This window comes from Eucyclogobius newberryi, unplaced genomic scaffold, assembly GCF_026437365.1.
Source record: "Eucyclogobius newberryi isolate DKJ021-1_F unplaced genomic scaffold, fEucNew1.0.hap1 SCAF_1, whole genome shotgun sequence".
In the NCBI taxonomy this organism is placed as follows: domain Eukaryota; kingdom Metazoa; phylum Chordata; class Actinopteri; order Gobiiformes; family Gobiidae; genus Eucyclogobius; species Eucyclogobius newberryi.
Window position 1 is genome coordinate 6884548 of NW_027315723.1, and position 60948 is coordinate 6945495.

A 60948-nucleotide genomic window follows, 5' to 3' on the forward strand; every position below is an offset into this window, starting at 1 on the left:
TTATGTGGGGCCTGATGAGACTAATATCTAAAATGATTTCATTTAGAATCATTTATATAAAGGACAATAATACAACATATTCTTTGTAAACAGAAATAGACGTGGCTTGTGTGCACGGCTCAACTTAAATCTCTGTTAGCATAAAGAGCAAAGCTTGTATTGAAGATAGAGTGCACATAGCTATAGGTCAGGGGAATTCAATTAAATGTCCCTGAGGTTCAGTTATTACATTTTATTCAAGTAGAAGGTCCGAACCGAAGTCCAGCTTGTGTCGACATTTTCATCTGGTTTCAACAATAATTATTGTTAATTTCCAATGCAGGAAATGAACTGGGTGCATAACTATCTCCTTTACCATAAATAAAAGTAGTCCCAGGCAAATAAATTCAAGGCCTTTATTTCAGATTAAAGAAAACAGAAACCTCAGAATTAAAACAAAATTAAAAGTGCAAAGTGGAATAACTAATTGTTGTCTTAAATAACTTATAAAAACTAAAATGTGCAAAAAGAGCATTGACTTACATCTGTGTTCTTAAAATAAGAAGGAAAAAGCTCTTTTAATGCAGCATTTCCCTGCAGATCAATGAGCTCAAGCTGTAGAGATCCTGCATGTGCCAAGTGAATGTCTGAGTCGCTTCCTTCCAAAATCCTCTGACTTCTCTGATGAGGAAAGGATTCTGAATTAACAGGAGGAGCTGCTGCCCAAAACTTCATTAATGATTGGCAGTTGAGTGCAGGGCAGGGGTGGCCAACCAGTCAGAAACAAAGAGCCAATTTTTTACTGTGTTACCGCAAAGAGCACACATGAACATCACCCCATCCCTTCCTCTTACACACACACCTCTGCTCAGCCAAATTATTATCATTATTAACAATATCATGTCACACACCAACATGATAATGACAGAAATTGACTCCTACAGTACTAAGACCACAAGCCAGTCATTTTCAACAATGAACATTGTGTGTGCACCGTCTCACACACAAACTCTCAGTTCAACAAAGTCCACAAACAAAAACATCATCATTTACAATAGCGTTTTTCACTTACTATGCATGTTGCTTAGTGCGACTTCTGGCATTCCTTGCCTTGAACAATCCTCTTCAAATCTGGCTTGAAAAATATAAACTTTCCCACTCTGTTAAAAACGTCCTGTGTTCATCTTCATATTTTCTTTTAGTTGTGCATTTTTTCCTGCCATTCTGAGAGCAAAATTGACATCTGCTTTGCGGAATTTCACCTCATGCGCATGCGCGTTTGCCGAAAATACCATACTGAAGTTCAATATTGGTGGTTTTCTTTCTTCCCGTATTTTGTACGGGGTATTTCGAAATGTGCATTTTCGAGTGCAAGGACGGGGTCATTTTTATTAATACATCTTAGAAAAAAGGGAATATTATCATTAAATCGGGCCGGGAAGCGTTTGATTAAAGTCCGAGTCGGACCGCGCCATGACGTTTACTGTTTACAGGTGAAAATTTGCATGCTGCGCGCTGATTGGTCGACAAAGTTTGGGTGCTTGGCTCTGATTGGCTGCCGAGCTGTGGTCCGGAGAATGCCGAAGCTCCAGCGCTACACGATGTCGAGCGCCTCCGCGCTTGTGTCATATCAACACAAATGTTGATCTGAACGTAAAAGAGCCGCATGCGCGGGTTGGCCAGGCCTGCTTTAGACACTTTGTTGATCTGAAGTTCTATCGTTTGTCACTCACTCGCGCGGCAGAGTGACAGCTGTTCAGCCCCGTGCAGGTGCTCAACCCCGGACATGCCGTGTTGTCGTATTTATTGGAGTCGCAGCGCCGTGTCAATATAGCCACGGCCGTACACACAAAAAAATGCTCCATGAAAATGACTTTATCTCGTGAAATTACCACCGGTCACGGGTCCGGACAGAACCATCACTCGGTCCGGAGTCCGCCATTCGGTGATGGCCGCTATAGGTTATCATCTGGTATCAGTTATGAACATGGACGAATAGTGAGAAATAGGTTGCGTTCACATGCTAGAATTGGCAGATGTCCTTATTTCAGACAGAGTGGCAGTTCTTGGAAGAAATATCCAAACTTCTGTTGAACTTTTATCATTATTTGTCGGCGATTGGCTCTGGAAACGTGCCATTTTGGGGAATGCCGCGTGAACCCAACCTATTGTGTCCTATCCGTACGTACAATCATTCAACAGTCTTTCAGTGCCGTTCCTTACATTTTGTGTGCATGTTCCTTCAGCGTGGCTCAGGCCAGCAGACACCAGTAGAGCCTGAATAGCAGAGGGCTGCAGAGGGACACTGAGTACAGTCTGACCATTATCCAGCCGGTCCAGCTCCGTGTCCTCCTGGAACCTCTGTACAAACAGAATTAAGTAAGTAGGGCTGGGCCACGTGACTAAACAATGAATTACATATTGAACGAACAAATAATCAGAATCAGAACGGGTTTATTGCCCTTGTCAATGAACAGAATTCACACACATAGGAACTTGTCTTGATGAATCGTGTAGACGCGAACGTTAAAAGATGAACATGTTACATCAAATGATAAAAACGATTACATGATTGCAATTACATGATTGGGACATAAAAATTAAGTCAAACGATTCACAACATTATCAACACATTTACTTTCAATGATTGAGGTTTTACACCAAACAACGTTCAATTGAATTCTTGTTACTTTGACCCCTCATATTTTATAATATCCTTTAGCACAAAACACAAACAGCCAACAGTGCTCGGGCCACGCTGTATGTTTCCCTGGAGCGCCCTCTGGTGGCTAAACTTTGAGAAGTGAATTGAGAAGGCCAGAACTGATGGTTAAATGTAGTTTATTGCTTCCTTTCCGTGTCATTCAACCAACGTAAGAGCGAGACAGAACAAAATTAAAAAAACAACTACATTTTGGCCATAAATCACCGTATTTCTAGCTCATTACATTAGTACAATATTTACCAACATATTCGTCAATTAAACATTTCAAATGTTTCATTAATACAGTCGTTTTAACTACAGACCTTGTTCCCCTGTCGACTGTAGCTAGATCCTTGAGTTTGTCCGTGTTTTGTCCGTTTATCATTGTTCAATTTACTTTGCGTCTTTTCCTTAGTGTCAAGTAGACTTCCGTTTCACGATCACTTCCGGTTACACAGGAAGTTACCAAAATAATAGCAGAACCTTACCATACAACATAAATATGTCAAATTGACCTTTACACATTGAATACCAACATGTACATTTACACTGGAATTCCTACTTGGAAATTCGGGTAACATTTCAGAACCCAGAGTTTATCCAAGTTTGCCAATCCCTGCGTTTGGATAGTTTTTCACCCGTGTTATTGTGTCTAGTTGCTCTCTACTGCCCCCTGCTGTTTGTGACGCTGTACCTGTGCCTCTACAGAAATGCACCTATGCCTCTACATAAATGCACCTGTGCCTCTACAGAAATGCACCTGTGCCTCTACAGAAATGCACCTGTGCCTCTACAGAAATGCACCTGTGCCTCTACAGAAATGCACCTGTGCCTCTACAGAAATGCACCTGTGGCTCTACATAAATGCACCTGTGCCTCTACAGAAATGCACCTGTGCCTCTACAGAAATGCACCTGTGCCTCTACAGAAATGCACCTGTGCCTCTACATAAATGCACCTGTGCCTCTACAGAAATGCACCTGTGCCTCTACAGAAATGCACCTGTGGCTCTACAGAAATGCACCTATGCCTCTACATAAATGCACCTGTGCCTCTACAGAAATGCACCTGTGCCTCTACAGAAATGCACCTGTGGCTCTACATAAATGCACCTATGCCTCTACAGAAATGCACCTGTGCCTCTACAGAAATGCACCTGTGCCTCTACAGAAATGCACCTGTGCCTCTACAGAAATGCACCTGTGCCTCTACAGAAATGCACCTGTGGCTCTACATAAATGCACCTATGCCTCTACAGAAATGCACCTGTGCCTCTACAGAAATGCACCTGTGCCTCTACAGAAATGTACCTATGCCTCTACATAAATGCACCTGTGCCTCTACATAAATGCACTTGTGCTCAGTCCACACGGAGCAAATGACACAAGCAAAAGATGCAAAAAAGCAAAAAATGTTGATTTATAACTTAGATGTAATGCCACTTTCTGGGTTGATAAAATAACTTAGTTGGATCCATATTTTGGTTGATTTGAGCACCTTCTTGGGTTTATTGTTAGTTTAGTCTTTGCAGCCCATTACTGTTGTATTTCCTGCTCTGATTGACCAGAGCTCAAAGAATATGTCAAAAATAGTTCAAAACAATTAACAACTAACCTCTGACCACTCGTTAAAATCTCGTTAAAACCTGATTCTGATTCGATACCAATGACTTCAGTATTCAAATTCATTGAAACTCCGACTATTAAAAATGTGTTTGATTTTCACTCCACTCTAGCTCAAACTGTTGTTATGCAGTTAAACTGAACCATAAACAATGCATTTAAAAAGAAAATTGTATGTATTATTACTTATCTGACATGGATGAAATGGTAATTAAAAACAGAGAGTATGTTTGAGTGATAGTTTATTGAGTGAATCTTTGGTCTCGTCAGTTGTTTCTGCTCCGCTCAATGTGCAGATGTTTTGTTCCATCACAAGGAGAAGTTTGACTCTGAAGAATGAAGAGGAGCGGCTCCAGTGGAATGTGGAAAGTGTTATCAGCACAGAGAGGAGCCAGGAGAAAGAGAAGTAAGAGCTGAACTCTTTAAAGTCTAATTGTAGTCTCACTTTGTCTTCTGCAGATGTTTTCAGAACAGAGAAACCAAAGAGCGGAGCAGCGACAGATTTACATTTCATAATAATGACTATTGTAACAACAAATGTTTGTAAAACACGTGTGAAGCATCAGGTTAGTGTCAGAGCAGCAAGAACACATAAAGCAAAAATAAAATAAAAGAAATAAGGCCTGAATATACACTTAGAGTTGGAGGGCTGCGAATATCCCCATTGAAATAAATATGCATATCAAATATGCAGATTTGTGTCGTAATACAGGGAGTTCTTACATCTTGTCACTTCGAGAAATTATCAGATTCAATATTTGTGAGTTTTCCTTTTGCCTCTTTCATGGCAAAATACAATGTAATCAAAAGGGAAAACTGCTTCTTGCAGCATCAGATTCTAGAATTTGAAAACCACTCATTCCAATTCCAACGCCCAAGATGTCGCCGTTACCCTTGGTTCTGATTGAACGGTTCAGTTAAAGACAGCATTTTCCTGTGACTTTTACAGTGGGGAACCGTAGAGTTATAATAAAGCTGTGAAATAAAGATAAATGCTGTGATGAGATACAGTATGTCTCCAGAGTCCAGAGGAAACAACAGATTAGATTTGTATTTATCAAACAGAGGATTTTGTTTAAGTGGACTGGCCACCTCCCCCTGGACTCCAGCTGCTGAAGGAAAGCTTTTGCATCACTCCTCTGCTTTGGCCCCATCCTGGACTGGATCCTGGACAAGGTCTTGGTCTTCCTCTGGCTCTTGTTTCTTCTCTGGCTCCTCCTCTAGATCTTTTTCTAGATCAGCTTTGGGACTCTGGTCTGGATCCTGGTCGGGTTCTTGTTCTTGGGGCAAGGTAGAAGACAGGGCGTAGTCCACACTCACACCCTCAGTACTCTCCTGGCTCTGGTCCTGGCTCTGGTCCTGGCTCTGGTCCTGGCTCTGGTCCTGGCTCTGGTCCTGGCTCTGGTCCTGGCTCTGGTCCTGGCTCTGGTCCTGGCTCTGGTCCATATCCTGCTCCTTATGCCCCAAAGATGGAGCCTCATCCTGGGTCAGAGCATCAGGCGAGTCCCTGGTCTCAGCCACAGCCTCTAAAGTCATCTCCACCGGGATCTCAACCGATCCACGAGACTGGAACAAAAAACAGATTAAACCAAGACTAAACCAGGTTAAGTCCCAAGACTAAACCTGGTCTTAACAAGAACTAGGACTAACCAGGATCAAACAGGGGGCTAAACCAGTACTAAACCTGGACTAAACCCAGACTGAATCAGGGCTAAACCAAGACTAAACCAATACAAATGCAGGACTAAAATTGTACCTTCTTGTGCCCGAATGAAATGGGGGACTTGAGTTTGAGTTTCTGCCGCTGTTCCACTGACACCAGTTTGGTTCCAATTTTGGTCATTTTCTTTTCAATGTTCTGCTTCGAAAAAGCTTTCTTCAGAGAGTCCACCTGGAACCACAGAATACCAGGTTTAAACCCTGTTTAAACATTTACAGCGTGTTTAGAGCAGACAGGAGCAGATCGGACCTTCTTGAGGCTGGATCTCTTCAGTTTCTCTGCCCTTGTTGGTTCCAGGTTCTCCAGTTGATCCAGATCTTGGGACCAGTCATCCTCGAGCTCTGCCTCCAGCCCCGCCTCCTCATCCGATGATAGGTCGATGGTGTGGAGCCCCGCCCCCTCCTGCTCTGGCTCCTCACTCTCCTCTGTGATGTCATCACGAGGAAACGGCGGCTGGTCTTTGACAAAGACCGAGGACGGAATCTCGGTCTGCTCCTATTGGAGGAGCACAGCAGGTGAAGATGGAGGAAAGAATAAAGTCTAAAGAATGAAGTCTGGCGGTAATGTAACACTTGGATACCAGCCGCCATAAAACTCCATAGAAGAAGAAGAAGCAGGTGAAGATTATAGAGAGTGATGTCACTAGAGCTGCGATTAGTTTAGTAGTCAAATAGTCATATCATAATTTATTTTATTATTTTTTTAGATACATTTGAACCAAATAAATGTTGAAATATGGTGATTAAAGTATTCTGCGGCCATAAAGCCTCTCCTAAAGAAGAGCAGTCTTGATGCTGCAGTACTGAGAATGTTTATCGGGCCATCTCTAATCTGCCATTTTGCGACAAAGTCCTTGAAAATGATGTTTACAACAGCTCACAGATTTCCTCTTAATAAACAACTTAGACCTCATCACAGCACTGAGACATCCGCCTGAACACTGACACGGGCGAAGCCTCAGTCTTAATTCTGTTAGATCTGATGCTGCTTTTGACACTGTCGATCATGTGATCCTCTTACAGAGACTAGAGGACTGGGTGGGCATCACTGGCCCCGTCCTAAACTGGTTAAAGTCCTATCTGGAAGACAGGAAATACTTTAAATTGGTAGCTGTGTCTCAGACCACATGCCCCTGACCTGTGGTGTGCCCCAAGGGTCAGTCCTGGGTCCCCTTCTGTTCAACCTCTACATGCTGCCGTTAGGACACATTTTCACTGCGGATCAACTGACCTATCACAATGATGCAGACGAGTCAGATCTATGTTTCACTGTCGGCAGATGAATATGGACCAGTGGATTCACTCTGTTACTGCATCCAACAGATCAGTGTGTGGATGCAAAACAACTTTCTCCAGCTGAACTCAGACAAGACTGAAATCATCGTCTTTTGTCCCACAGAAACAAGAGAACGTGTTAGCGGTAGGGCTGGGTATTGCCAAGACCCTCGCAATACGATACGTATCCTGATACTTGTATATTCCGATACAATTCCCTCATTACGATGCCTATCCCGATACATTTTCGAAAAAAGGGTCTTAAAAATGTACCAAATGGGTAATGTTTTTACTCTGGATAAGAAAATGTATGAAATGTCATGTTTATCCACAAAGCACTTATTTATAAATCCATTCTGCTCTAATAACTTCATATATCTAACCAACTGATCCACATAGAAATATATGGAACACATTCTAGTAAAGTATTGCATGTTTCTGAACATGGTGTGAACATGCTGCAGCAGCATCTTCTGCACAGATCAGCTTCTGATCAGGTCCACAGCTCCTTCTCACCTCGGCCAGAGAAGCACAGCACAAACAGCATATCAAAAGTACTATTCCACCTCGTTTAAAGCCTATGGGTATCAAAAATCTGTTTGTTTTTTTCATTAAAAAAAAGAAATACTGATGCTGTGACTTCATATCAATAAAGTCCATGACGATATATGGTCATATCGATATTTTGAACACAACCCTAGTTAGCTGTCACCTCCAGTGTCTCGGTCTAAAACCAACAAACCAAGTTAGAAATCTGGGGGTGATAATGGACTCAGACTTGAACTTTAACAGCCACGTCAAATCAATAACATCAGCAGCTTTTTACCATCTAAAAAACATTGCCAAAAATATAGTGTCTAAACCAGACTTGGAGAGACTTAACCATGCATTTGTCTCCAGTAGATTAGACTACTGTAACGGCCGCTCACTGGCCTCTCCAACGAGCTGTAAAACAGCTGCAGTACATCCAGAACGCTGCTGCTCGGGTCCTGACTAGAACCAGGAAGTACCATCAAATTAGTCCTGTTCTCAGGTCTCTGCACTGCCCCCTGTGGCTCAGAGAAGAGACTTTAAAGCAGCTCTGCTTGTGTACAAGTCTCTCCATGGCCTAGCACCAAAGTACATCTCGGACATGTTAGTGCCATATGAACCATCTCGGACTCTGAGGACCTCAGGGACCGACATCCTGCTGGTGCCAGAGTCAGGACAAAACATGGACCGGCCTCCTGCTGGTGCCAAAGTCAGGACTAAACATGGACCGGCCTCCTGCTGGTGCCAGAGTCAGGACTAAACATGGACCAGCCTCCTGCTGGTGCCAGAGTCAGGACTAAACATGGACCGGCCTCCTGCTGGTGCCAGAGTCAGGACTAAACATGGACCGGCCTCCTGCTGGTGCCAAAGTCAGGACTAAACATGGGGAATCTGCGTTTCAGTTTTATGCAGCTAAAGTTAGAGCTAGAGTCTTCCTGAAGATGTGAGACAGGTTCTACTCTGACAATGTTCAAATCTAAGCTAAAAACAGTTTTGTTTAGCTGTGCATGTGACTGAAAGGATTCTATTTGCACTCTTCTCTTTTATGTCTTAAACTGTTTTGTGATTTCTGTCATTTCTTTGTGATTTGAATGCATTTTTTTTCCTGTCGTGTGAAGCACTTTGAATTGTCAATTGTTATAAAAGTTTTTTTCATATGTTTGTATTACGATTAAAATATGACAATGATCGACTAGTCACAAGTTGATCACCGTGGCAGCCCTAGATGTCACTGTTCTCTGATGTCTAATTGGTGGGTTCAGCGAAGAACAGCTTTTTATTTGTAAAAAACTAGACGTAAACAACAGTTCTGATCAATTCTACATTTCTGTTGAAGGGGAGGGACTTGAGCTATGTTTTAACCAATCACACCAGTCATATATAAACTACAAACTTGTATGAAGATAGGAAAGTATTCACAGACAGACATCACGGAGATGGATGGAGATCTGATGATTTGTCATTTTAGCTGTTTTATCCCTCACATAAAAACGTTAATACATCCAGAGCACCCAAGGACAACATGAACACAACAAAGCTCTGGACTGAGCTTAAACAATTCAACATTTAGACCGTTTGCTCCTCCCCCACTCCCTCGCTCCCCCTCTTTCTCTCCCCCCGCCCTTGCCCTCTCATTCTCTCTCTCTCTTTCCGTCTTCTGTGTTTTTGTGAGTGTCTCCATAGCGATGGCGTAAACTCATCTTCCAAAAGCATTTCCACATTTTTCCACCAACGCCCAAATACGGACATCCCCCACAGAAGACACACACTGCAGAGTTTTCAGAGCAAACAAGGAGTACCCTCTTACTATAAACATACTGTACTACTACTACTACTATATACATACTGTAATACTACTACCACTACTATATACATACTGTAATACTACTACCACTACTATATACATACTGTAATACTACCACCACTACTATATACATACTGTAATACTACCACCACCACCACTATATACATACTGTAATACCACCACTATATACATACTGTAATACCACCACTATATACATACTGTAATACCACCACTATATACATACTGTAATACCACCACTATATACATACTGTAATACTACCACCACTACTATATACATACTGTAATACTACCACCACTACTATATACATACTGTAATACCACTACTATAGACATACTGTAATACCACTACTATATACATACTGTAATACCACTACTATAGACATACTGCAATACTATTACTACTGCATACATACTGTACTACTACTACTACTGCATACATACTGTACTATTACTACTACATACATACTGTACTACTACATACATACTGTACTACTACTACTACTACATACATACTGTACTACTACATACATACTGTACTACTACTACTACTACATACATACTGTACTACTACATACATACTGTACTACTACTACATACATACATACTGTACTACTACTACTACATACATACTGTACTACTACATACTGTACTACTACTACTACATACATACTGTACTACTACATACTGTACTACTACTACTACTACTACTACTACTACTACTACTACTACTACTACTACTACTACTACTACTACTACTACTACTACTACTACTACTACTACTACTACTACTACTACGATACGATACGATATTCCTTTATTGTCCCACATGGGGAAATTTCATTGGTGCAACGCAGGTAGATACAAAGGTAGATACAGAAGAACAGATCACTTATAGGAAGTCTGAAAAACACTTTCAATAGAAGATCTCCTATAAATAAATAAAAACTCCCATAGACAAATAAATAAATAAATAAATACCATTGCATGTGATCCCGACAGTAATTGCACATGAATATGTGTCACGACAGCACATAGATTGAACATGAATTTCACAGTAATTGCACATGAATTGCACATGAATTCCAACAGCAATTGCACATATGACAGAATTGCACATCAGTATTAGGTTAGGTCAGTATTGCGAGTGTTCAGTACTAACAGTTTTTGTTATAAAGTCTGACAGCAGCAGGAAGGAAAGACCTACGGAACCTTTCCTTCACACATCGAGGGTGGATCAGTCTCTCACTGAAGCTGCTCTCCAGAGCGGAGAGAGTGTCCTGCAGGGGGTGACACTCATGGTCCAGCATAGATGTGAATCTAGCCAGGACCCTTCTGTCCCCCACCTCCTGCACCGAGTCCAGAGCACAGCCCAGGACGGAGCTGGACTTCTTGATGACTCTGTCCAGCCTCTTCCTCTCCCTCTCTGTGATGCTGCTGCTCCAGCAGGCCACACCGTACAGGAGGGCTGATGCCACCACAGAGTCGTAGAAGGTCTTCAGGAGTGGCCCTGTCACTCCAAAAGACCTGAGTCTCCTCAGGAGGTAGAGCCGACTCTGGCTCTTCCTGTACAGTGCGTCTGTGTTATGAGTCCAGTCCAGTTTATGGTTCAGATGAACACCCAGGTACTTGTATGAGTCCACTCTCTCAATGTCCCGTCCCTGGATGTTCACTGGTGAGGGGGCAGTGGGGTGGCGTCTGCGGAAATCCACCACCATCTCCTTGGTCTTCCCCGCGTTGATGAGGAGGTGGTTCTGCTGACACCAGTCCACAAAGTCCTGCGCCAGTCCTCTGTACTCCGCGTCATCGTCGTCCGTGATGAGTCCGATGATGGCAGAGTCGTCAGAGAACTTCTGCAGGACACAGCTGTCCGTGTCATGTCTGAAGTCTGCAGTGTAAAGGGTGAAGAGAAAGGGCGCGAGGACAGTGCCCTGGGGCGCCCCCACACTGCAGGTCCGAGTGTCAGACACACAGTTCCGGGCTCTCACAAACTGGGGTCGGTCTGTGAGGTAGTCCAGGATCCACTCTGCCAGGTCATACTCCACACCAGCCGTCTCCAGCTTGTCCCTCAGGAGCAGCGGCTGGATGGTGTTGAAGGCGCTGGAAAGATCGAAGAAAAGAATCCTCACAGAGCTGCCAGGCTTTTCCAGGTGAGAGAGAGAGCGGTGCAGCAGGGAGATGACGGCGTCCTCCACTCCGATGCCAGACCGATATGCAAACTGCAGCGGGTCCATGGCTGAGCTCACGGTGGAGCGGAGGTGGTCCAGGACCAGCCGCTCCAGTGTCTTCATCAGGTGGGACGTGAGAGTCACTGGCCTGAAGCTGTTGAGGTCTTTGGGGCGCGGTGTCTTAGGCACAGGTACCAGACAGGAGGTCTTCCAGACCTGTGGTACCACCCTCAGCTTCAGGCTCATGTTGAACATGACATGCTCCATAACTCCACACAGTTCATCTGCGCAGGACTTAAGGAGCCTGGGGCTGATGCCATCAGGTCCTGCTGCCTTCCTCACTTTAATCCTCTTCAGCTCACTCCTCACATGTGCTGCTGTGACAGTCAGTGGTTGGCAGGGGGACCGTGTGCTGGGGGGATGGGTGAGTCCAGGCGAAGTGGGGAGCTGATGGTCCGGGGCAGATAAGCGAAGAGGAACAGATGCAGGGCATTGTCCAGCTGTGGAAGAGGGAGCATGCAGCTGTGCAGGGGGAGGGGCGGGTGACTGATCAAACCTCAAGAAGTGAGCATTTAAATCATTCACCCACTGTAGATCCCCCTCTGTCTGGGCAGGGGGGATTTTGAAGCCCGAGATGGTTTTCAGGCTCCTCCACACTCCCTGAATGTTCTTTTGCTGCAGCTGCTCCTCCATCCTCCTCTTGTAGCCGGCCTCAGCCTGCCTGATCTTCCTCCTCAGCTCCTTCTGCACAGTCCTCAGCTCCTCCTTGTTCCCTGACCTGAAGGCTCTCTTCTTCTCCTTCAGCAGAGCCTTCAGTTCACGGTTAATCCATGGCTTGTTGTTTGGAAAACACCGCACCGTCCGGGAGGGAACAATGTTCTCAAAACAGAAGTTGATGTAGTCCGTGATGCACTCTGTGATGGTGTTGATGTCCTCCCCATGTGGGTCATAAAGCTCAGTCCAGACAGTGGTGCTGAAGCGGTCCCTCAGAGCCTCCTCGCTCTCAGCAGGCCTCAGATGTACAAGGTTGTGGTCCGAGCTGCCCAGGGGAGGGAGGGGGGAAGAAGAATAAGCCTCCTTGGTGTTGGCAAAAAACAAGTCCAATGTTCTATTCTCTCTGGTGGGGCAGGTAACATACTGGGTGTATGTTGGTAGAACAGAAGAGGGAGAAGCGTGGTTAAAGTCACCAGAGATGAGGAAGAGAGCCTGTGGATGCCGTGTTTGCAGCCTACAAGTGCAGGAGAGCAGTGCTTCACAAGCATCTTCAGCATTGGCAGACGGGGCCACATAGACTGCGATCAAAATCACATGTGAGAACTCCCGGGGCAGATAATATGGCCTCATGCCAATAGCCAATAGTTCAATATCCCTGTTACATAGCTGCTCCTTCACTGTGCAGTGTTCGGGTTTGGACCAGCTCGTGTTCACATACACCGCCAGACCTCCACCTCTTTTCTTCAAGCATTCTCTAGTTCTGTCCGCCCGCAGCAGATGAAAATTGTCCAAACCTACAATAGAGTCTGGCATTTCTGCTGTTAACCAGGTCTCTGTGAAAATCAAGACACTGCTGTCCCTGTAAATCCTCTGGGACCGCATGAGGCTCGCTATTTCCGTCATTTTATTTTGAAGGGACCTCACGTTACCCATGACTACGGCGGGAACCGACTTCCTGTTTGTCCCTCTCTTCTCTCGGAGTTTACGTCCAGCCCGTCTGCTTCGTTGCGTTTTCCTTAGGATGTCCGCCGGGATAACGTGACGATCTCCGGGTAAGACGACTGTTCTCCGCAGTCTCATGAGTTCCTCCTTTGTGTAAACGAGGTACGGCGCCGGGCGGGGGGCGGGGCCGGAGCCGGGGGACTCAGAGCCAAGACACATCGCAACGACACGACGAAAACACTCAATCCAGCCGAATAAAGTCAAAACAAGTTAATTTAAAGCAATTCCAGTGCGTGTCTCGATCGTTCGTGAAGTTCCTCTTTCATATAAACGTGTATATAAACGTGTACCGACGACACGCCGTACTTTAGCGCGGCCGGAGGGCGCGGGGAGGGGCTGGTGGGCTCGCTCGGAGCTAGCTCACGTCACAACAACACAACGAACGCAACGAAAAACGCTCAAATCCAGCCGAAAAAAGTCAAAAACAGTTGAATTAAAAAACTATTCCAGCGCGTGTCCCTATCGTACAGTAAAATAGAAAAAAATATACTAACTATATTTACAAAATATAGGAGATAAAGCACTATAAGTGTGAGAAAGAAGAGAGAGCGTTTACACCTGGCTGCCAGCTGTACCAGCGCCTTATGAGAAGTACTACATACTGTACTACAACATACTGTACTACTACTACTACATCTACATACTGTACTACTAGTAGCATTTCTCTCAGACGACCGAGACCACATAATGCCAAAATTATCACCCCAAACTGTAAAAAGACAAAGGAAAAGTCATAAGAGGATTTTGGAGGGAGACTTCCAGCGTGCTCAGATGACGTGGCAGAGAGGGGGAGATAAGGGGGGTCAACAAGGCAGGAGAATGGGAAGAAAGCACTCAGAGGACGCTCTGAACTGATGAAATAAGTAAAGCTAAACCCAGCTGGTTTTAAATATTAGTATTTGAGAGCTCTGTAGAACAAATTTAAGGGTTTTGTTTGATTGACAACAGTCAATTATAAAGATTTTATTAAACTTGATAAGAGATGAAGATGAATTCAGATTTTTATAGATGGCCAATATTTTGGGGAATGTGATCACAGACAGGACACTTCCTGTCCCCGACATAGTCTGGGTAATGTTTACCCAAGGCTTGATCTCTACGGAAAAATACCAAGTGCCTTGATGTGAGGCTGACCAATGAGAAATGTGACCCGCCTATTCCAGAATATCTAATAAAACCAACCAGCATGGGAAAAACGGTGTGAGACGCGGGGGTGAGACGCAGGAGGGTCAGCCAGGCTCCTTACAACGGCCTGGCTGACACAGACCCCGCGTTTTCTCCCATGCATGCCACACAAATGTCTGATGTTTCTGTGTCGTTTAATATTCTAAGTTGAATTGTGTTCTCAATGTGTTAAGGAATAGCATCGGTGTATGTCTAATTCCATGACATTTTCTGGTCCTATCGAGCCGGACGACCAGCTGCCCTTCGCGGAGATTGACGGGTGAATCGGTGAAGTCTGTGCACAGCTAAAGGAAGTCCACTTTTCCCGTGGCCGCCCATCGCACCTCATTCTCCGCGAGGAGAGCGCGTCGTTTCGAAGCAGCAGGAGAACACAGGCGACGAAGAGGGTCAGACAAAACTTTGTGTGTGAAAGAGTTAGCCATGAAACGTTTTATGCATAGGCTTTGTGCAGGAGTTTAGTTACTCGCATAAAGAGGAGTTTAATATTTCTCAGTCAAAAAATACAGGAGTTTAATATTTCTCATTGACAAAAAATACAGGAGTTTAATATTTCTCACTGACAAAAAATACAGGAGTTTAATATTTCTCAATCAAAAATACAGGAGTTTAATATTTCTCAGTCAAAAATACAGGAGTTTAATATTTCTCAGTCAAAAATACAGGAGTTTAATATTTCTCAGTCAAAAATACAGGAGTTTAATATTTCTCAGTCAAAAATACAGGAGTTTAATATTTACTCATTAAAAAATACAGGAGTTTAATATTTCTCAGTCAAAAATACAGGAGTTTAATATTTACTCATTAAAAAAGAAAAATATTGGTTAGCTTTGTGTAGATAAGTTCTCACATAAAGGAGTTAAATTGCTCACCACGAGTTAAGTTTCTCACCGAAAGAAAGTCATGAAGCCTTATGCCGAGTTGTTACTGACATAAAGATGTGTGAATGTAAGCGCTGTGCACGAGCGAAGTAAGTAAGAGGAGGAATCTAATATGGAATTTTCTCTAGAAGCTTGACATTAACCGTGACTGTAAAGCAAGTAGCATTTCTCTCAGACGACCGAGACCACATAATGCCAAAATTATCACCCCAAACTGTAAAAAGACAAAGGAAAAGTCATAAGAGGATTTTGGAGGGAGACTTCCAGCGTGCTCAGATGACGTGGCAGAGAGGGGGAGATAAGGGGGGTCAACAAGGCAGGAGAATGGGAAGAAAGCAGTTCAGAGGACGCTCTGAACTGATGAAATAAGTAAAGCTAAACCCAGCTGGTTTTAAATATTAGTATTTGAGAGCTCTGTAGAACAAATTTAAGGGTTTTGTTTGATTGACAACAGTCAATTATAAAGATTTTATTAAACTTGATAAGAGATGAAGATGAATTCAGATTTTTATAGATGATTTTTTGATTGTTATACACATATAGACTTGCTAGAACAAACTAATACACAATGTTTGTAAAGCACCACATGAGCAGGTGTGAGAGATGGAGTTTGAAACTCACCTGAAGCACATATAGAAGATTAGCACATATTACATTAGATGGGTGACTTTATGCAGGCCACACAAACAGAGGAGATGTGAAATTATTAATTATGTGAAGAATTCTAAGTTGTGAACTGACCCGTAAGGCCAGCTCAACGGGGGAATTATTGGGATAATTATTATTGTTTGATGTATTTGTATTCCACACACATACATACATACATACATACGCGCGCACACACGTGGACACCAGACTTTTAGAGTTTGAAACATTTAGAGTTTGAAACATTTATAGTTTGAAACTTTTAGAGTTTGAAACATTTGGAGTATGAAACAAATGGTGGTAAAACAGATTTACAAGTTATAGATCGCAGAGGCAGGGTCGGATTACAGACACACAGGAGGGGCCCAGCGCCGTGGAAGGAGGGGCTCAGCCAGGGATGTGACCACTGAACTGTGAAAGGGCAAGAGGTGACATTGCGGAGTTGGAGTGACAGACGCAATTCCATCTCTTCCTTGATTACATCCTGGATTAGTGAACGTTGTAAACTATCTGGATTATAGAATTTTGTTTAAGTGTAGAAGTTTGAGAAATGGGCAAAGCCATTTATCAAATGGAGGGATATACGAGTAAACAAATATTCCGAATCAAAAAATTCAAAAAAAAAAATTGTAAACAAGAAAACTGTTTGAAATACACTGAACTGTCGAAAAGACTTTGTTTATCACCGCAGCAAGACGTGTTGGAGATGTCGTGTTTACAGAGACGAGCCAAATGGACGAGCAAAGTGGACGGAGCCACACCGTGTCGTCCTCACCAGGGGAGGACGAGATCATGGGTGCAGCAGACAACACAACACCAGATCCATAACATCGCAGACGCAGGACTTCGTTTGTATTCTTCGTTTTGTATGCAGAGACAACAAACAGATTCTACAGTACGCAAAGTACTATACTCTATCCTCTGCTACGATAAACGAGAGCCAGAGGCTACGGTGCGCAGAGTACCATGCTCTGTGGAAAAAGAATCAACAGTTATCATCATCACAAGCAATGACGATAATATGGGTGCTGAACACCTGTATTATGCACGGGACAATCGGGACAATCGATCAACATACACAACTGTGTTTACCGGGAAATGAAACATACACAGACCTGGAATAGAGGGAAGAAAATAAGTGATCAACATGAAAGGTTATGAAATGTGTAATGTGAAATGTACAATGTACAATTGACATGACAGTAGCTGAAAAAACACAATGGCATATTGTTGCCACCGTTGTTTGCACTAACTAAGAGAGCCTTTTTTATCTGCTACAACATAACTACATGTAATGTTAATGAGATTATGAATTGAGATGGGAAATGTACCAGTTCATATGTGTCATAGGTGTGACCGAAGCGAGCAGCGGAAGGTCTCTTAAGAAACCAAGCGAGGACGTATGGTGGTGTGGGGACACTTGTGGGGTGTTGTGCCTATGTATCCCTTTTGTGGCCAGCCATGGTCATAACGAAGACCAGCATCACCCAGAACCATACCGCAGGGTCAAGGTCGAGAGGTTAGTGGACAATCTGGTCCCAGTAGCACCTGATACTACGTATTAGATTCTATTGGGGTGTCCGAGCAGAGAGCAGCGGGTTTGAGGGCTTTCCGCTTGTACTTCTATATTTCCCATCACACCGCACAAATTATAGACAAGATAAATTGTCTGTTTGTCAAATTACAGAGATTAACCAATCTGACTCAAAATCTAGGACAGTAATGCTGTAGAAATGTGGTGGGCCGAGAGAAAAGAAGTGTGTTCAATGTTGAGAACTGTGCATAACTTTTTGTGTGTAAAAGTGTCATTTTAACACCTATATGAAAGACATGTTGAAAACTGAAAAGAGTATGTCTGGCATATGAGACAGTAGACTAATGCTTTGATAAACAGGAGGGAAATGTGATAAAATGTGAATATATGATTATATTTCTGTGATGTATTTTATCTGCATAATAGTGATATTTTATCTGCATCATTAGTCTAAGAGAAGAACGGGTGTGTGACAAACTGCATTTGTGAAGGGGTCATAAAGATGGGCCAAAGGATGTTTACCCTAGGGGGGTGACAGCCCAGAGGAGTTTGGGTAATGTTTACCCAAGGCTTGATCTCTACGGAAAAATACCAAGTGCCTTGATGTGAGGCTGACCAATGAGAAATGTGACCCGCCTATTCCAGAATATCTAATAAAACCAACCAGCATGGGAAAAAACGGTGTGAGACGCGGGGGTGAGACGCAGGAGGGTCAGCCAGGCTCCTTACAACGGCTTGGCTGACACAGTCCCCGCGTTTTCTCCCATGCATGCCACACAAATGTCTGATGTGTCTGTGTCGTTTCATATTCTAGATTGAATTGTGTTCTCTATGTGTTACGGAATAGCATCGGTGTATGTCTAATTTCATGACAAAAGGTCAATACCAAACTATTATAATACAAACTGTATTTTGTCCATTTTATGTAATTTGTTCAGTCTCAATATTACAAATTAAGAATTGTACTAAGATCACTCAAATACCACTACTGCTGCAACTACCACTACTACTAAATACTTGTGACATAAATCAAACATGAGGAATCGGAGCCCAACCCAGATCTGGTCCACAGTCAAAGTCAGAGCGGAGCGAGGAGGGGCAAAGAGCATGTGTGTATGTGCTGTGTTATCCTGCAAACGCGTTGGTGGAAACAGGAAGACGCTGGAACAATGAGGAACACACAGGAGCACTGAGGAACAATGGGGAACACTGAGGAACAATGAGGTGATTTGTTTCAGGAAACCTTCACTCAGCTGTAGTTGTCATAGCTACTCTGATCAGAGAACAGAACCTCAACATTCCACACAGGTCACGTCCTGCCCAGCCTCAGCTTTGAACACTACTCTAGATGCTCTCCCCTAATCTCTGTGTGAGTTTTTTGTACCTGGAAGATTAAAACTCTAAACTGGTTGCGGTCGATGAGGTGGGCGTGGTTGGCCTCCAGCTTCTTCACCTGAGCTCCCTGTTTCTCCATCTGAGCACGCACCTGAAATAATACAAATAAAAACATAATAATCAAACTGTTATAATCTGTACGGCTGTCTGAGCACACTTATGTTCAGTTATTCAATCATAATAATTAAACAGTTATGTTCATACTTGTGACATGTACAGCTTCCAGCACTTGTCCAGTGTTGTTGGCCTATTACACTTATATATGTGGTGGAGTCAGTGGGGGTCGTGGGTCAAGAGCCATAGTCGAGCCAAATCAAAATATATTTACCTCCTTCATGGTCACTGACAGCTTGCGGCTCTTGTCCAGCAGCTTGCTGACGGTGTTGGCTGTGTGGCTATGGCTCTTGGACAGTTTGGTCATGTCGGCTTGGATTCCTCTGACCACGCCCTCCATCTGCACCTGGTGCACCTGTGACGTCATGGATACATCACAGTGGGGTCACAGTGATATCACTTCCTGTTTGTGTGTAGGTGTTAGAAACTTAAACAGGTTGATCATTAGCATCTCAGCTATACATTCCACATATTACTCTGAACCTTCAGTACTGCATACTGAGGTATAAAAGTACAAAGTACTGCAGTACATAATACTGCAGTACATAATACTGCAGAACAGTATCAGTGCACAGTTTGTGGTACTGCAGTAGAGATGTGACACTGCAGTACCACATTCTCTTTTGCAGTTTAACTTTTAGAGGTAGTAGTCGTAGTAGTAGTAGTAGTAGTTGAAGTAGCAATAGTAGTAAAAGTAGTTGTTTAAGTAGTAGCAGTTTTACAGTGAGCGGAGTAGTAGGAGCAGTCAAAAGAAATACTGCAGTACTCAGATGTTCTACTGCTCTGGAGATGTTTTAAGGTCAGATTTTTAATTTCTAATTTTAACAATTTCAACTTGTCCAGATCTTAAAGTTGTTGTTGTTGTTGTTGTTGTTGCTGCTGCTGCTGCTGTTGTTGTTGTTGTTGTTGTTGTTGTTGTTGTTAAATATGACCTCCATTTTGTGCTGCTCCTTCTGTTTCAAACTGGTTTACCACATGTGTGACTAATTTCATGTTTGTTTATGAGTTTAAATGCAGTTTATGTCTAACCTCGATCTATGATGTGCTGGTTGGTTCCTTTGCTTCATACTGGTTTATAAGAGTTTAACACATTACAATAACAATAGTTATTATTGTCCGACCGCCATGTTGTGCTGTATAACACATGTTTAACTATAGTTTAATGTTTGTTTATATTGGTTTGGATCAATTAAAATGATAAAGCTGACCTCCATGTTGTACTGGTCCCTCTAAAGTTCAAACTATTATCAACACTGGTTTATAAAACAATGACACGTGTATGTTATAGTTTAATGTTCATTCATATTGTTTTAAATCTAACCTCCATGTTGTGCTGGTCCTTCTGCACTGTGTCCAACATGAGCACCAGTTTGTCCAGCAGCGTCAGCACAGTTATGGCGTTTGGTCCCGAGTCCTGATTCAGACCCAGGTCCAGACCCAGACCCAGGTCCAGACCGGGGTCCAGGACCTGGTTCAGGTTCAGACTCGAGTCCAGACTCGGTCCCGGGTCAGAGGCCGGGACTTGCAGCTCCTGGCTCTGGTGCGTCTCCAGCGTCACCATCGTGCGCACACGCGGAAAACTGTCCAAAAACTAGAGAAACACTTCTGCAAACGGAACCTGGGCGAGACGGACCGCGGGAGGACCCGGGACGAAGCAGCAGAGGACAGCGGGACAGACCGGGAAAGTGTCCGAGTCTCACGGAACAGAGTTTTCGAGCCTCGCCCTGTGCACAAGCTTCAGCACGGAAATATTTAACACCTCAGCTCCCGAATCCAAACTGACTGTAGGAGTGGGCCACCAGGGGGAGACACAGAGCAGGCCAGGGGGAGACACAGAGCAGGCCAGGGGGAGACACAGAGCAGGCCAGGGGGAGACACAGAGCAGGCCAGGAGGAGACACAGAGCAGGCCAGGGGGAGACACAGAGCAGGCCAGGGGGAGACACAGAGCAGGCCAGGAGGAGACACAGAGCAGGCCAGGGGGAGACACAGAGCAGGCCAGGAGGAGACACAGAGCAGGCCAGGGGGAGACACAGAGCAGGCCAGGGGGAGACACAGAGCAGGCCAGGGGGAGACACAGAGCAGGCCAGGGGGAGACACAGAGCAGGCCAGGAGGAGACACAGAGCAGGCCAGGGGGAGACACAGAGCAGGCCAGGGGGAGACACAGAGCAGGCCAGGAGGAGACACAGAGCAGGCCAGGGGGAGACACAGAGCAGGCCAGGAGGAGACACAGAGCAGGCCAGGGGGAGACACAGAGCAGGCCAGGGGGAGACACAGAGCAGGCCAGGGGGAGACACAGAGCAGGCCAGGGGGAGACACAGAGCAGGCCAGGAGGAGACACAGAGCAGGCCAGGGGGAGACACAGAGCAGGCCAGGGGGAGACACAGAGCAGGCCAGGAGGAGACACAGAGCAGGCCAGGGGGAGACACAGAGCAGGCCAGGGGGAGACACAGAGCAGGCCAGGAGGAGACACAGAGCAGGCCAGGGGGAGACACAGAGCAGGCCAGGGGGAGACACAGAGCAGGCCAGGAGGAGACACAGAGCAGGCCAGGGGGAGACACAGAGCAGGCCAGGAGGAGACACAGAGCAGGCCAGGGGGAGACACAGAGCAGGCCAGGGGGAGACACAGAGCAGGCCAGGGGGAGACACAGAGCAGGCCAGGGGGAGACACAGAGCAGGCCAGGGGGAGACACAGAGCAGGCCAGGGGGAGACACAGAGCAGGCCAGGAGGAGACACAGAGCAGGCCAGGAGGAGACACAGAGCAGGCCAGGAGGAGACACAGAGCAGAGCAGGCCAGGAGGAGACACAGAGCAGGCCAGGAGGAGACACAGAGCAGGCCAGGGGGAGACACAGAGCAGGCCAGGGGGAGACACAGAGCAGGCCAGGGGGAGACACAGAGCAGGCCAGGAGGAGACACAGAGCAGGCCAGGGGGAGACGCAGAGCAGGCCAGGGGGAGACGCAGAGCAGGCCAGGGGGAGACGCAGAGCAGGCCAGGAGGAGACGCAGAGCAGGCCAGGGGGAGACACAAAGCCAGGTCAGGGGGAGACACAGAGCCAGGCCAGGGGGAGACACAGAGCCAGGCCAGGGGGTGACACAGAGCAGGCCAGGGGGAGACACAGAGCAGGCCAGGGGGAGACACAGAGCAGGCCAGGGGGAGACACAGAGCAGGCCAGGAGGAGACACAGAGCAGGCCAGGAGGAGACACAGAGCAGGCCAGGGGGAGACACAGAGCAGGCCAGGGGGAGACACAGAGCAGGCCAGGGGGAGACACAGAGCAGGCCAGGGGGAGACACAGAGCAGGCCAGGGGGAGACACAGAGCCAGGCCAGGGGGTGACACAGAGCAGGCCAGGGGGAGACACAGAGCAGGCCAGGGGGAGACACAGAGCAGGCCAGGGGGAGACACAGAGCCAGGCCAGGAGGAGACACAGAGCAGGCCAGGGGGAGACACAGAGCCAGGCCAGGGGGAGACACAGAGCAGGCCAGGGGGAGACACAGAGCAGGCCAGGGGGAGACACAGATCAGGCCAGGGGCTTTAGTCCTCGTGTCTCCAGGTCCAGCTCTGTTAGTAACAGTGTAGCTGACGCTATTTGGTCAGTATTCGTTACCAATGGCAACTAAGAGTTTGCCTCAAACATTTTATTTTCATAAGAGTTTTTCTCACCAAGTTAATATTTACCTTTGTAAATTTTCATGTGACCACGGGTGTAGCCCCGGATGGACAAATACAGAGACGGTGAGATAGAGAGAGAGAGAGAGAAAGAGAGAGAGAGAGAGAGGAGTCAAGGTGCAAAGTTGTGAGTACAATTACACCTGACACGACATCCGTATGGAGCTGTCGCGGTAGTTACAGACAGGAAACATTTCTTTATTGGTCCACAGAAAACGGGAAGGTCCTGGTAACTCAACCAAACCATTTAAAACACCGATAGAAAATGAATGTTTTTTAAAATGTATAAAAATGTATCAAAGTATGTGCCACACAGCTAACGTTTATCTCCAAAAGTCCCCAAAAGGTTGTCTGTCACAGAGAAACAGACTAGTATTTAGTCCAGGTGTGAAATCTGAGTCGTACAGGGCTGGAGAGGGATATTTAGCGGAATGAGGTTTTACAGGTGAGACAACACTTTCCTACTGACACACTCGTATCACACATGCACAAGCCGGAGTGTTTTGGGAGTTTCTAATTTTTTATCCCGAACCCTTTTTTTTGCCTCATTGACTTGACAGAAATCTTTATCAGAGGTTGTATTTTTGGACAGAACTGAAGTGGATGAACAGATCTAAGCAACAACAAAAAATGTCTTTTTACACAGGAAGATAACAAATGGTATGTCCTTTCTTATATTTGTCTAGTAATTTTTAAACAATACATAATCATTTAAAATATTTGTTATAACTAAACAATCTCAGCAATGAATGAGTCAAATCAAATTCAGGAATATTTTTAAACAAAGTTCCATATTAAATATTAGCAGTTATCTTCGTTTATCATCGTTTCCTACTTGAGCATTATCAAACTAGATAAGGTTTTTGTCATACATGTCAGCTGCATTTGAGGTCTACTTTTAAATATTTGATCACAGAATTAGGCTATATTTTTTTACCTGAATACATTTTCACCATCAATGTGTTATTGTGGTATATTATCCTAGACCAGTGGTTCTTAACCTGGGTTCGATCGAACCCCAGGGGTTCGGTGGAGGTCAAGACACACATCCGACTCATACGATTCGTGGCACGCCCGCTTGTCCCATCTGTGCTGCAGGGAATTGTGGCGAGACCGTCACCCCGGTTCAGGTACTGTTCCAGCGGAGATCGCCGTGCGTCTTAGCTCAGCGGTTACTGGTTTGCGTGCAGAGGTTTCTGAGATCGTCACCCGACATAAATTCTTGAACTTGTCTTTAAGTTTTTTTCACTCGTCTCCTAACTATATACTAAAAGAGGACTAGAGAGGAATGCTGCCAAAACCCTTGAACTAATTTGTTATTGAAATAAATGGGAACATTATTTGTTGTTTTTATTTGTGTTTCACTTTTACCTTTTTTTTTTCTTTCTTTTTTTTATCTCGTCCCCCAACTAAATATAGTAAAAGCTAGGAGATGCCATATGCATATATTGATAATTATTTGTTAGTATCCGCGCTGCAGAGACTCCATTTCCCATGTGCCCCTTGTGTTTGTCATGTGCTCCTGGTTGTTTCTGTGTCTCCGCCCCTCACCTGCCGTCTGTTACTTCCTGGATTTCCCTGTCACCTCCCACCACACCTGCGGTCAGTTTTCTCGTTACCTTAATTAGTTTCTCCTGCCACTTGTTTGTTTCCCACCAATCACCTACTTCTCTGTGTGTATTTAACTTCTGTCTCCCCTTTGTTCTGTGTCTGCTTGTAACTCCTGCTCTGCCCTGCCCTGCCCTGTCCTGTCCTGTCCTGTCCTGTCCTGTCCTGCCCTGCCCTGCCCTGCCCTGTCCTGTCCTGTCCTGTCCTCAACATCGACCATTTTAATCTTGGCAGTTTTTATTATTTACAAAGGCAGAACAAGAATACGGGTCCTGAGCTACACATTGGACGTCACACATTGTGTTTTTATAGCCTAATTATGGTTAAACAAAAATAAAGACGGCAAGTTTATTTGTAGAGCACATTTCGTACACAAGGCAATTCAAAGTGCTTCACACAGCAGGAAAAATGCATTAAAATCACAGAGAAATTACAGAAACAGAAATACAATAAAACTAACTAAATAAAAAATAAAAATAAAAATAATGAAAAACACCTAGCCAAATCCAAATTTATCTGACCACATTGGCAGGCATTCCAGACACTCCTTCCCATATTTATTTGACATTGCAGCATGACAGGTGTCTCCGGGACACATCACTTTTAATTGATTTGTTCCCATATCTGCGCGCTTTCTGCAAACTGCACACGTCTGTGCTGAGCGTATGTTTCTTTTACGACGACTCTCTCGTCGACGCCTCCACCTGATGTGTGGCGCTTTGTATCTTTACCGACGGACCTCGTCTCGTCTGCCCCTCCCTAGATTTAGCTTTAGCTAAACTAATTGTCTCAGACAAAAACTCGACAAAAGCTTTAGTGTTCAAACCTGGCTATTGGTCAGTGGGTCGGTGCGCCAGGCTCTTCCTGGGCTTAGTGCCGACCGACAACCTAACCAGCGTGTATTCTGACCCTTTCCCCAGGCACCTGCCATGAGCTACGCTTGGACACCAGCACAATGGGCTATTGTGTCCAGTAAAATGATTTACATGTTCAAATGAGTTTTAGAATTGTAGAGAATTTCTCTAAGAAATACCTTTTAATTTGAATACATTTAAAAGGTGCTATTTTTAAGCTAAAATTTAAAGGTGCAGGGTACTACCTCAAAATAGTCCCAGATAAATATTTTAGTATTTAAAATGTCAACAATAAAAAATAAATAAATAAAATTAAAAAGGATGACGTGTAAATAATTTAAGATATAAAAGAGAAGAGTGCAAATAAAAATCCTTTCAGTCACATGCACAGCTAAACAAAACTGTTTTTAGCTTAGATTTGAACATTGTTAGAGTAGAACCTGTCTCACATCTTCAGGAAGACTGTTCTAGATTTTAGCTGCATAAAACTGAAACGCAGATTCCCCATGTTTAGTCCTGACTCTGGGCACCAGCAGGAGGCCGGTCCCTGAGGTCCTCAGAGTCCGAGATGGTTCATATGTCCAAGATGTACTTTGGTGCTAGGCCATGGAGAGACTTGTGCACATGCAGAGCTGCTTTAAAGTCTATTCTCTGAGCCACAGGAGCCAGTGCAATGACAATTAAAATAATACTAAATTATACAATTATTTAGATCTATAGGTAGATCTTTAGGCTTTGTCGAATATAGACCTAGATTATATGTGAAAAGAGAAACACAAATAAAAACAACAAATAATGTTTCCATTTATTTAAATAACAAATTAGTTCAGGGGTTTTGGCAGCATTCCTCTCTAGTCCTCTTTTACTATGTAGTTAGGAGACGAGGGAAAAAATGCAAGATTAAGAGTTCATGCCGGGTGTCGATCTCAGGAACCGTGTCGCTAACCGCTGGGTCAACACGCAGGGCGATACGCGCCTGAACAGGAAGTATAGTTGCTGAACCAGTGGCCGACTTGTGACTGTCGTGATGTACGTTCTGTGATTTCTTTCTTCATATTTTAGACTGAATCAAAGACCACCTTTTCTGGACAAAGTATTTGTGTGGCTCAGGTCTTGTTTTTGCCGATGGTATTACTCCATCCATCCATCCATTTTCTGCCGCTTTATCCGGGGCCGGGTCGCGGGGGCAGCAGTCTGAGCAGGGACTCCCAGACTTCCTCCTCCCCAGACACTTCCTCCAACTCCTCCGGGGGGATCCCGAGGCATTCCCAGGCCAGCCGAGAGACATAGTCTCTCCAGCGTGTCCTGGGTCTTCCCCGGGGCCTCTTCCCCGGTGGGACATGCCTGAAACACCTCCCGAGTTAGGCGCCCAGGAGGCATCCGGAACAGATGCCCGAGCCACCTCAGCTGGCTCCTCTCGACGTGGAGGAGCAGCGGCTCTACTCCGAGCTCCCCCCGTGTGGCCGAGCTCTCTAAGGGAGCGCCCAGCCACACGGCGGAGGAAACTCATTTCGACCGCTTGTATCCGCGATCTTGTTCTTTCGGTCACTACCCAAAGCTCATGACCATAGGTGAGGGTAGGAACGTAGACCGACCGGTAAATAGAGAGCTTTGCCTTTCGGCTCAGCTCCCTCTTTACCACAACGGTCCGATGCAGCGACTGCATCACTGCAGCCGCTGCACCGATCCGCCTGTCGATCTCACGCTCCATCCTTCCCTCACTCGTGAACAAGACCCCGAGATACTTGAACTCCTCCACTTGGGGCAAGGACTCCCCACCCACCTGAAGGGGGCAAGCCACCTTTTTCCGGTCGAGAACCATGGCCTCGGATTTGGAGGTGCTGAGTCTCATCCCAGCCGCTTCACACTCGGCTGCAAACCGTCCCAGTGCATGTTGCAGGTCTGGGTTTGATGGAGCCATCAGGACAACATCGTCTGCAAACAGCAGAGATGGAATCCTGTGGTCCCCAAACCGGACACCCTCCGACCCCTGACTGCGCCTAGAAATTCTGTCCATAAAAATTATGAACAGAACCGGTGACAAAGGGCAGCCCTGGCGGGGTCCAACATGCACTGGGAACAGGTCTGACTTACTGCCGGCAATGCGAACACAGCTCCTGCTCCGGTCATACAGGGACCGGAGAGCCCTGAGCAAAGGGCCCAGGGCCCCGGACCCCGTACTCCCGGAGCACCCCCCAAAGGACACCCCGAGGGACATGGTCGAAAGCCTTCTCCAGATCCACAATGCACATGTGGACTGGTTGGGCAAACTCCCATGAGCCCTCGAGCACCCGATGGAGGGTATAGAGCTGGTCCAGTGTTCCACGACTGGGACGAAAACCACTCTGCTCCTCCTGAATCCGAGGTTCGACTATCGGTTGGATTCTCCTCTCCAGTACCTTGGAATAGACCTTACCCGGGAGGCTGAGGAGTGTGATCCCTCTGTAGTTGGAACACACCTTCTGGTCCCCCTTCTTGAACAGAGGGACCACCACCCCGGTCTGCCAGTCCAGAGGCACGGCCCCGACCGTCACGCGATGTTGCAGAGACGTGTCAACCAAGACAGTCTTGCAACATCCAGATACTTTAGGTACTCAAGGCGGATCTCATCCACCCCCGGAGCCCTGCCACCGAGGAGTTTGCGAACAACCTCAGTGACTTCAGCTTGGGTGATGGATGAGCCAGCCTCTGAGTCCCCGGTCTCTACTTCCTCTTCGGAAGACGTGACTGACGGATTAAGGAGATCCTCAAAGTATTCCTTCCACCGTCCGACGACATCCCCTGTCGAGGTCAGCAGGCCTCCACCCGCACCGTAAACGGTGTTGGTGAGGCACTGCTTCCCCCTCCTGAGGCGCCGGACGGTTTGCCAGAATTTTTTTGGTGCCGACCGATAGTCCTCCTCCATGGCCTCCCCAAACTCCTCCCAGGCCCGGGTTTTTGCCTCTGCGACAGCACAAGCCGCGGATCGCTTGGCCTGCCGATACCCGTCGATGACCTCCGGAGACCCACAAGCCAGAGTGGCCTGATAGGCCTCCTTCTTCAGTCTGACGGCATCCCTTACTTCCGGTGTCCACCACCGGGTTCCGGGATTGCCGCCACAACATGCACCGGAGACCTTGCGACCACAGCTCGGAGCAGTCGCATCAACAATGGAGGCGGAGAACATGGTCCACTCGGACTCAATGTCCCCAACCTCCCCCGGGACATGGGAGAAGCTCTCCCGGAGGTGCGAGTTGAATACCCTACTGACAGAGGGCTCCACAAGACGTTCCCAACAGACCCTCACAATGCGCTTGGGTCTGCCAAGTCTGTCCGGCTTCCTCCTCCGCCAGCGGATCCAACTCACCACCAGGTGGTGATCGGTTGACAACTCTGCCCCTCTCTTCACCCGAGTGTCCAAGACACGCGGCCGGAGGTCAGATGACACAACAACAAAGTCGATCATTGACCTCCGGCCTAGGGTGTCCTGGTGCCACGTGCACTGATGGACACCCTTGTGCTTGAACATGGTGTTCGTTATGGACAATCCGTGGCCATAACTGAACACCGCTCGGGTTCAGATTGGGGAAGCCGTTCTTCCCGATCACCCCTCCCCAGGTGTCACTGTCATTGCCCACGTGGGCGTTGAAGTCCCCCAGTAGAACAACGGAGTCCCCGGTCGGTGCACTGTCCAGTACTCCTCCCAAGGACTCCAAGAAGGCCGGGTACTCTGCACTGCTGTTCGGCCCGTAGGCCGCCACAACAGTGAGAGACCTGTCCCCCACCCAAAGGCGGAGGGACGCGACCCTCTCGTTCACTGGGGTAAACTCCAACACGTGGCGGCTGAGCTGAGGGGCTATAAGCAAGCCCACACCAGCCCGCCGCCTCTCCCCGCGGGCAACACCAGAGAAGTGGAGCGTCCAGCCCCTCTCGAGGAGATGGGTTCCAGAGCCCAAACTGTGCGTGGAGGTGAGGCCGACTATATCTAGTCGGTATCGCTCAACCTCCCGCACAAGCTCAGGCTCTTTCCCCCCCAGCGAGGTGACATTTCATGTCCCCAGAGTTAGTCTCTGTGTCTGGAGATCTGGTCGCCGAGGCCCCTGCCGTCGACTGCCGCCCAGATCTCTCTGCACCGGCCCCTTATGGATCCTCCTGCGGGTGGTGGGCCCACGGGAGAGCGGCCCCACGTCGCTCTTTCGGGCTGTGCCCGGCCGGGCCCCGTGGGGTAAGATCCAGCCACCAGGCGCTCGCCATCGAGCACCCATCCCAGGCCTGGCTCCAGGATGGGGCCCCGGTGACGCCGATCCGGGCGACGTAAACGGCCTTGTTCTTGTTGTCATCATCAGAGGCTTCTGAACCGATCTTTGTCTGACCCGTCATCTAGGACCTGTTTGCCTTGGGAGACCCTACCAGGGGCTTGAAGCCCCCGACAACATAGCTCCCGGGATCATTCGGGCACTCAAACCCCTCCACCACGTTAAGGTGTAGGTTCAAGGAGAGGGTATTACTCGAGTACTTTAATTGATGAGAAATAACTCCCACGGGACTCCGATGTAAAAAATAGTTAACAAAGTTTAATCCACAGTTTTGTGACACTTCTTACAGGAGTAATCAAAAACAGCTATTCTCAAAAAATAGAAAACCATTTGGCTCTGCATTTTGTCTCCCGCGCTCCTTCCGCGCGTGTTCCCTCTTAAAGTGACAGTAACACATTTACGTCAGAGTAGGCAAAAGACTACAAATACATTCTACAAATAAAACAAATGTAATCAAATGAATTTAGCTTATTCAAAAAAACTAATAATTTATCAGTGAAACATAAAATTACACATTTATAACAACATATCAACACTGTGTAGATTTCCATACGAACGTATACATAAACTAAACTTGGCTCTCACAGTCTTGGTACCAGCTTGCACCTAAAAGGGTGCTTACCTGTATCAAAACCCATTTTGGGGTAAGACCTGTCACCAGCCTGGCCCCAAAAGGGCCAAAAGGACCAGGCCAGAGTCCCATCAGACTAGCCTGTATCAAAGCCCTCCTTTCTGAGCTAAGACTGGGCAATAACATGGCCCCAAGATGGCAAAGAGGACCAGGCCAGAGCCCCCAGAGTCTAGCCTGTATCAAAGCCCTAATTTCTGGGCTAAGTCTTGGCACCAGTCTGGCCTCAAATTGGCCAAAAGGACCAGAAAAATTGCCCCAGAGTCTATCCTGTATGAAATCTCTTCTTTTTTGCCTAAGTCTTTGCACCAGTCTGGCCCCAAAAGGGCCAAAAGGACCACGGAAAAGGCCCTTGAGTCGAGCCTGTATCAAAGCCCTCCGTTTAGGGCTAAGTCTTGGCACCAGCCTGGCCCCAAAAGGGCCAAAAGGTCAGCCTCTGGGGCCATTTCCCTTGTCCTTTTCAATAACTACTATACTATAATGTAATATATTTGCGAGGAATCCTTTTCAAGGATGCTGGATATAAAAATTAAGAAAAGGAACAGACTTTGTTGCGAAAATGACATGAAAGTGGCACTTGCCAAGCTGAAGGTGCATTTCTGAACTGGTCTGTGAAAGGCAACTGCAGAAGTCACTGATTTGCAGTCAATATTCATGATTATGTTTTTGTTTTTGTGTGAAAATGTTGTTCTTTGAACACAGTGATGTTGATGCACGGTTCATTTTGTGCACCAGTAAAATGTATACCTATGTTTTGAATTTGAAAAAATCATATTATATCTTTCCAATTAAGAAGGGTTTGGTGAATGCGCTTATGAAACTGGTGGGGTTCAGTGCCTCCAAAAGGGTTAAGAACCACTGTCCTATACGTAACAAAATGAAAAAAAAGGGCAGGTGTTTATTTCCTTGTGTTGCTTTCATCACCGATAATAATCAAGCACTCACAATGTCTTAGGTTTATATTTGTTTTTCTTTAGATGACGATGACCCATATGACCTAAAGTGAAGATTCCTGCTACTTCGTTTCAACCACTTAATAGGTTTTCAGCTTTTCAATTGCTTTGTTTCATAAAATCAAACCGCCGGGGTCCTTATTGTGTGCTTAAAATGATTTATCTTTAATAAAATATCTGCAGTATGTACTATTGGTTGTAGTCTAAACTGAAAAGCACACAGGATGTCATTGGATGAAATTCAGGAAAATTGGCAAAAATAAACATATTTAGAGAGACTTATATTTAACTCTTAAAACAAGACGTTTCGACTCAAATCCAAGAGTCATTATCAATTTGCAAATTTAGACCGGGAACTGAGATATTTATTCAATTCTGGGGTAAGCCCTGCCCACCGGGCGGGCCCTCCTGAAGTAGAAGAAAAAGTTGTTTGTTTCAACAGAAACTTTTAGCCCTTAGAACTGACTAACTTAAATAAATGTATCACCTGACAGGTACAGAAGGATCAGAATGAAGCAGAGAGAATTCGTCTTCCTACTGGTGCTCACGGCATCTGCCATCCTTCTGCTCATTTACACAAAGGTACATTTTATAAAGGTACACTTTAAGATTGTGAAATTGTTGGTGGTTTGAAGATACCACTCCTGAATGAGCTGGGATACATCATCAGTGATATTCTAAGGGTCATAGGGGGTTTTGGGTTTTTCAAAATCAGACATCATCTCCCAGGTGACCCATCTGAGATTGATCAGATCCTAGATTGCATCCCAGCAGCACCAGTCCATTGGCTAGTCCTCTTTAATCAATGAGACCAACCTGGTAGCTTTTTCCGCTGATTCTTTGTTTAAGCATATTGCTCTCCTCTTAGATGCTACAGAGATCCCCAGCCCCATTAGAGCTTTACTTATGGAATGTGCAGCAAATTATCAGCAATCCATTTAAATTGGCTCCCAACCCCCAATTTCTGCACTGCTCCCCCTACGTGAAGGTCGCTCATGTTCTCCTCCCACATCATGACTTGATGTAGAAAAATTCAGTTGTATCATCCGGACTCTTTTTTTAGAAAAACAAAACATGTCGACTCTCCAAGATCATAGAAATATGATTGTATGCTGTACAATTGACTCCAATATTAGCTGAAATTTGCGATCTTTCAGGCGCGTTTACTTGTAGGAGGCTGGTAGCCGAGGCAAAATACATTATGCACGTAAACGCGCCAGAAAGATCGCAGATTTGGGCTAATGTTGGAGTCATCCTAGACCGAAGATGGGTAAATCTTGCTGTGCAATTGGATGCACCAATCGTCACGAAACAACAGACAGAGTTTCTTTCTTTCACAGAGAGACGGTCGAAATGGCTAGCAGCCATAAAACGCGAGCACTGGACACTAGTAGCTACTAAACTACACGGCAAAATACAAGTGGCGAGGCAAAATACAAGTGGACCAAATACAAGTAGACAAATTCAGATCGAATTGGTAAAGATGATGAACCTACCAGATATGAAATGTTCACCACACAATCGTTGTGGCGTCGTGTGGTGTCCATTGCTGTCACTAAAAACAGAGTGATTTGTTTGTTTCCCCGCATGTTCTTCACATTTTACTGTTGAATCCTCTACTCTCTCCTCCTCAAGCATATTAGCAATGAAAGTGGGATTTGCTTGTGATGTGGTACATAGCAGCAAGCTCTATGATATGATGTAGGTGATGATGTAATTTTCTGTTTTCAGGGCTACAACTCCAACCATTGGTACAAAACACTTACAGTCTGCCTCACAGCTAAGAACGTCACAACACAGTCTACACCTGAGGTCCACAGGTGTAGTTTAAAGTACCTTTCTCCAGAAAACACAGAAGAAGGCCGCAGACTTCTGGACTCTATAACCTGGCCTGAAACCCCGCCTCTGCCCAAACCATTTTCACTGCATTTGACAACTAGTGCTTCCAAAAGCATATTCACCATTGTGCCTCGAAGGGGAGGCTGGCGTGTGGGAGACAAGCTGACAGTGACGATCCAGGTGAACGATTACTATGGAAACCCGAAGAAGGGTGGAGGTGACTTTCTTATTGCCAGGCTCCAAAGCCGGAAGCTAGGGGCAGGTGTAGTGGGACAGGTGCAGGATCACCTCAATGGAACGTTTACTGCACTGTTTCCTCTACTTTGGAAAGGGACAGCAGATGTAGAGGTAAGAGTTTCATGATTGTACTCATGTTGAGGGTTCACGAAAAGCAAGATAATGTAACCCTTATTTCTTGTGGCTCACCAGTCTCTGAGGCAGTGGGTATTGCGGGTTACAGTTGAGTTTATAATGTTGTGGGTTTTCTGTTATTTTCCTGTGCTAAAATAGACCAACACGGCAGGACAGTGTTTGAGCAGCCGTCTCTTTATTTCACGTGCTCTCCACTCTCAACTCGAATTCCTGTGCGTCAACAAAAAGGGTTGTACTGAAACAATATACAGAATAAATGTTCCCAAAATAAAATAAGTGCAACACACTATAATCAAATAATAAATTCCCCAAGTAAATCAAACAGAAATTAATATTAAATAAAATCATATGTTACAGTCTTCCCCTGCCACAAAATGAAATGTCCCCATTTCAAATAGGACACTCATAACCTTGAGCACACAGTAGAATAATCAACAAAACACAATACGAACAGTACAATATGTGTAAAATTAGGCCGCACACATACAGCACTAGAAACATCAGGGAGTAACATATCAAGTGACAAAGTCCCTGTATCTATTTGGCTTGCAAACCCTGCGACCAGAACGGGACACAACAGGGCGTGCCATGGGGGAGGATGGAGGGGACACACTGGGCTGGGAAACAGGGGAGAATGGAGGAGAAACAGAGGGAATAGAAGAACAAGGAGAAGGCGGAGCACCTGGAGTAGCCTCTCCTGCAGGTGCAACTTCAGGCTGCCTACACCGAGCAGGCACATGTGGTGGAGTAGGAGGCAGAAAAGGTAGAGCCCCAGACAAAGCTGTAAGGTGAGGAGCTACTGAGGGTGTAATAGTCAGTCCGGATGAAAATGTCCTGCCCATATTCTCAACAGGCTGCAAAGCTCCTTTGAATGCTTTGAGTCTATTGTGGTGTACAATCCATGTCCGTGAATGTGCTTTCTTAGGATCCGTTACCTCATAAGTCACACCTGGACGACCGACTTGTGTCACATGTTTCAAAATGACAAATGGTCCTTTCTACCTGGGAGCCAGTTTATTAATTTTGTTAGCAGGGTCATCAAGAAGAACAAGGTCCCCCGGCTTATGCGGATGAAACACAACTTTCTTGTCATAGTGGAATTTTTGACGCAACTTACTGAGTGTGGAATTGTGAGTCGCATCCACAAACGCGTGTGTCAAACGTGACGTCAGGTAAGAGGCATAAGCTGCAGGCGTACCTGGTGTAGGTGAGGTCACAGAGGGACTACAGTTCAAGATAACGTCCAGTGGCAAGTTTGGTTCCCTGCCGTGCACAAGAAAGAATGGGGAAAACCCTGTGCTAGAATGTACACTGGAGTTGTATGCGAGTTCCACTTGTGGGAGAAACTGGTCCCACTCACCCCCAGTTTGAGCAATGTACTTAGAAAGTTGGTCCTTCAGAGTCCTGTTCAGTCTCTCCACCATACCATCCGACTGGGCGTGGTACGGGGTGGTGCGTGTTTTGGTTATCCCCAGTAACCTGCACAAGTGTTTCACAAGGTCAGATTCAAACTGTCTACCCTGATCTGTGTGAATTGACTCGGGCAACCCGTGTTGTCTGACATAGTCCTCAAAAATGCATTTTGCTACCGTAACGGCACGTTGGTCTTTCAGTGGAAATAGATTTGCATAACGTGTAAAATAGTCTGTGACAACCAAAACATACCTATTGCCCTGAGATGTAATAGGTAGTTCAGTGATATCAGCAGCTACTTTTTGAAAAGGTCTGTCAGCCTGAATAGACTGCAGTGGAGCGCATTCATGTGGTACTGGAGAACCTCGTTTTTGACAAGGGAGGCACTGAGAACAAAAAGCGTGCACATCACGTGTCATAAAAGGCCAATAACAGATACGCCTAGCTCTCTGTAGTGTGCGTTCTGCGTTCAAATGTCCACTTAACTGATTACCATGTGAAGCTGACAAGGCTTCGGGGAGAAGTGCTTTTGGTAAAACCACTTGAAAGTTTACAGATGAGTGAGGACTTCGTTTTGACTTTCTGCAAAGAATCCCTTGTCTCATAGTAAGGTTAGGAAACTCATGCCATAGTTTTCTCAACAAAGGGGAGGAGTACCTCAGCCTACCAATAGGGGGCCTACATGTACTATCATTCACCCATGAAATAACTGTACTGAGACATTCATCACTCTGTAGTTGTTGTTTCAATTGTTCAGATTCAATAGATAATGTGTCGCCAATGTCCTGAGTAATGTTGTTAGTGTTGGTGTCTGTGGAAGCCACCGCGGTGGTTGTCTCAGTGACAGCCACAGTAACACACTGCTCCGCTTGGTCAAGTCTTTCTGTACTGGGGCGTCTGGACAAAGCATCAGCATTTGCGTGCTGTTTACCTTGCCGGTGCACGATAGAATAGTCATAAACGTCCAACTCAAGTATCCATCGGCTGCGTCTGCCTGTGGGATCATTGTCAACGGCAGTTTTCTTTAGGCTCAGCAGAGGCTTATGGTCTGTGATCACAACAAAGGAACTGCCAGAAAGAAAATGTTTAAAATGTCTCAAAGACCAGACAATTGCAAACAGTTCACGATCAAAAGTAGACCATTTCCTTTCTGAGTGACTCAAGGTGTGGCTTGCATAGGCAATAACATGTTCTTTACGGTCCTGTCTCTGGGCTAACACTGACCCAATGCCCTCTAGTGATGCATCAGTGTACAGCAAGAAAGGTTGAGAAAATACAGGATGTGCCACAACCGGTGGTTTAGTAAGAGCATTCTTAAGTGACTGAAATGCCTCCTCACACTCAACTGTCCATCTAAAAATAGTACCTTTGTGAGTAAGCGAGTGCAGTGGGGCAGCAGTGACAGAGAAGTTCTTAACAAACCTACGGCAGTAGGAGCATAGTCCGACAAAAGCCCTAACTTCTGTAGCCGTCCTGGGCGTTGGCCACTTGCGCACCTTTTCCAGGTTCTTCTCGTTGGGCTGAAGTCCTTGGCTGGAGACAACATGACCCAGAAATGTCACTTCTGTCTGGGCAAAGTGACATTTCTTTGCTTTCAATTTAAGACCAGCTGATCTGAACCGGTCAAAAACTTCACCTAGGCTCTTAAGGTGGTCAGTGAATGTTTGGCTAAAGACAAGTACATCATCTAAATAGATTAAGCACTCCTTCCAATGCAAACCATGAAGGACTAGTTCCATCAGTCGTTGGAATGTCGGGGGAGCATTTGTCAGTCCCATCGGCATAACCTTAAACTGGAAAAGACCAGTTCCACTGTTAAATGCCGTTTTCTCTCTGTCTTGTGACTCAAGTTCAACCTGCCAATATCCACTTGAGAGGTCAATGGTGCTAAACCAACAGGAACCTGACAAGCTATCAAGCGCCTCTGCTGGACGAGGAAGGGGATAAGAGTCTTTGATAGTGACTGCATTGAGTTTTCTGTAATCTATATAAAATCTGTAAGTACCGTCCTTTTTCCGTACCAAAACAACTGGGGAGGACCAAGGGCTGTAGCTTTCAATAATGTCCTGTTTGAGGAGCTGCTGGACCTGTCTGTCAATTTCAGCTCTGATGTTAGGGGAAGCCCGGTACGCTCGCTGCTTGATAGGAGGGTTGTCACCGGTCCTGATGCTATGTTTAACCAGGTCAGTCCGTCCATAGTCCTGGTCATGGGCACTGAACACGTCACAATAAGACATAAGTAAAGCCTGGAGCTGTTGTTTCTGATCAGCAGTAAGAGCAGAGTCATCAATGTTAACATCTGGCAGTAACTGCTCAGTGGTGTCAATCTGTGTAGTGACTGCATCTACATTTCCCTCAACAATGCAGTAGTTGTCATCACTATCTTGGCCTATAGGATAAAAATCACCTAGTTTAGTGTCACTGGGCACCTGTAAGTCAGAGGTAGTTGGATTCATGACTCTAACATAAGTCAACCCAGCCTGAACTGGAGCAACTGTGCGTGCAGCCAGTAAGCCCTGGGAAATAGTTAGTTCTGGTTCAATAACACCTACGTAGGTCGTGTTAAAGTCGGATACACCGATAGTGGGTTGGACTTTTGCCAGAACAGTCATTTGTGACATTGCAGGCACAAGAAGTGGTGTCACAGTAATGGCATTGCAACTCAAAGGGGCAGTCTCTGCAGCGGACAAAAGAGGAACTTTGGCTCGATTACCCACTGTGAGCATGCCTTCCTTTAAATCAATGATTGCAAAATGTGCAAAAAGAAAGTCCCAGCCTAATATAACAGGCTGTGTGACATTCCTGACTACTTGGACAGTGTGAGAGAACATCTCACTGCCTAACCTCATGTTTACTGTGAGGGTGCCGAGATTGTCCAAGTAGTCACCAGTCACAGCTCTAGGGACAACTTGAGGTCGCTGTAAAGGTTTTGTTCTCAGAGAGGGAATTGACATTCTAAATGCTTCACTAATCAGTGAGATGTCTGAACCAGACTCTATGTACACTTTGGTAGCAACATTTCCAATAATGGCCAATACATTACGTGTGAATGTCTTACGTTTGGTTTGTCCTATTGATAGAATGTGGGCCTGATCACTAGAAGCAGACACTTGGCCCTCGGTGTCTACTGTCACTCGTTTCCCTGTAGTGATCGTCACTAAAGGTCACACGGTGGTTTCTGTCATATTTATCCCTGCCTGAGCGTGCTGAGGGGGATCTGTGTCTACCTGCACCAGAAGTAGAGTCATAGTCATGGTAAGTGGAGGACTTATCACCATGGTGATGGGAAGGATGCCATCCCTCTGGGCTGCGGGGTCTAGAGTGCCTCACGTAGCTGGATTGATGGTCCTGGTGACGAGGAGTAGGTGCAGGTCCCGAAGACTGCCGACGGTCGAGGTGATCTGGCGATCGCCGACAGTCGAGATGATCTGGTGAGCGCCGACGGTTGTGATGGTCTGGTGAGCGCCAGCGGTTGTGATGGTCTGGTGAGCGCCGACGGTTGTGATGGTCCGGTGAGCGCCAGCGGTTGTGATGGTCTGGTGAGCGCCGACGGTTGTGATGGTCCGGTGAGCGCCTGGAGAACCCGTAGTCGCTGTAGGATCCACTGCTGGGCCGGTGATAGGTTGGTGTAGAGGAGCGGGCGTCCCGGATAGGAGACACGGATGGGGTGCGCCGATACCTCTCCCTGCTACGGTCACCTCGGAAGTGGTCAGGAACATCACGGTGGTTCACATCATGTCCCTGTTTAACATGCGTCTTCAGAGTTTGAAAATCTCTGGAAAGTTGCTTAATAGCATCAAGCAGTTCGTTGGAGCAATCTGCCTGGTTCTTTTCATTTTTGGTGGAAACCATAGCAGACAGCGGCTCTTCTCTGGTTGCAAGTGTTGTTGCATATGGTGTGTTCGTCACTGGGAATGATGGTGGATGGAGTCTTAAAGCCTCCTGAGCACGTTCCCATTTACATGCAATCGCCAGCGCATCTTCTAACGTCGCTGCGCCATGCTCGTGACATTTCGATTGGAGAATGGGGTCTAATCCAGCAATAAATCTTCTAAAGCGTTCCATGGCAATGGCTGGCTCTCCGTAGTTCGGAAAAGCTTCCAGCACTAACCTTGTAACTTCAGCAGCATAAACTTCCAACGGTTCTTTGGACAGGCGTTGTCTTGCATTAACAAAAGTTTGAAAATGAAGCAAAAATTCCTTTCTGCCAAAAACGTCATTAAGCTTAGCTGTACATTGGTCATAGTCCTGTTTCACAGCTGGTGACAAAGATAGCCAATATGCTAACGCATCTCCACTAAGGCGAGTGGGAAGTATTGTGGCTATATCCAGCTTCTGTCCATCAGCGCAGGCTTTAACCGCTAGCTCCAATCTGGTTTTCCATAGAGCAAAACTTTCCTTGTCCTTACCATCGCCGTGGAAACATGGCGGCAAATCCACGCAGTAATGAATTACAGTCTTTGGAGAGTCTCCCGCCAAACCAGCATCGCCATTAACATGTGCGTTGTTGTCCTCAACGCCGTCATCTGGCTGTTGCTGCGACATACTGAAAAACTGTCCAGCTAAAACAAGCAGGTGGAACTCTGGGTCTTCACAAAAATAACCAGTGATGGTAATCTTGTATATTCCCGAACAAGTGAGCCACCGCCGAAGCTAGCTGACTGCCTTGGCAAATTAGCACAGCCGAAAACAAGCAAGAAAAACACCGCTGCTACCAGTCTGTAACCCTTATTTCTTGTGGCTCACCAGTCTCTGAGGCAGTGGGTATTGCGGGTTACAGTTGAATTTATAATGTTGTGGGTTTTCTGTTATTTTCCTGTGCTAAAATAGACCAACACGGCAGGACAGTGTTTGAGCAGCCGTCTCTTTATTTCACGTGCTCTCCACTCTCAACTCGAATTCCTATGCGTCAACAAAAAGGGTTGTACTGAAACAATATACAGAATAAATGTTCCCAAAATAAAATAAGTGCAACACACTATAATCAAATAATAAATTCCCCAAGTAAATCAAACAGAAATTAATAAAAAATCATATGTTACAATAATATGTAATTTTGTGATAGTCACATCCTCAGGTGATCCTCACACTGACTCCACAGTACTAAACGGACGTGCAACACACTATTACATTGGTACAGTGGTTAGCATTCAGGACTTACAGACATGAACTTCAGAGTTTGAGACCAGTTTAGTGTGGGAGAAGTTTGTGTGTCAAGAACTGCCCTGTCCTAAGGGTTTGCTGCTTTTCCATAGTAAAAGAATAAAATCACACAGAAGGCCAATTTTTAAAACCTAAAATCGTCGCTTTTATCAATTTATTTTATTTTATTGGCACTGTTACATAGAATGTGGTACGGACCACTCTGGATGATGCATTACTAAAACATACCACTCTGGAGAAGTGTTTCGAACTGTGTTTCGAAGCCTCAAAACATTTGGTTCAAAGACTATGCTTTTTTATGAGGCTTCACTTTGCCCATCACTAGTGGTGAGAAGACCAGGTCTCATACACTGCAGGTGGATGAGTAGATGAAGTGCAAGTGTGTTTTGTCTGCAGCCCTGTGAGCTACACCTTCTGCCACACACTTGCTGAAACGAGGGGAAGAGGGAACACAACCTAAACCATAACAGATACAGCACTAACCTTGGCATTTGAGATGTATTTGAGTCCATTTACACCATGTAACATGATCATAAACTGTGTCATAAAACAAAATGTATAAGCAAACAGAAGAGAAGTGAGGCACACACAATGCAAATTAAATACATGCAAAAGTAACTCAAAAATAAAAAAAAACAAAAAAATTGGTCAATAGCCTACAGATTTAGACTGAAATGAGAAACTATTGTCTAGTGGCTACTTTATTTCACCATGAAAGCTGTGGTGCCCAAAATATACCAATGTCTATTTTAAATTGATTGCCTCAGTATACAGTATTGTCAACATTCTACCAATGTGAAGAGTGGCTTTACATTCATTATAATATTATTAATCTTTGCTGATACACAAAACAATAAAACGTTTAACAATGCCACCTGGACAATAATGGACCCAAATACCTTTGTTGGAGGTCATCAGGGAGGCCATCCAGAACTGAGCCCACCAGAAGGTAAATCAGGAAGAGTACCAACTTTCTCATATCTGGAATAAGTTGGACTGCAGGTTGCACTGTTTTCCTACTGATCGAAGTATGAAGGCAGCGCCAAAATCAGTTTGAATCAGCTGATCAAGTACATCACAGTAACACCAATGACACTTCTGGGCACATGTCTATAAGAAATCATAAATTTATTCAAACGTGAAGATCTAAAGAACCTAAGCTAATTTTTGCGTCTACTGCTGTCTAATTTACCGTAATTATAATTATAAATAGTAACAAGCTATTTACAGAGGAACACCAGATTTTGTCTTTAAAAACCTGTTACCATCCACCTGCGCGCTGGCCAGCATTTTCCAAATTACAAAAGTTCTCTTACATCATCACTTTTATTTCCGTGGTCAATACCAGCAAGTCATACATCATTTTAAAGATTATTTTCTCAACAAAACAAATATCTCATTGATTTACATTGAATAATATGCCCCAATAAGCAATTGCCAATAGTTTGTGAGAAAGTCTCAACTTTTACAAACGCATGTCCTACCTGTTTGCTGTTTATGATGGACGAAACGGCTTTAATTCTGTACATCCTTGTGCTCAGTCTGTCCGTAAGGAACCATTGAAAAACAATATCCATTTGTATTTTTCCTGAAGTTATCCGATTTCAAGATATTGTCAAGTAAACAAAGTTTTCTTCTCTGATGATATTCAGGATTAAGGCTCGTCTGGCGCATTTCTCCGTCCATAACAAATGACCTGTTTGACTTATAAGATGGTGTTTGGCATCGATCTTTTCTAAAAACTGTTAGCTACAGAATGAGACCATCCACGTTTTTTACAGCTGCCGCAAAAAAAAAAAAAGTTCTGCTTCCGACGCACATGGTTCCATTGTTTTTAGCCACATAGTGCACGTACCAGACTTTGATTGACATTATTCTAGCCAATAAGAATAGCTTTAGAATGGTGGGCGGGACTCAATTCAATTCGAGCTGAGAGAAGCTGGGATTGAGGGCTCCACTGCGCTGTGACGGTTTGTTAGCCTAGCTACAGTGCAGAAAAGAAATTTAGTGTTACTTTTGTTGACTTCTATTAGATTTGAATAGTATCTGGTTTGGGCCTCACGCAGAGCCTGCTTATAGGACAGCAGGCAACTTTTCCATGCTTTTAGGGGTTCTTCTATGTGGGTGCGGCGAAATAATCCCTCTAGCTTTCTAACTCTTTGTTTATGTGAACGCAGTTCTTGGTTGTACCATGGGGAGGCGCGCTTTGGCCAAATGACCTTCTGTTTTAACGGCGCTGCAACATCAAGAGCAGACTTCAGAGAATTCATGGTCAAGTCGACAAATTGATCACTTATACTGGGACTAAAACTGTTCTCAGCAGGATCACATGACATGTCACTGAATATTGGCTCTATTATTTCTTTGAATATTGAGATAGATTTTTCAGATATTGTCCTTTTTATTATAACTTTATTCTGTGGGGCTGGATGATCTTTAAGAATAAACTGAAAGGTAATTAGGAAATTATCTGACAATATAGGGTTTTGAGGGAAGACAATGAGGTCACTAATCTCTATTCCATACGTTAGGACAAGATCCAGAGTGTTCTTATGGGTGTGAGTCGGTTTATTTACATTTTGAGTGAAACCAATGCTGTCTAACAAGGCGCTGAAGGCATTACTAAGGCCTTATTCACACAGAATTGTCCCTATTCTCGTGCCTAAGGCTGTAAAGAGACAGATTTCTCGGCAGGAGGTGACTACATTTTACGCATAACGTTTTCTGATTTTATTAGCCTTTTGGACGTGCATTTTTTCCCCACCTCTATATGGGAAATTCATGGGTAAACTCATATTTACACATTTTCACATACATTGTTTTTAGCAGTTATAATAGGTATTAGTGGCCTACAAAACATCAAAATGTATGTTTTATGATCATAGAGGAGCTAAAATTGTAATAAAACAGTTTGGCACAGTTGGCACATATTTGGATCACTTGTTCCGAATATACTTTTTGATACAAAAAGGTCAAAAGCACCAAAATGCCTGTTCCTAGAGATCTGAAACTTTACACAGTTGTTGTCAACAAGATAAACATGTACAGTGAACAGCATAAGCACACAATGAAGTATGTCCTGCTCAGGACCATTACAAATTGACAATATTCAGGCGAGACTAAAAAAAGGATGTTTTGTTTATGTTTGGGCTTTCTAATGATGCATCACACTTGCATGTGGGCTGTAAGATCCTCTTTTAATAAGCAATGCCATTTGGGTATGTCCAACCATTGTGCACAGGGTGAAATAGGTGGATGGTAACTGGTTAAAAAAGTCCAGTCATTCTGACCTGACCACCCCAAATCATTCCCTCACACACACCACATTCATACTAGGCAGGGAGGGTGAAGTATCTTGCCAAACGACACAATCACAGTATTTATTGGTTAGAGCTGGCATTGGACCAGTGACCATTGGGGTAGTAGGTATCATACTCAGAACATATCACTGGTGTTGGTCCTTTTGTAGGTGATGCTGGTGCACAGCAGTGAATCCATCACAGTCTTAAAGCGTCTGACAGAAGAGCAGACTGACAAGATCACCTATGGCAGTGACTTTAAATCTAGAGGGGTCAAGGAAACGACCTCATGTAATGTGTGTCTGGATCCACACAAAGCTCCACTGTGTAAGATAAGATAAGATAAGATAAGATAAGATAAGATAAGATATTCCTTTATTGTCCCACATGGGGAAATTTCATTGGTGCAACGCAGGTAGATACAGAGGTAGAAACAGAAGAACAGATCACTTATAGGAAGTCTGAAAAACACTTTCAGTAGAAGATCTCCTATAAATAAATAAAAACTCCCATAGACAAATAAATAAATAAATACCATTGCATGTGATCCCGACAGTAATTGCACATGAATATGTGTCACGACAGCACATAGATTGCACATGAATTTCACAGTAATTGCACATATGACAGAATTGCACATCAGTATTAGGTTAGGTCAGTATTGCGCCGGGATAACGTGACGATCTCCGGGTAAGACGACTGTTCTCCGCAGTTTCATGAGTTCCTCCTTTGTGGAAACGCGGTACGGCGCCGGCCGGGGGGCGGGGCCGGAGCCGGGGGCGGGGCCGGAGCCGGAGCCGGGGGGCGGGGCCGGAGCCGGGGGACTCAGAGCCAAGACACATCGCCACGACACGACGAAAACACTCAATCCAGCCGAATAAAGTCAAAACAAGTTAATTTAAAGCGATTCCAGTGCGTGTCCCGATCGTTCGTGAAGTTCCTCTTTCATATAAACGTGTATATAAACGTGTACCGACGACACGCCGTACTTTAGCGCGGGGGGGGGGGGGGGGGGGGCTGGTGGGCTCGCTCGGAGCTAGCTCATGTCACAACAACACAACGAACGCAACGAAAAACGCTCAAATCCAGCCGAAAAAAGTCAAAAACAGTTGAATTAAAAAACTATTCCAGCGCGTGTCCCTATCGTACAGTAAAATAGAAAAAATATACTAACTATATTTACAAAATATAGGAGATAAAGCACAATAAGTGTGAGAAAGAAGAGAGAGCGTTTACACCGGGCTGCCAGCTGTACCAGCGCCTTATGACGTAAATACTGTCTAACTATACCGACCTCAAAACTGGAGAGCAATGGTACTGTTACAAAGAGCCTATAGAATGAAGCCTGAAGAATAAAGCTGTACGGTGGAAGCACCGAACGTCAAAGAAGGAGAGGAAGATGAAGAAGAGTCTCCCTGGAATAAAGCCGGTCGATCTCTGAAACAACAACAACTATTCTAGTCACAAAGACATATCATGACCTCATGGGCTTTGTAACACCAAAGCAATGGAAGGAGTACTTTTACGGACTACGACAAAGTCTGAGGAATAAAGTCTGGCGGTAATGCAACACTTGGATGCCAACCGCCATAAAACAACAACAACAACAACAACAACAACTGTTACAAACCCAAAAAACTGGGCTGTGACACACGGATCAACCACTTCAAAGGAGAAAACAACCGGAGAGTCAACAAGGAAGAAGAAGCCCTGTTCCAAAGGTAGGAATGATATTTTGAATAGTTAAGTTAAATTACATTAAATCATAGCTGCATACTTTGGGACAAAACAATTATTCATGCACTGCCAATTTAAAATTCATGTAAAATCTACAACATCTATGTTTGTGTTATAGGGGAATCAACTTGAAAGTCCCACTTAAGGCCTTAGGAAATTACACGATCATAATTTTACCCAAAACAGGTATTGTGTTTAAAATTTACTTTTTAACCCACATTAGATAAGAAGTAGAGAACCTAAACTCATGACTAAATAATTAACAAGCATTGTAAATGTAAAAAAATACATACAATTGATTGAAAATCCATTAATTTTCCATTGTTCAGGTGAATCAAATGAGACGAGTCCAGGACCTTCTGGATATTATTTCAACAACCAATGGCGTCCAATAGGTGGCCCTGCAGTGCGCCAGTTCAACAACGCTGCAGTCACCACTGCCTGTCTCAAAGGGAAACAACTTCATATATTTGGAGACTCCACTGCCAGGCAGTACTACTTTCACATCACAAAAGCAGTACCTAGTAAGTATCATGGGCAGTTACACCCTTCTACCAAGTAACGTTGACCTAGTGAGGATATTTATGTTGGCCTACATGATTTTAGTGCTGTATGAACCCCAGCACTTGGAGGAAAGCTTGCTTGGCTATAGAGTTGATGTTCTCTGTGCGATTCTAGCCCAACCCCTTATTTTACTCTCACCCTTTGTCTTTCAGATCTAAAGACGTTTGACAAGCACAGTCCACCTCAATGTGGCCCTTTCATGGCTGTCGACTACATCAACGACATCGTGGTGAAGTTCCGCTGCCACGGGCCTCCCATTAGCAGTTACCCTTTCCCTGTGTCAGAGATGCACTACGTGGCTAATGAACTGGACAGAGTGACTGGTGGACCCAACACTGTCATAGTGGTAGGCATGTGGGCCCACTTTTACACCTTACCCATGGAGGTCTACTATCAGCGGCTCATGAACATACGCAAAGCAGTGCAACGTTTGCTTGACAGGGCTCCGGGCACCAAAGTGATAATCCGAACTGCCAACATGAAAGACCAGAACCTGTTCGTATGCCTGTTGAGCAGTGACTGGTACTCCCTGCAGTGGGACAAGGTGCTCCGGGCTGTGTTCAAAGACACTGGGGTTTTCCTGTTGGATGCTTGGGAGATGGTACAGGCTCATTACCTCCCCCATAACCTCCACCCACCACCAAACATCATCAAACTTATGATTGATGGAGTTTTGTCCCACATCTGTCCTGGAATGGGAGATTGATTACACAAGCACAAAGAAGGAAATGAGAGCCATTTGTATATTCTTAACCTAAGTCTGAAACTTATAGCCTATTATGTTCTTTTCCATGTATTGATGATTTTTTATTTTTTTATTAGTGGCATGGGTGTGTTTTTATCCTAGAATCCCGCCTAGAATCAAGTGTAAAGAATGTGCTGGTGTTGTTTTCTGGAAAATGATGAACCATTTGACTTTAACGTGTATTGGTATGTGTAGAACTATGTGATTGACAATCTTGGTTTTAATATTAGGAAGTTCCACTATTAAAAAACGTTATGTGGATCACGTGCTTTGGTTTTTCTCCTCCTGCTGGTGCCAGAGTCAGGACAAAACATGGGGAATCTGCGTTTCAGTTTTATGCAGCTAAAATCTGGAACAGTCTTCCTGAAGATGTGAGACAGGCTTCTACTCTGACAATGTTCAAATCTAAGCTAAAAACAGTTTTGTTTAGCTGCGCATATGACTGAAAGGATTTTTTCTTTGCACTCTTCTCTTTTGTTTGTGATTTTATTAGTTTAGACAATCAGTTGGATTGATAATTTTTAATTCAGTTAATTTTATTGTATTTCTGTTTCTGTAATTTCTTTGTGATTTTGAATGCATTTTTCCTGCTGTGAAGCACTTTGAATTGTGTATGAAATGTGCTCTACAAATAAACTTGCCTTGCCTTGCCTTGCCTTTTTACCTTTTAAGAGTGCAGGTCCCTCTGCAATTCCAGACCTGCCGGGGCCCGTGTAAGACGTGGACAGGAAACAGGTTCATACCATCAACAAGAAATACTTGTTCTAGTGAGCGTGCTCCGGTCACGTGACTCGAGGCTTAGTCATACCCAGTTTGACTCAAAGTTAACTGTAGATCTGACAGACACCTTAGTGAAGCCAAAGATGCACAAAAGCATTTATAGCGTAGCATACACGATTTTAATTGTAGGTCCTTCAAACGTTTGCATCAAACTGTCCGAGGCGTTTTGGAGGAAAGGTGTAACAGAATCACAGAGTCCACAAGTCCACACCGTGAATCTGTCCAGTAAAGTCTTCTGGTATGAGATTGTGACACTTATGTCCTTTTAACTTGACCTTGTACAGAGTAATATTTTACTTAGAAATATTGTATTACGCTGTTTATTATTGTCTGTGTAGTTGTACTTCCCCCTTTCTCCAGCAGAGGGAACCCGCCTCTGTGTCATGTGACCAGGCATGTGATGGAGTCTGCAGCTAAACAAACCCTCATTCACTTTAAACAGCCTTAAATCACTTCACCTAACCCCCTCTGACCTGGCCCGGACCCTCCTCAGCCTGGCCCGGACCCTCCTGGCCCGGACGCTCCTGGTTGTGGCTCCTGAAGTGGCTGCACAGACATGGCGTTCGTCACCGCAAGCTGGAACCCGCTGGGAGACGCCTTTTACCGGTGAGACATCCGCGGAGGTCCCGCAAAGCTCCGGAGCTAACGGCTAATGCTAAAGGCTAAAGCTAAGGGCTCTGACTGCGCTGTTACAAGTGTTTTAAAGCTTTAAAAACCTCTGACTTTGGTTCAAAAAACTGTATTATCAGTGGACTTAAATTAAAATGTTTTTAAAGGAAATCCGTGACCTAATTTGGGTTGTTTTTTCAGAATTCCCTTTAAATTTGTTGTAACTTTTAACACCTTTTATTCTGATTTAATATAAAACTGGTTTGAATTGTCCGGTATTATGAGTATTTCGGCCTAATGTAAGATTAAAAAGTACTCTCGTTTCAAGTAGTGGCAAACGTTTTGGAAGATCCTGCTGATGCCAACACTATGGAGCTCTCTTTAATAGTGTATGTTTGATATGATAAATTACCATACTTGTTAGAGTAAGAGTCATATATGTAAGGTTTAAATATTTACATAAACTCGAACTAGATATTATTTGTGCATATTTCCCATTTTTTCCCATTTTCAAAATGTGCAGAGATGTGGACGTTTTATCTGTCATGATTTGTCATATTTTGATTCCATACTTTATCTGTAAATGGTAGTTGTGCTTTTTTTCTGTATTTGTAGATACTTGCTGTCTGTCATTTATTATCTTATAAATAGTTATTTAGTAAGTTGTATGGTTATATTTTAAAGAGTATTTATTTGTATTGGTCAGTAAATCGGAGCTGTACGAGATGAGCTGGAGCCTGAAGGATGGGCTCAGGGACTCTCTGGTGGCGGCCGCGCCTTATGGTGGACCCATTGGTAAAATGATCTATAATAATCCATAAATACTTGCATGTGTTTGTACAGGGGGCAGAGTTACACTGTACTAACAAATTACACATATGTATATACATATTACAATTACACAAATTGATTCATTAATTAATTCATTGTTCAGCTGTCCTGAAGGAGCCTCAGAGACGTTCCCCAAGCTCACGACCTCACCTAGACATCTACTCTGCCTCGGGGCAGACTCTGGCCTCATTCATGGTAAATAAGCATTAATAATACATTCATCTTGCGTTCAATACTGGCAGGTTAAATGCCTGTTGTTAATGTGCAGATGTTGTGGTGGGAGAAATACAGTTACGCATTAATGTCAAATAGCAATTATTAGTGAAACCATGTCAAAGTGTGTCTGTGTAATCCCTCATTTTACCTGGAGTAGTCCTCAACAGAAAATGTTTCACTGACACGGGATGTTTAGAATTTTTAGAATATATATATTGGATTTATTAGACAGGACAGTTTAGCGTGAAATGGGGATGAGAGAAGGGAGGATATACAGTACATTGTCTGAACTAGAATTCAAACTCTCACTGCAGCCGGCTGCATGTGAATCCTGGCAGATGTGCAACCGCCTGAACCACTCAACCACCAAGCAGCACCCAGCAGCAATTTTCAATCTGAAGACTCTGGTCTGAAAATAATTTATACTGCTCTGTGTTATTATAGCCTAGCTTCTCCTTCACAGCTGGTAATGCTTATCAGGTATTTAACAACTGTCCTGGACAGTAGGTTATAACAATTTGATCCTCAGTTAGCAGGAAGAGTGTAGTATGCCCTGTAATGAGTCTATCAGGTAAATAAAGACAGTTTCAGACTTATCTTGCTCAGGGCAATATAAATTCTAGCTTAATCTGTGGAGTCCTGTAGTGCAGATGGGTCAGATGTGTTTTTTGTGTATTTATATTTGTGTGTAGTATATTTCTTAGTCACATTGGAATCTGTGCAGTGGATGAGCAGTGTGGTGTTGCTGCTTTGCTCTATCCTAATTATAGAGACTATTATATCAGCCATATTTGTGTGACACTTGTGTTACATTCTTGTGCAGTGGAAGAGTGGTGTGGTCCTGCAGCTCGGCTGGACCGTCTCAGACGAGCTCCTCTGTATTCAGGAGGACGGGACAGTTCTGATCTATGACCTGTTCGGCTCCTTCAAGAGGCACTTCAGTATGGGACAGGTCTGTACCCCAATCATACCCCAAATAAACCAAGACCAGACTCGGATCTGGTTCTGTTTTCATTCTTTTGTACATTTGCTTTTGCATCTCTGTATTGAAATAATGTAATGATTTGGTGTAAGGACTCTATCTACAAAAGCTAGCTTTTGTTTATTCCTGGACATGCTAATGGAGGCATGCTGTTGTAATTAAGTGATTAGTGATTTGAGACAGAAATGCTCAGAACAATTCTGGTGATGTTTTATGAATATCACAGGAGACCTCCAGATCTCTAACACTGACATCACAAATCTGGGAAATTGTGTGTTTTTGTGAGGCTCGGAAAAGGAGCAGAAAAGACGAGTTTGTAAACAGGATTAATGAAACAAGTGTGGATGAGGCTGAATATAACTTCAGGTATGTTTGTTTATCAATGTTACAACTAGAGGGAAAAAGGGCTTATGTGTTTTAAGCCAGAGACACTGAAAGATGAGTGTCCTGTTAAGTAGATTTTCTTTTGTATTGTAGGATGTGAGCCAGAGCCACATGCTCCTCCTTTAGGTTCTCCTGTCGTGTTTGTATCTGCAGGAGGTGAGCCAGAGCCACATGCTCCTCCTTTAGGTTCTCTTGTCGTGTGTGTATCTGCAGGAGGTGAGCCAGAGCCACATGCTCCTCCTTTAGGTTCTCTTGTCGTGTGTGTATCTGCAGGAGGTGAGCCAGAGCCACATGCTCCTCCTTTAGGTTCTCTTGTCGTGTGTGTATCTGCAGGAGGTGAGCCAGAGCCACATGCTCCTCCTTTAGGTTCTCTTGTCGTGTGTGTATCTGCAGGAGGTGAGCCAGAGCCAGGTTCTTGAGGCCAAAGTCTTTCACTCGCAGTACGGCACTGGCATCGCCATTGTCACAGGCTCAGCGCGCTTCATCCTGGCCACCAACATCGACGACCTGAAGCTGCGGCGCCTCCCGGAGGTGCCAGGTGTGTTACTAGTAACCATGATACTACAACACATTCTACTACTAATACTAATGCTAATCTATAACTACTACTACTACTTAAAATTTCAGAATGAGGCAACTGGAGGCATTTTAAGGCATTTTCAAAGAGAAACATGAGATCAGACTGAGATGCTACTAGTTTTAAGCCTTTATAACAAAACAATAAGAAACAATATTTGTTGTTTTCATATTCAAGAATGGGATGATGTCATCCCCACATGGGGGCGGGAGACACTTTTCTCTATTGATTACATTGTGTTTTGCTATGAATGATCTAAAAGTTAAATTTACAAATGTTTGATCTGATGCTTTCTATTAGGGACTAGACTCATTAACTTCTTGTTTTACAACAAAAATCTGCATTTTAACAGTATTCATCATTATCTGTCCTCATCTGTATTAAAATGATTGGTCTATAGAATGTTCTCACCTCTGAAACCTTGCAATAGTCACAACTATTACTGTGCTTTGTCCCCTCAGGCCTCCAGGGGGCGCCATCCTGCTGGGCTGTTCTCACTCAGGACAGACAGACCAAAGTCCTGCTCTCCAACGGACCAGAGCTCTACGTCCTGGACAACACCTCCTGCACTGCCGTGGTACGAGAAATGGTTTAGTCATGTTTTTTTATTTCTCTTCTAGTCCTGTTCTAGTTCTAGTTTCTGTCATATTCTAGTCCTAGTTTCAGTTATGGCTGGGCGATCTGGGGGAAAAAAAATCTTGAACTATAAAATACATCAGCACTGGTTTTCTGTGGAGGAGCGGTAGAACCAACCGTAAGTCTAAGTTAAGCGTCGTAGAAGCATGTGAACTTCAGAAGGAACATGTCAAATCAAACATGGTAATAACATTCCAAGCCTGAGTCACCAGACCAGCATATCTCCAGTCAACTGGACAGACTGGTACTGTGCCAGTTTCAAAGTCCCCAATGATGAAAGCATTCACAATAATGGCTGAAAAACGCCATCATAACATCTTAATCCAGTGGGTTTGGAGTAAAAACTGTCCCACTGACGAAGCAAAGCACACGATGCATAATGACAATACAAATGACACTCATGTATTGTGTATTTGACAAGGACGGCTAACACAACCACAGATTCACAAGTACAGTAATCTGATGGAGGTACCGGTATACCTTGTTTGTGGGCAAAAAACAGTGAGAGGGGAAAACAAAAGCTGATCACTTCATGTCAAAATGGACACAAGTTCAGTCTTGTCATTAAGCATAAAACTGAAAGCAATAGTGCGCGTGCAGTTCAACCAACAAAGATGGGGACAAACCAACATGAAACCCTGTAGAATGTAGAAAACAAGGAGTGCAGACACTGTCATCTCCAGCAAAAATCCCAGTAGTAATCCCTCCTGAAATAGCACCGTTTAGTCCTGCTATTAAGATTTATTGTATTGATATAATGATAAGTTGATGATCTTTCAATCTCTCTGCGCCTCAGCTCAACGCTCTGGTTCTGCTCCCACACTGGTGCGCACTCGCGGCCACAGAGCAGCTTCTGTGCTTGATCAAATCAGTCACTATATCCAAACTTTTTATTTTAAGGCTATTTGAACTATTATTAACTTGATGAAACAGGCAGACTTCCATTACTCCCACAATTCCATGTTTTTATTAGATTATGATAACCTGTAATCGCCAGTTATTAAAGCCATTGCCTATAGGCTTTTTCTCAGAGCCATAGATCTTAACCCCCCACACACAATGTTGAAACCAAAGTCACGCCCTTGAGTCCTGGTCTAACCCTGGTCTCTGTTCAGTATCCTCCAGGTCTGAGTCCGGAGTCTGGCTCAATCCTTCAAATGTGCGTCTCCTTCAGTTACAAATACCTGGCTCTGTTCACCGAGACCGGACTGGTCTGGACCGGGACTTCCAACCTGCAGGTGAGTCCTAACCCAGACCTGGTTTAGTCCTAAGGTTTTAAGTTTTTGTTTTTTTTCAAGGTTGTATATTTTTTTTTTCTATGTTGTTGAGCAGATTTAGTTTTTCCCCATTGGCCCCATTGTAGAAAAAGATTCAGTTGTATCATCTGGACTCTCATACAAGAATCATTCTCAATCTGCAAATCTAGTCTGGGAACTAAGAAGATATTTATCCTTCTCTGAGTTGGACCTGCCCACCGGACCTCCTAATAAAGGGTGTTTTTGGTTTCACTTTAGACTACCCTCTTTGTTTGCCAACAGCCCTGTAGTGGGATATCAGCATCCTATTTTAATCTGATTTACCACTCCAGGGTTTCAAAACACTATTATATACGGCCGGAAGGTTGAATTTTAAACCATTGTTTCTATTTAAGGACGGATTCTATTTTTTAACAAAGATTGCCTCTTTAACTCTTAATTTCCCCATGTGGGACAATAAAGGAATATCTTATCTTAAACCATCTTTTTTCCCATCTTAGAATCTTCACCTCACTGTCTTGGATAGAGTGGTTTGTGGCCAAGCTTTTAGATAGGATTTGAAAACACCCCGTCTAAATAATTTTGTCCAGGGGAACGGGGGCCGACTAGGCGAAAAAAAGAGTAGCTTCAGCATTCTCCGGACCACAGCTCGGCAGCCAATCAGAGCCAAGAACACAAATTTTGTCGACCAATCAGCGCGCAGCATGCACATTTTTACTTGTAAACAGTAAACTGTAATGGCGGACTATTGTCAAATGCTTCCCGGCCCGATTTATGATAATATTCCCTTTTTTTCTAAGATTTATTAATAAAATGGCCGTCCCTGCACTCGAAAATGCTTGTTCACATTTTAAAATACCCCGTCCAAAATACGGGAAGACGGGTCTCTATCTAAAAGCCTGTTTGTGGCTTTAAGATGCAGATGCACATCCCTCTGTGGTCCTGAACTCGAGTGTCTTCTGTGCTGATAAAGCTTCTTGTGCAGTGGCTGTTTAGTCTCTCCTATGGACTGCACTTTACAATTTTCTTCACTGCATTGGATAGAATAAACTACATTGCTCTGAAACTCTGGAGCAGGAGACGTCCAGGGCATTCTGATGCTAATCAGGTATTCAGTGAGGAGGGAGCCAAAGTCAGTTTACAATTGGATGTAGATGGCCCATTACAGGGCTGTTGGTAAACAGAGAGGGTAGTCTCAAGTCTCCAGTGGGCAGGTCCTACTAAGATTAGGATAAATATCTGAGTTCCCAGACTTGATTCACAGATTGAGATTGACTCTAGGATGAGTGTTGAAACTTTCAGATGACTACAACTGAATCTTTTTCTACAATGGAACACTCCTGGACGACTGAGAGATCACACCAACATGTTTCCCCTGTACAGTTGTAGAAGAAGCTCTTATGGTCAAAATGTGCTTTCTACATCCAATTATAAAGTGTTTTATGCTCCCAAAACCAGGGCGTGTACTGTTAGCGCGCTAGCTGTGGTTCACACTTGTTTTTGGTGCTAAACCTTTTGTCCTGATGTGGATTCTGCTTGAAATGGTCTAGTCCTTGTTTAGTCCTAAATGGACCAGATCAGGTTTCCTGTTCGGTCCCGCGTTTGATGTGGTGAATGTGCAAGAGTGAAACATTCTTATCATTCTAATGTGAATCATCAGAATGCTGGAAAGTGAGGAATATATTTGGACAGCTGCAACGAGTTTAAAATGAAATGGTCTTTCTGATTTTTAGGTAAAGGTAGGTAAAAATCAGATACATCGCCTTTAATCCTGAACCTAAGACCTTAGGTTTGGACCCGTTTTGACCTGTTTTCTCTGTGTTTCAGGAGCGGTTCAGTGAAGTGGACACAGAGATGCGCTCAGCTCCAAAACAAATGGTCTGGTGAGTCTCTGATCCCAATCCAGACCGGGGTAAGACCCAGGTCCTGATCCTGGTCCCGGTCCTGATCCCGGTCCTGGTCCTGGTCCTGGACAAAACCCTGATGTGACGCTTCTCTTCTTCAGGTGCCGTAGGCCCCGAGCGCAGCAACCCTCTGTGGTCCTGATATGGGAGCGGCTCCTCCTGGTGGCAGGACAGTGCAGTGAAACCATCCAGTATCTTTCATGTTTTTTTATGTTAATTATTACTATAATTATACATGTAATTACACATGTGTGACAGGATATATGGTTACAAACTCTGGGATGAGAATTTTCATGAGACGAGACAAGATTTTAATTCACAATTTTGGCCACATAATTTCTGTTTATTATCGGCAGAAGAGGCATTTCTGCAGTGTAAATATTCACAACGGATTATTACAATAAGTCTATAACAGACTTTATTCTTAAATTGCTCCTCCCTCATCTCGTCCACTGCTGCTGCTGAGCCTTTCATGATTCAAATATTTGAAGGACGATATATTGCTAGAAATATCCCAAATATGTGATCATACTGAAAAAGTTTTATGCCACTGACCCAACATCCCTAAAGCAGTAAATCCCGGTAAAGTCTTTGTAAATGTACAATATTGTTTAAAAATAAGAACCGTAATCTTTAGCATCCATTTAAAATGTATATTTATATATAATTTTCCGTGCTGATGAATTGGATGCAGATTAATTATATATTTTATTGGCCATTGGTCCTATCAGTGAAATAAAACAATGATTTAAGTGTCAGAATATGTTCACTAACCCTTTCATGCCCATTCCACATGTAAAGACTGGGAAATATATAGTTTCACAAAAGTCTTCACTGATCAACTCTTATCAAGTTCTTATGAGTTTTTTATATTGTCAGAAACACATTGTTGTGTTCCAGTTGTTTGAGGTTCTGGTCCTGAACTAGTGCAGATTCCCTCTGGACCAGGTCTCGGTCTTGGTCCCGGAGCTGGATGGGGTCCGGGTTCTGAGTGGGTTCCACCAGGAGCTGCTTCAGGAGATTCCTTTGGTCTCACAGGAAATCTTCAAAATTGCCTCCATGAGTCCTGGAGCCCTGCTGCTGGAGGCCCACAGGGAGTATGAGGTAAGACCTGGCTTAGACCAAGACTAGACCTGTTATGGACCTCCTGTTTTGGACCTGGTCTCTCTTGTCATACAGAAGCAGAGTCAGAGAGCAGATGAGTACCTACGTGAGATAAAGGAGCAGAGTGTTCTGTCAGAAGCTGTTCGTCAGTGTGTGGAGGCAGCTGGACACGAGTGGGACTGCACTACCCAGAAGGCCCTGCTGCGAGTGAGTCTGACCTCTGTGTGAACCTTCTATCAGGAACAGCTAAATTTACTATGTCTCGTCTGTTAATAAAATCAATGACAAAAACATGTTCAGCAAAGGCAAAATGAGGATCTGTGGCGCTGATCAGTCCTCTCGAAGAGACCCCTGACCTTTGACCCCACTGTCTCTGACCTGCAGGCGGCGTCCTTTGGGAAATGCTTCCTGTCTGACTTCAGTCCAGAGTCATTTGTGTCGACCTGCAAAGAGCTGAGGGTCCTGAACGCAGTACGAGAAAGTACTGTGGGAATACCTCTGACACATACGCAGTATCCTTTATGTACTTTATACTACTACTTAAGTTTGGAATTTGCCAGATTTACTTTGACCAACTTTGAGGGAATGTGACACAAGTTTGGGTCCTCATGAGAGATATTGTGTTAGAGCTCTGTCATATCATAAACATAAAAGATCATAGCAACAGCCAATAAAAGCAGAGCGTCAGGGGCAGACGGAGTGACGGGCAGAGGCGAAAGCACACTGTTACTTTATTACTCACCTTTAGCAAAGGTATGAAGTTACATTATAGACTTCAGCCATGTTCTTTGATCAATGGTATTTTCTCCAGTGCAGTGAACGCCATACATCCTGTGTCCATCTCAGCTTTCTGTGCCAAACATTTGTCTGATCCATGTTTTACAAAATGATAATGTCCCAGTTTTGACTTCGAGTGCAATGTGTGCTGCCTGGTGGTCGAGTGGTTGAGGTAGCAGCACATATGCCAGGCTCTGTGCAGCTGCTGTTACATTGCAAGTTTGCGTTACGGTGCGATGCATTTTGCTGCATGTCCTCCCTTTTCTGATTGCCATTTCACTCTAAAACGATCCTGTTGAATGAAGTTTATGGGCTAAAAAAATCCTTGGAAAATAAAGTGCTGACGCTGGGAGTGCTAGCCTTGCTAGCTCACAACATTTAGCTTGTAGTGTGCGGTCGTTTCTTTCTTCTCTGCAGGAATGTTTAGTCTTTACATTCTGGGATATTAAGATTTAAAATTGTACTCGATTCTCATCATCTCTGTGTTCTGCCCTTTTTGTTTCATATTCATAAATCGTTTTAGGACTCAAACATTTAGTAATGTGCCAGCCTTAATTCTACTATTATCCTATCACTATTACTACAGTGCTGCTGCTTCCACTGTACTGTGTAATCTGACCCCCACATGACCCCAGACCCTGTGTACTATGAACTGACCCTTGACCTCTGATCTCAGGTTCAAACAGATAACAGTGCAGGTACTTATTGACAGGTGAGTCTTAAGTACACCCTTGTCTATACCCTTTGGTTAGACTTAATCTTGTCCTGGGTTAGTCCAGCTTCAGTCCTGGTTAAATCCCGGTCTAATTCCAGGCTGGTCCACCGGAGGCTCTACCCTTTGGCCATAGAGGTGTGTCAATATCTAAAGATCCCGGAGTTTCAGGGAGTGAGCCGCGTCCTGCGCCACTGGGCATCCTGCAAGGTGAGACCCTCTGCACCTGATGACATGTTTTCATGATTTCCTAGTTTTGATTTTTATATTTATTTATATTATTTATATTTATATTTACAACAGGTTTTATCCCATCAAATAATTTGACAAAAATCAAGTGTCAGTTTGTGAATAAAAGTTCAAAAAAGTGTTAAATGATTTGAAGTAGAGCAGCTCCAATCCAGCCTTTGTGTCCGCGCATAAAATGTTAATAAAATAATGTCGACTTTACAGCTTTTATATTATTTGTGCCTTGATGAGATGCAGCATCCACAGACTCATCTTTGCACATGGCTGTTCATCAAGACTCACGGCACATGACTCAAAAATTATTTAAAGTCATTTAACACAGATTTAGGAGTGCACGGTCTAAAACATTTGATTTAAGCATTTGTTTGTTTTTTATACGTTCTTGGAAACAAAGTTAATATAATCTTGACAGTTTGCCTTGTCCAGACCAGGTTTATACTGGGTGCTTGTTACTATGGGAATTCAGGGCCAACTCTCCTTAGTCACATTAGTGGAGCGTTTCACTGTAAATTAAAAATTAACTATAACTGTTGATTGTGAAATGAGTTACTTATTAAACCTGGTCCTCCTGACGTGATCCTGATGTGGTTCTGGTTGTGTCCAGGTGCAGCAAACTGAGCTCTCGGATGAAGTTGTGGCGCGAGTAGTTTGTGCCAAAGTGGGAGACACTCCTGGAGTCTCTTACTCCCACATCGCAGCGAAAGCCTATGAGAGCGGCCGGCCTGAGCTTGCTATAAAGGTACTAAACCAGGTGTAAACCAGGAATAAAGGCCTGTTGTAGTTCTGTTTCAGACCTGTTGTCTCTGTACCAGTTGCTGGAGTTTGAGGCACGCTCTGGGGAGCAGGTTCCCCTGCTGCTGAAGATGAAGAGGAGTCAGTTGGCCCTCAGTAAAGCTGTGGAGAGCGGAGACACTGATCTGGGTAAGAAACTACAGTCTCAAATTCCCCTATTTATATATGGTAGCATAGTGAGTGAGTTTCCTCTGGTTTTCCCATCACATGTGGACCAGTGATCCACAGAGCATCACCTCACACTAAAATGACTGCTCTAGTTCTGGTTTAGTCCAGTTATAGAATACGTTCACACTTGTTTGATCTTGGTTTAAGCCCGGTTTGATTCGGATCGACTTTTTCTAGTCCTGGTTCGGTTCTGATTATGTTGTGTTTCAGTTTTCACTGTGGTGAGTTTTCTGAAGAATGAGATGAACAGAGGAGACTTTTTCATGACCCTGAGGAACCAGCCGCTGGCCCTCAGCCTCTACAGACAGGTACTGCAGTCCTGATTTAGCCCTGGTTTACTCCCTTGTGTAATCCTTTGTTCAGATCTAATTTAGACCTGGTTTGAGACTTGTTCTGGTTCAGTTCTGCAGAGTTCAGGAGAGCCAGACCCTCAAAGACCTTCTGAACCAGGACGATGACCATGAAGGTCTAGGGAACTTCTACGTGGCCTCAGCCTTTAAGGAACAGGTCAGAACGCTGGAGAACACAACACTGGTACCACAAGAAGGACAGAACTCTAGAGAACATTAGTTGCGACACACTTTTATGTTGAAAAGATTCCACAGCACACCATTTTGTGTTTTGTGTCCTCTCAGAGGCTGGAGGGCCGTGTGGCAGCATTGCAAAACGCTGTGGATGAGTTCAACAAGGCCAAGAACGACTTCAACGCCAAGGTGCTTAGCCATGAAACTGATTATTTTTGTTGGGTTCGAGGCAATGGAGGAGGTGAAGCTGGTTTAGAGCTGGTTTAGTCCTGCATTAGTCCTGATTTAGACTTGGTTTTAGTCCTTGTACATGAATATATATTTGTTGTTGTGTTTGAGGCGACAGAGGAGGAGATGAAGCTGCTGCGTTTTCAGAAGAAACTGGACGAGGAGAAGGGGGCCGGACTCCAGGGGTTGTCTCTGCAGGTAACTATTAGTTCCTTTTTGGCTTAGAAAAGGTTTAGTACAGGGTTAGACCAGGGTTAGACCAGGGTTAGTCCTAATGCAGTGCTGTTTCTTTCCAGGACACGATGGAGGCGCTGTTGAATCTGGGTCTGCACAAACAGGCTGAGCAGCTCTACAGAGACTTCAGGGTTCCAGACAAGAGGTAAAACCAGGACTGTGACTAGACTATGCAAGACCCTCAAAGTCCAAATAAAGACCCTTAGATTAGGTTCTTACTAATGTGTTTGGTCTTGTTCAGAGTGTGATCCCACTGGTCTTCACCTAGTTTTGGTTCTGTTGGGTTCTTGATCCTGGTTCTTGACTCAGTCTTTGTGCTCAGGTTCTGGTGGCTGAAGCTGAGCGCTCTGGCTGAGAAACAGGACTGGGACGAACTGGACAAGTTCTCGAGGAGCAAGAAGTCCCCCATCGGATATTTGGTACTAACGCAAGTACATTTAAATCTGATTTCTCCTTTTGTGCATGATGTGTTTTATCTAATTAAGAGTTTGAAATGTCCTCATGTTCTCGCTCCAGCCATTTGTGGAGGTTTGTGTGAAGAACCAGAATCAACACGAGGCCAAGAAATACCTCCTCAAAGTGTCCCCTGACCAGAAAGTCCGTGCCTGTCTGCTGCTGGGGTAAGACCAGGACTGAATGTGGGACTAGACCAGCAACAAGACCAGGATAAAATAGGGCTGCAATGATGAACTGACCAGTTGTGACTAGTCAACTGTAAAAAATAGTAGTTGTATTTTGATAATTGTAATAGTTACCTGGTCTATACAGACTTTAAAACACATCCAAAAAGACTTGGTCATAACAAAGACAGTGGTATTATTAAATCAGGAGAAAAGAATAAAATATTTCAGATTCACATCAATAATACACATTTTATAATTATGCTCAAAGCCATTGGCCACTATATTCCAACATTTATTTGGTTAAAAATGTATTTTAAAAGGTTCAGTGTACAATAGAAATTGTTTGAATAGAATTGTTTGAATTGTAAAATAATTGGACTGAAAAAAAGGACTAAACCAGGTCTTGTCTGGTTCGGTTCTGCAGGGACTTGGAGGGCGCGGCAGATGCAGCGATTGAACGGCGAAACGAGGCAGAGCTTGGGACTGTGCTGGGCCGATGCCCCGCCTCAAATCGCCAGCTGATGGACCGCCTTCAGCGAGCCTCCTCCAAAAAGTGACCTGCTCCTGCCTGCCCCTGTCTGCTCCTGCCTGCTCCTGTCAGAACTCTGATCCTGAAATTCAGAACTCACATTTGTTGGCCTGGTTCATGGTTCATATGTCTGTAATTACTGAGCCTATCCACATGAAACAAAAACCGGTACAAAAGTCTTCTTTGTCAACACGAAGAAGACAATATTATTTTTCCCTCACACAGGTCTGAGTGTTGTACAGATATGGACACCAATAATGTATGAAATGTCTGTAAATAATACTTTTCTGAACTTAATAAAAGTTTTTTTCTTTTAGTCGAGTATTTTGGTCTTACTCAGAGAAGGATCACAAATCCTACCAATACTTTACCTCGAGTGAACCAGGGGCCCAAGCCAAAGAGATTTA

General features: G+C 44.5%; 3 protein-coding genes across 5 annotated transcripts; 2 read left to right on the forward strand and 1 right to left on the reverse strand.

Moving 5' to 3' along the window:
• Nucleotides 1-4578: 4578 nt before the first annotated feature.
• Nucleotides 4579-20964, reverse strand: cavin2b (caveolae associated protein 2b). 2 transcript variants are annotated; one of them, XM_072450886.1, is made up of 6 exons: nucleotides 20496-20512; nucleotides 19502-19642; nucleotides 19163-19264; nucleotides 6275-6520; nucleotides 6062-6196; nucleotides 4579-5871 (listed from the first exon to the last, which is right to left on the reverse strand). In XM_072450886.1, the coding sequence occupies exons 1-6, from the start codon at nucleotides 20499-20501 to the stop codon at nucleotides 5437-5439; spliced, it is 1065 nt and encodes a 354-aa protein (XP_072306987.1). In that variant the 5' UTR covers nucleotides 20502-20512; the 3' UTR covers nucleotides 4579-5436. The 2 variants fall into 2 exon arrangements, with proteins under 2 accessions (XP_072306987.1, XP_072306901.1); XM_072450800.1 differs by lacking the exon at nucleotides 20496-20512 and adding an exon at nucleotides 20609-20964 and having other exon boundaries at nucleotides 4580-5871.
• Nucleotides 20965-31804: 10840 nt separating this feature from the next.
• On the forward strand, nucleotides 31805-46875 carry LOC140362841 (NXPE family member 3-like). The gene is made up of 8 exons (XM_072449089.1): nucleotides 31805-31876; nucleotides 33026-33481; nucleotides 43551-43712; nucleotides 44666-44696; nucleotides 44999-45101; nucleotides 45236-45303; nucleotides 45447-45641; nucleotides 45834-46875. Exons 1-8 carry the CDS (start codon nucleotides 31805-31807, stop codon nucleotides 46385-46387), a joined length of 1641 nt encoding a protein of 546 aa, XP_072305190.1. The 3' UTR covers nucleotides 46388-46875.
• Nucleotides 46876-47592: 717 nt separating this feature from the next.
• Nucleotides 47593-60570, forward strand: vps16 (VPS16 core subunit of CORVET and HOPS complexes). Of its 2 annotated transcripts, none has more exons than XM_072452178.1 (24): nucleotides 47593-47812; nucleotides 48522-48610; nucleotides 48750-48841; nucleotides 49686-49814; nucleotides 50622-50766; nucleotides 51267-51382; nucleotides 52557-52679; nucleotides 54525-54580; nucleotides 54703-54792; nucleotides 55534-55705; nucleotides 55781-55912; nucleotides 56090-56217; nucleotides 57159-57194; nucleotides 57296-57404; nucleotides 58048-58182; nucleotides 58256-58364; nucleotides 58614-58711; nucleotides 58806-58910; nucleotides 59039-59116; nucleotides 59267-59353; nucleotides 59452-59534; nucleotides 59712-59808; nucleotides 59906-60009; nucleotides 60437-60570. In XM_072452178.1, the coding sequence occupies exons 1-24, from the start codon at nucleotides 47763-47765 to the stop codon at nucleotides 60567-60569; spliced, it is 2496 nt and encodes an 831-aa protein (XP_072308279.1). In that variant the 5' UTR covers nucleotides 47593-47762; the 3' UTR covers nucleotide 60570. The 2 variants fall into 2 exon arrangements, with proteins under 2 accessions (XP_072308279.1, XP_072308355.1); XM_072452254.1 differs by having other exon boundaries at nucleotides 55781-55906; nucleotides 56084-56217.
• Nucleotides 60571-60948: the final 378 nt, after the last annotated feature.

Excerpts from the sequence above, each read along its gene's own strand:
- LOC140362841 (XM_072449089.1), top strand. The coding sequence starts at position 31,805 with ATGAAGCAGAGAGAATTCGTCTTCCTACTGGTGCTCACGGCATCTGCC. Across the intron at positions 43,713-44,665 it reads ACAAAGCTCCACTGTGTAAG|TATACCGACCTCAAAACTGG; the intron begins ATAAGATAAGAT and ends ATACTGTCTAAC. Across the intron at positions 44,697-44,998 it reads CAAAACTGGAGAGCAATGGT|ACTGTTACAAACCCAAAAAA; the intron begins ACTGTTACAAAG and ends ACAACAACAACA.
- vps16 (XM_072452178.1), top strand. The coding sequence starts at position 47,763 with ATGGCGTTCGTCACCGCAAGCTGGAACCCGCTGGGAGACGCCTTTTAC. Across the intron at positions 50,767-51,266 it reads GCGCCTCCCGGAGGTGCCAG|GCCTCCAGGGGGCGCCATCC; the intron begins GTGTGTTACTAG and ends TTGTCCCCTCAG. Across the intron at positions 58,712-58,805 it reads CCCTCAGCCTCTACAGACAG|TTCTGCAGAGTTCAGGAGAG; the intron begins GTACTGCAGTCC and ends GTTCTGGTTCAG.
- cavin2b (XM_072450800.1), bottom strand. The coding sequence starts at position 20,848 with ATGGTGACGCTGGAGACGCACCAGAGCCAGGAGCTGCAAGTCCCGGCC. Across the intron at positions 6,197-6,274 it reads AGAGATCCAGCCTCAAGAAG|GTGGACTCTCTGAAGAAAGC; the intron begins GTCCGATCTGCT and ends CTGTGGTTCCAG. Across the intron at positions 5,872-6,061 it reads TTTCATTCGGGCACAAGAAG|TCTCGTGGATCGGTTGAGAT; the intron begins GTACAATTTTAG and ends TTTTTGTTCCAG.